At 51.2% G+C, this 66,390-nt stretch overlaps 1 protein-coding gene and 1 long non-coding RNA gene across 2 annotated transcripts; one reads left to right on the top strand and one right to left on the bottom strand.

Moving 5' to 3' along the window:
• Positions 1 to 18,665: 18,665 nt before the first annotated feature.
• Positions 18,666 to 42,338, bottom strand: LOC311633813. Its single transcript, XR_014797018.1, has 3 exons — positions 41,912 to 42,338; positions 23,017 to 23,072; positions 18,666 to 18,851 (listed from the first exon to the last, which is right to left on the bottom strand). It is a non-coding gene; the product is annotated as an uncharacterized lncRNA (long non-coding RNA).
• On the top strand, positions 41,365 to 50,843 carry LOC311633263 (uncharacterized protein C15orf39). Its single transcript, XM_084905638.1, is given in 5 exon segments — positions 41,365 to 41,534; positions 45,142 to 47,750; positions 49,586 to 49,589; positions 49,591 to 49,631; positions 49,634 to 50,843. Coding segments are annotated over 4 exon segments (2,952 nt in total). The 5' UTR covers positions 41,365 to 41,534; positions 45,142 to 45,193; the 3' UTR covers positions 49,984 to 50,843.
• The last annotated feature ends 15,547 nt before the right edge of the window (positions 50,844 to 66,390 follow it).

Genomic DNA, 66,390 nt, shown 5'->3' with positions numbered 1-66,390 from the left:
AATCAACACTCAGAAATCCATGGCTTTTTTATTCATCAATAATGAATTCTCAGAAAGAGAAACTAAATAAACAATCCATTTACCATTGCAACTAAAAAATTAGATACTTAAGAATAAACTTAACCAAGTAGGCAAAAGACCCATCCATAGAAAACTAGAGGACATTGAAAAAAGAGATAGGAGAAGATATAAACAAATGGAAGAATGTATCATGTTCATGGATTGGTAGATTCATCATCATTAAAATGTCCATACTACCAAGGCAATCTACAGATTCAATGCAATCCCCATTAAAATACCAACAACATATTTCACAGATCTAGAACAAATACTCCAAAAATTTTTATGGAACCGAAAAAGACCCCAAATAGCCACAGCAATCTTTAGAAAGAAGAAAAAAGTTGGAAGAATCACAATACCAGATTTTAAGTTATACTACAAAGCCACCATAATCAAAACAGCCTGGTACTGGCACAGAACAGGCATATAGATCAATGGAACAGAAAAGAGAACCCAGAAATCAACCCAAGCCATTACACTCAATAAATATTTGACAAAGGAAGCAAGAGCATACAATGGAATCAAGAGAATCTCTTCGCCAAAACCAGTTTGGCTCAGTGGATAGAGCGTCGGCCTGTGGACTGAAAGGTTGCAGGTTTGATTCCTGTCAAGGGCATGTACCTTGGTTGCAGGCACATCCCCAGTGTTGGGTGTGCAGGAGGCAGCTGATCGACATTTCTAGCTCTCTATCCCTCTCCCTTTCTCTCTGTAAAAAATCAATTAAAAATGTTTTTTACAAAAGAGAGAATCTCTTCAATAAGTGGTGTTGGAAAAATTGTATAAATACATGCAAAAAAAATGAATCTAGACCATCAACTTACACAAGAATAAACTAAAAATGGATAAAAAGCTTAAGTGTAAGCCAAGAAGCCATAAAAATCCTAGTAGAAACCATAGGCAGCAAAATCTCAGACATCTCTCCAAGCAATATGTTTACATAAACATCTCCTACTGCAAAGGAAACTAAAGAGAAAATAAACAAATGGGACTACATCAAAAGAAAAAGCTTCTGCACAGCAAAAGAAACCAGCAACAAAATAAAAAGGGAGCCCACTCTATGGGAGAACATATTTGGCAATCATACATCTGATAAAGGGTTAATATCCAAAACATATATGGAACTCATACAACTTAACAAAAGAAAGACAAATAATCTAATTTAAAAATAGGCAAAGGACCTAAATAGACACTTCTCCAAAGAAGACATACAGGTGGCCAAGAGACATATGAAAAAAATCCTCGGTCACTGATCATCAGAGAGATGCAAATTAAAACGACACCTGCCAGAATGGCTACCATTAACAAATCAACAAATGACAAGTGCTGGTGAGGAAGTGGAGAAAAGGGAACCAGTACACTGCTGGTGGGAATGCAGACTGGTGCAACTGTAATGAAAAACAGTATGGAGTTTCCTCAAAAAATTACATATGAATCTGCCATTTGACCCAGTGATCCCACTTCTAGGAATATATCCTAAAAATCCCTAGACACCAATCAGAAAGAATGTATGCACCCCTATGCTCTTAGAAGTACCATTTACAATAGCTAAGATTTGAAAACAGCCCAAGCGCCTATCGGTAGATGAATGGTTTAAAAAGCTGTGGCACATTTACACCATGGAATACTATGCAGCAGTTAAGAAGAAAAATCTCTTATGCTTTGAGACAGCATGGAGGGACCTGGAGAGTATCATGCTAAGTGAAATAAGTCAGAAAAAGACAAGTATCACTTGATCTCACTTATATGTTTAATCTAAGTAACAAAATAAACTGATAAATGGAGTGGATCCAAGACATGGAAGCATGACGCAGATTGCAGAATCTCAGAGGGAAGGTGGGGAAGGGTGGGTGGGTGGAAAATAATCAACCAAAACCTTGTGTGCATATACGCATGGCCCATGGACACAAACGGTGGAGTAGGTGAAGGCTAAGAGGGGACAGGGAAAAGTGGGGGCTGGAGGGAGTCAATTGGGGTGGGGCCATATGTAATACTTTCAATAATTAAGAATTATTAAAAAAAAATAATAAAGTGTGCCCTAGCCAGTTTAGCTCAGTGGATAGAGTGTCAGCCTGCAGACTGAAGGGTTCTAGATTTTATTCCGGTCAAGGTCACATGCCTCGGTTGCAGGTTCAATCCCCAATAGGAAATGTGCAGGAGGCAGCCAATCATTGATTTCCTCTCATTGATGTTCCTATCTCTCTCTCCCTCTCCTTTTCTCTCTGAAATTAATAAAAAATATATTTAAAAAAATAAAATTGTTCATGATGGGGGGAAATTTCATTCCATTTGTTTCTTCTTACCTTTGTGTGTTTACTAGAAAATTAAAACAACACACACACATGTTGCCTGGTATTTTATTTCTATTGGCTAGAACTACTACATGTCAGGTGATCTTTATCTTTGGCTTTGCTTCTATCAGGCAACATCAACACAGCTTTAATAACTGAATACTCTGTGCCAGGTCCTGAGCAGCTTGGGCAGTTGGGGTAGAGGAAGAGGCACTGTGCCAGCCCTTGGGAAGCTGCCAAGCCCTTCTTGGCTGCCAGCTCAGCCTGGCTGAGTCCTTCTGCAGCCCCGCTTCCCCTCCTCCACAGGATACTTAGGCCAGCAGAAGGCTCAGCAGAGGGTTCTGGAGCCTGTCAGGCCTCTGGGAACTCAGGGAAGGAGCTCCATGCAGGCCAAGTAATCAGAAGACAGTGTGGCCAATGGCCAGAACTCAGGCTGGCCCTGGAGAGCTGTTTCCATGGCCAGGCCTACAGAAGGGCCTTTCAGTTCCCCAGTCCTAGGCCTCACTGCCCTCACCTTCTGGGCAGCGCTGAGTAGCCGCAGGGCTATCTACCAGCCCCACTAGCAGCACCTGGCTGTGATGGAACAGGCTCTCCAGCTTGCTCATCCTCTCTGCCAACTCCCATTCCCCAGGATCTGCTTGATTAAAAGATGTTGCTAGCCGAAACCGGTTTGGCTCAGTGGATAGAGCGTCGGCCTGCAGACTGAAAGGTCCCAGGTTCGATTCCGGTCAGGGGCATGTACATTGGTTGCGGGCACATCTCCAGTAGGGGGGTGTGCAAGAGGCAGCTGGTCGATGTTTCTCTCGCATCGATGTTTCTAGCTCTCTATCCCTCTCTCCTCCTCTCTGTAAAAAATCAATAAAATATATTTAAAAAAAAAAAAAAAAAAAGATGTTGCTAATAGGCATGCTCCCCCTCCAGGGAGCATGCCCAGCCTTCCCCTTCCCCTCTTCCCCCCCCCCCCCCCCAGGCCTGCATCTCCTACACCCTAAGGGGCTTCATGAGACTTGCAACCAGGGAGCAATGGGCAGCAGCAGCTCATCCCGGGCTCACTCTCTGAACCTGTCTCTGACTTCCCAGGGAGCCAAAGCAGCCAGCCTAGACTCATTTCTTTCCTACAGCATTTTTAGAGAATCAAAGCAGCCCCTTCTGGGCTCTCTCCTGTTGCTTCTTCTATCTTAAGCCCTTCCTTGTTTCACTGTCCCCAGCTTTAATGAATGTGCTCAATAAAAATAAATAAATAAATAAATAAATAAATAAATAAATAAAGCAAGCTCCTGATAATCACTCAAGGATAGAGGCTGAAGTCTGGGGGGGAAAAAGATATCCCAGACTTAAAATTAGATTAAAAACAAAATTAAAAAGGTTCTGCAGCTGGTATTCCTGTTTAACAGCCCAGACCTGGCAATTTGGAAGGACTGTCCTGGTCAATATACCCAGGTTTAGCCCACAACTGATATTAATGTGACAGATTTACAGATCTGTACATAGTTAAAAAACCTTATCTAATGTTACTTTTCCTTCTCTTATAAAACTTGCTCATAGAAATATCTAACACTCTGATTATGCTTACTCTATGCCAGACACTGTAGTAGTAGTAGCTTACATCTATTAATTCATTTCATTTTTAAAATATATTTATTGATTCTTTACAGAGAGGAAGAGAGAGGGATAGAGAGTTAAAAACATCAGTGAAAGAGAAACATCAATCAGCTGCCTCCTGCACACCCCCACTGGAGATGTGCCCACAACCAAGGCGCATGCCCTTGACCGGAATCAAACCTGAGACCCTTCAGTCTGCAGGCCAACACTATCTACTGAGCCAAACTAGTCAGGGCAACTCATTTCATTTTAATACAATTAGATTTCAGGCACAACAACCTTATGATGTAAGTACTGTAAATATCTATCTAGTATTCAGCCCTATCTGGTTTGGCTCAGTGAATAGAGCATCAGCTTGCCGACTGAAGGGTCCCAGGTTTGATTCCGGTCAAGGGCACATGCCCAGGTTGCAGGCTTACAGCCGATCAATGATTCTCTGTTATCATTGATGTTTCTATCTCTCTCTCCCTTCCTCTCTGAAATCAATAAAAATATTTTAAATCTATTGTTCATGGGTGAGAACGTAGCCTCAAGAGAGGCTAAGTAAACTTGTTCAATGTCACACAACTAGAAAAGGGCAAAACTGGGATTGAAACCAGGCTTTAGTGTTTATGCTCCAAATCACTTCATTACACAGTTTCACCCAGAATTCTGAAGGAACCTATTATGTTTTGTTCTCCTTTACTGGTTCATTTGGTAACCAGTTTATGATAAAGCTCTGACAGCTGCTCACATTATAAAATGTGTCTGAGCCCTAGCCAGTTTGGCTCAGTAGATAGAGCATCAGCCAGCAAATTGAAGGATCCCAGATTTGATTCTGGTCAAGGGCACATGACCAGGTTGTGGGCTTAATCCCCAGAAGGGGGCGAATGAATGAATGAATGAATGAATGAATAAATAAATAAATAAATAAATAAGACATTGGCTTTAACAAATTAAAAATTATGAGCTCTGCAGAGACTGGTTTGGCTCAATGGATAGAGCGTCGGCTTGGGGACTGAAGGGACCCGGGTTCGATTCCGATCAAGGGCATGTACCTTGGTTGCGGGCATATCCCCAGTAGGGAGTGTGCAAGAGGCAGCTGATCGATGACTCTCTTTCACTTCCTCTCTGTACAAAATCAATAAAATATATTTAAAAAAAAAAAAAAATGATGAAGAGGAGGATCCAAGATGGCTGCTCGGGTATACACCTAGCCGCAGCAGCTCACAACAATTTCAAAGGAATACAACTAAAATGTAGAGTGGACATTGCCCAGAGCTACAGGTAGTCGACTGACTGAAAACTCTACAATAGGAAGGAGGGAGAAAACCAGAAGGAAAATCAGAGGAGCTGAAAAAAAGCCTAAGGTACGGAGACATGCTGCGCGCTCGCACGCACGCGGGCGCGAAGAGGTCGCAGCCGGAGAGGAGGAGAGGGCTGGGTGCTGCCTGGCGTTCCCTAGCAGGAAGGAAATAGAACCCCCAGCCTGGGCGGAACCCCCGAACCGGCAGCGCTGAGCCCCAAGTTATGTGCCAGACCCTGGGGACCCAGGCTCCGGCAGAAGGAGACAATCCCGGGGGACGGCGAAATGCGGGGCCCCCAGAGTCGCGCGCACATGGCGCGCAGAGGACTGAATGTTGACTCTGATGCTGGATTACCCTAGCTGGAAGAAACAAAGCCTCCGGCGGCAGCTCTGAGCCTCAGTCCAGACCTCCCCGAACTCCAGGTCTGGGCCAGTCCCTGGGGACCCAGGCTCGGGCAGGGGGAGACGGGGCTGTGAGGTGGAGTCCTGGGAGCGCGGCGAAAGGCCGAGCCCCCGGAGTCGCGCACACTGTGCGCAGAGGACAGTCTGTTGACTCTGATCCTGGACTCCCCTAGTGGGAGGGAGAAAGAAAGCTCCAGACTGGAGGAACGCCACGAGGAGCAGGAGCCCCTGCCAGACACCGGCCAGCTGGGCGCCAGCAAGGAGCCGGGCGACAGGGCCCCCAGTGGGGGGGGTGCCCCTGAGCCTTCGACTGCTGAGCGCTGGCAACGGAGCCAAGGACGGGGGCTGCTTCCTGGGCGGCGCCGACCCCGGCAACAGGCTGGAGCAGCGTGGGAGCCCGCGGAGAACAAAGGGGTGCCACAGGCCAACCTGCTGAGCTCCCAGGACAAGGAGGAAGAAACCAAAGAAATTCTCAATGTGAAGAAATCAAGTGAGAGCAAATGATAGTAAAATTACTTAAGAAAGAATACAAAGAAGATCTTGAAAAATCAAAGACTAAGTCAGAACTCAAGGCACCAGCCAACATTGCAATATAAATGCGTTTTGTTGTTTTTTTTTAAAAAAGAAAAAAAAAAAAAGAAGAGAAAAAAGGGACAGAATGTTGGAACAGCGGCGACCAGGCCTAGAGTGGCCAGGCACAAGGCAGTGGCAGCTGGGCCCGGAGCAGCAGTGGCCAGGCCCCAGAACAGCAGCAGCCAGAACAAGAGCATCAACGGCCAGCACTGGAGCAGCCAGACCTGGGGCAGTGGCAGCCAGGCCTGAGGCAGAGGCGGCCAGGCCCAGGGTGGCCAGTCCAGGAACACCCAGACACGGAGTGGCTGGGCCCGGAGAGGCCCGGCCCAGAGCAGCCGGGTTGGGAGCAGCCAGGCCCAGAACAGCAGTAGACAACCACGAAGAATCCAGGCTGGGAGCGGCCAGGCTCGGAGCAGCCGGGTCGGGTGCGGCCAGGCCCGGAGCAGCGGCGGCCAGGCTGGGAGCGGCCAGGCCCGGAGCAGCTGGGTCTGGTGTGGCCAGGCCTGGAGCAGCGGCTGCCAGGCTAGGAGCGGCCAGGCCCGGAGCAGCAGCTGCCAGGCTGGGAGCAGCCAGGTCCGGAGCAGCCGGGTCTGGTGTGGCCAGGCCCGGAGCAGCGGCTGCCAGGCTGGGAGCGGCCAGGCCCGGAGCAGCAGCTGCCAGGCTGGGAGCGGCCAGGCCCGGAGCAGCCGGGTCTGGTGCGGCCAGGCCCGGAGCAGCGGCTGCCAGGCTGGGAGCGGCCAGGCCCGGAGCAGCCGGGTCTGGTGCGGCCAGGCCCGGAGCAGCGGCTGCCAGGCTGGGAGCGGCCAGGCCCAGAGCAGCAGCTGCCAGGCTGGGAGCGGCCAGGCCCGGAGCAGCCGGGTCTGGTGCGGCCAGGCCAGGAGCAGCGGCTGCCAGGCTGGGAGCGGCCAGGCCCGGAGCAGCCGGGTCTGGTGCGGCCAGGCCAGGAGCAGCGGCTGCCAGGCTGGGAGCGGCCAGGCCCGGAGCAGCCGGGTCTGGTGCGGCCAGGCCAGGAGCAGCGGCTGCCAGGCTGGGAGCGGCCAGGCCCGGAGCAGCCGGGTCTGGTGCGGCCAGGCCCGGAGCAGCGGCTGCCAGGCTGGGAGCGGCCAGGCCCGGAGCATCCGGGTCTGGTGCGGCCAGGCCCGGAGCAGCGGCTGCCAGGCTGGGAGTGGCCAGGCCTGGAGAAGCGGCTGCCAGGCTGGGAGCGGCCAGGCCCGGAGCAGCCGGGTCTGGTGCGGCCAGGCCCGGAGCAGCGGCGGCCAGGCTGGGAGCGGCCAGGCCCGGAGCAGCCGGGTCTGGTGCGGCCAGGCCTGGAGCAGCAGCTGCCAGGCTGGGAGCGGCCAGACCCGGAGCAGCAGCTGCCAGGCTGGGAGCGGCCAGGCCCGGAGCAGCCGGGTCTGGTGCGGCCAGGCCCGGAGCAGCGGCTGCCAGGCTGGGAGCGGCCAGGCCCGGAGCAGCCGGGTCTGGTGCGGCCAGGCCCGGAGCAGCGGCTGCCAGGCTGGGAGCGGCCAGGCCCAGAGCAGCAGCTGCCAGGCTGGGAGCGGCCAGGCCCGGAGCAGCCGGGTCTGGTGCGGCCAGGCCAGGAGCAGCGGCTGCCAGGCTGGGAGCGGCCAGGCCCGGAGCAGCCGGGTCTGGTGCGGCCAGGCCAGGAGCAGCGGCTGCCAGGCTGGGAGCGGCCAGGCCCGGAGCAGCCGGGTCTGGTGCGGCCAGGCCAGGAGCAGCGGCTGCCAGGCTGGGAGCGGCCAGGCCCGGAGCATCCGGGTCTGGTGCGGCCAGGCCCGGAGCAGCGGCTGCCAGGCTGGGAGTGGCCAGGCCTGGAGAAGCGGCTGCCAGGCTGGGAGCGGCCAGGCCCGGAGCAGCCGGGTCTGGTGCGGCCAGGCCCGGAGCAGCGGCGGCCAGGCTGGGAGCGGCCAGGCCCGGAGCAGCCGGGTCTGGTGCGGCCAGGCCTGGAGCAGCAGCTGCCAGGCTGGGAGCGGCCAGACCCGGAGCAGCCGGGTCTGGTGAGGCCAGGCCAGGAGCAGCGGCTGCCAGGCTGGGAGCGGCCAGGCCCGGAGCAGCAGCTGCCAGGCTGGGAGCGTCCAGGCCCGGAGCAGCCGGGTCTGGTGCGGCCAGGCCCGGAGCAGCGACTGCCAGGCTGGGAGTGGCCAGGCCCGGAGCAGCCGGGTCTTGTGCGGCCAGGCCCGGAGCAGCGGCTGCCAGGCTGGGAGCGGCCAGGCACGGAGCAGCCGGGTCTGGTGCGGCCAGGCCAGGAGCAGCGGCTGCCAGGCTGGGAGCGGCCAGGCCCGGAGCAGCCGGGTCTGGTGCGGCCAGGCCAGGAGCAGCGGCTGCCAGGCTGGGAGCGGCCAGGCCCGGAGCAGCCGGGTCTGGTGCGGCCAAGCCAGGAGCAATGGCTGCCAGGCTGGGAGCAGCCAGGCCCGGAGCAGCGGCTGTCAGGCTGGGAGCTGCCAGGCCCGGAGCGGCCGGGACCGGAGCAACCGGTCCCAGAGCAGCCGGGTCGGGTGCGGCCAGGCCTGTAGCAGCAACAGCCAAGTCCAGAGCAACTAGGTCGGGAGCGGCAGTGACCAGACTCGGAGCAGCTGGTTGTGGAACGAACCAGAGCAACAGAGGCCAGGCCCGGAGCAGCCAGGCCCGAAACAGCGCGCTCCTCGCCTGTACCTGCCCACGGCTGCCTCTCAGACATGGCTGGAAACTTTTGCGGGAACTTGAGGGTCTGCTGAATCAATGATGAAGGCTTAGATCTGGATGTGTTGAGTTAGTATAGCGCTGGGGTGTTGATATGTGAGTGCCTTGGGTGGGGCCTGGATGAGGCTGGTTGACCTATTTGGAAATGTCTTTTGTGTGAAGTGTATCATTGGGCATGTGGAGGTATTATTGATATGAGATAATGCTAAGTAACAGATTTACTATCTGAAAAGGGATTTACTATCGGGGAAAGGGAGGGAGGAAGAGACTGAACATAAACTGTGCCCCTATGGATGAGGACAATGGGGGATGGGGAGGGGGCGGAGGGTGGGGTGGGAACCTGGTGGAGGGGGGAAGAAATGAGGAACCTTTGTAATAATATGAACAATAAAGATTGATTTGAAAAAAAAAAAAAATGATGAGGTGTGAATGTGACCAAACTGATGGGGGGCGGGGTGGGATCCCAGAAAAATAAATCTTCCTATTCTTCTTTGTCCCAGGAAGGGCTAAATTGCTACAAATGAGAATGGGAAAATAAGCATGTCAGGGTGGGGGTGGAACCCAAGAAAATTTCAGCAAGCTGTGGCCTGAGTGGGGTGTGGCAGGACAGTAAACAGTTGGTGGGTTTTAAAACAAGATAGCCAGCATTTAATTGTGTGTGTTGCTTCTGCTGAGCTGGCCAAAGCCTAACACCAATTCTGCTCTGTGCCTGAACTGAGGGGCTGGGGATTAGGGAGGTGGTAGGGTGAGGGAGGTGGTGGAGTGGGAGGGTAGTGCTTCAGTTTGGGAAGGAGTGGGCCTGAAGGCCATTGGCACGGGATGAACTGCTGGGTGGGATGTCTGCCTTGAGAAACTCAGCCAACCTCAGTGTTACTGGAGGCAGGTTAGGCAATGCACAAGGTGTCCAAGCAAAATGGCATCTAGTTCCTAAAATCCAGCACATGCTCTGCTCAAAAGTCAGGCTCCCTGTGATGCCTCTTCCCAGGCCCTGTGGGCTAGTAGCAGGCCTGCATGGAGCTTCTGCTGAAAGCTGAAGACTTGAGGCCCCTGGGGCATCAGCCACCTGGGTCCCACCCACAGTGTGGCCCTGGGCTGCTGCTCTAGATCCTTCTAAAGCCCCACCGGACCTCTCTGGGAATCATCCTAACTCCTCTGCAAATGTGTCCAGTATGTGGAACTTCAAAGACACAAAGATGGGACCTGTAAGGGAGGTCCCAAGTGCCACAATATGAGCAATAGAGCCTCTTAATTTGCTAACTATGATTTACTAGAGGCCTGGTGCATGAAATTCATGAACTGTAAACCCCTAGGCCTGGCTAGCAATCAGGGCTGATTTGTGCAGGGGGGGGCCTCCTCGGGCACCTGCTTTGGCTGGCTTGGGGACTGTGGGCTGTAGGCAGCTCCTGCATTGAGCATATGTCCCTTGGTGGTCATTGCATGTTATAGCAACCAATCATTCTGCCCTTCGGTCAATTTGCATATTAGGCTTTTAATATATAGGATTTTAAAAGAAGTTGGAGCCCTGGCCTATGTGACTGAGTTGGGTGGGGACATGCAAGAGGCAGCCTATCAATGCTTCTTTCTCACATCAATGTTTCTCTCTCCCTCTCCCTTCCTCTTTCTCTAAAAATCAATTTAATAATTTAAAGTAGCCCAGCCAGCCGAAACCAGTTTGGCTCAGCGGTAGAGCGTCGGTCTGCGGACTGAAAGGTCCCAGGTTCAATTCCGGCCAGAGGCATGTACATTGGTTGTGGGCACATGCCCGATAGGGGGTGTGCAAGAGGCAGCTGGTCGATGTTTCTCTTTCATCGATGTTTCTAGCTCTCTATCTCTCTTCCTTCCTCTCTGTAAGAAAATAAAAAATATATATATATATTTTTTAAAGTAGCCCAGCCAGCATGGCTCAGTTTAGTATTGACCTATGAACCAGCAGGACAAGGTTCAGTTCAATTTTCAGTCAGGACACATGCTCAGGTTGTGGGCTCCATCCCCAGTGGAGGGCATGCAGGAGGCAGTCGATCAATGAATGATTATCTCTCATCATTGATGTTTCTATATCTCCCTCTCCCTTCCTCTCTGAAATCAATAAATATAAATAATTTTTTAAAAAGAAAAAAATTTAGCCGAAACAAGGGCATGTACCTTGGTTGCGAGCACATCCCCAGTAGGGGGTGTGCAAGAGGCAGCTGACCATTGATCCTCTCATTGATGTTTCTAACTCTCTATCCCTCTCTCTTTCTCTCTGTAAGAAATCAATAAAATATATTTTATTTTTTTTAAAAAAAGAAAGAAAGAAAGAAAAATTTTATCCCTGACCTGTTTGGCTCAGTGGATAGCACATTGGTGAAATATGATAGCAACCATACTTGGGTAAAAACTGCTGTTTGAATTTTAACCCTGCTATTATAGGTTAGTTATCTCAGCTTCCAGGTGGAGACCATAAATACAGGAGATTGATTCCCACTGACTCAGTAGCTTTAGGGGTAGAAACTGTAGATAACCTTTAGAGAGCTCTACTTCTGTATTATTGGCTATCGCAAGATAGGGCCACATTCCAATGTTCCCAGCCTTTAGAATTTAGAACAAAGGAAAATTCCTGTGGTTTGGACCTTTAAAAGGATTGCCTACACCTGGAAAGGTGCAGTCGTGTGGACTCCACCTGCCCACCTGCGTGTGGTACTCTCAAGGCCATCCTGGCCAGTTTTTCAATAAATCCTTGCCTGTTTTTTTTAATCAATCATCAGCCTTCAGTGGTCTTATTTTGAACCCAGGGTTCGACCCCACAACAGTCGGCCTGCAGACTGAAGGGTCCCAGGTTCAATTCCATTCAAGGGCATGTACCTTGGTTGCAGGCACATCCCCAGTGGAGAGTGTACAGGATGCAGCTGAATCGATGTTTCTCTCTCATTGATGATTCTAACTCTCTATCTCCTCTGTAAAAAAATCAATAAAATATATTTTTTAAATAAAAAAATAAAGTAAAGTTAGAGCAGCCTCAAGGGTTTGTACAGTTATTTACCCATTCGTTGCTATTGTTTATATTGACCTGTATACCTAATATATTGGTTTTCTAATTTAGTCTCACAACTACTTTTGACCTAAGAATGTCCAAACCTGTAGAGAATTTTTATCAGGGTTTATTTAAGTCAAGCTGATGACATTCTGGGAAGCAAAAATCTAAAATGTTCAGGTGGCCCGACCAATGGTTGAACCAGGTCACGGTTCGATTACTGGTCAAAGCACATGCCCCTGGGTTGCAGGCTGGATCCCCAATGTGGTACGTGCAGGAGACAGCTGATCAATGATTCTCTCTCACCTTTGATGTTTCTATCTCTCTCCTTCCTCTCTGAAATCAATTTTTAAAATTTTAAAATTATAAAATAAAATGCTCAGGTGAATTACAATTTTTCAGTTCTTTTTATACATTTAGAATTAAGGAGGGAATGTAAAAAATATTACATAAATCTGGGAATAAGCAAAGCCAAGGTGGAAGGAATCTATGATTGGGTTACAGGATAGTTAACAAGAACATGTACTTTCTTGAAGGTGGTCACACCTCAAAGGGATCTGAAAAAGAGGATTACACCTGGCATTTCAAAGGCAAGTTAACCTAGACACACAGGAACAACAGACAGACCTTGCTTAAGGCAAAGATAAACCTTTTATTTTATTTTGTTTGTTTATTTTAGAGAGGGAGAGACGTAGAAACATCGATGAAAGAGGAACACCATCGGTTAGCTGCCTCCTGCACACATTCCTACTGGGGACTGAGCCAACAACCCGGGCATGTTCCCTGACCGAGAATCCAGCTGGTGACTTCTTGGATCCTGGGTGGATGCTCAACTGCTGAGTCAAACCAGTTTGGTAAAGATAAACCTTTTATAGCCTGGGGTGTGACTATCCACCGTGACCTGCTCAGTTAGGAATTTATGATCAGATCACCTGTGAGGTTTCTTTGCGTAGAACTCCTTTTTCATCCACACTGGAAAGTGCAAACAGTCCACTATTTGCTGAGAAATAAGGAGGTGCTGTTCATGAATGAGAGACACCAGCTATGGCCTAGTGTGCCCCGGGGAGCTGGGCAGGCCTTGAGTTTGCCAGCAATCCCTATCACCTCCCACAGCCCCATAGATGGCTGAGCAGTGGGCACAGTCTCCCCAGTTGCCCTAAAATGCTTTCATAAACCCTTCATCCTCAATGGCTTCATGTTGCTACTTGGAACTGGCACCATGGCCATAGGCGGGGCTCAGGCTGTGGCCAGGACTCAGCACTCTTAGAGTAGGTCACAGGAGGCCCCTTGGCCTTCTGTAGAGTTCCACTCAGAAGGTAATCGTGGGCAAGGAAGACCACGCCAGAGGAGTGGGGGGCCCTCTGATTGCCCACTGTAAACAAGGAACCATGGGGTTTCGGCATCTCTTCCCCTTAATTCACATGTGTCAAACATAAGGCCCGCGGGCCAAATCCAGCCCGCCAGGCCTTGCAATGTGGCCCGCACCGTGCTGTCATCACTGCACTCCGCTGTCAGTTTATGACATTGTCAGTTTATGACTGTTCAGTAAACCATTCGGCCCTCGATTTAGGCTGGATTTTAGATTTTGGCCCCTTCTCTGATTGAGTTCGACACCCCTACCTTAATTGAACAAACCTGTATCAAGGCCTTTGTCCCTAATATTAGGATTGGCCTGGTGCATTTCCCCATTCCCATACTCAGAATCAGTATAGGAATGGGGAAAGAAAGGGCTTGGGAGGTGGGCTGGGCAGGGGCAGCTAGGGAAGAGTAGAAGCCAGAAGAGGCTTGAAAGCAGGTGTCCTTGGAAGGATTTGCCTGCCTCTGCCCTCTGGCTTTGAGCCTTTGGAAGGAGGAGAGACTGACTGAGGCGGTTGTGGCTTTCTGGCATTGCCACCTTGACTCAGAGACCTTCTCTTCCAAAGTAGGAAAAGCAGACTTCAGACCCACACTTCCTCAGGGTCCCAAGAGCTTCTGAGGAAAGAGGAGGAACACGGGCTCCGAGTGCTTACTGCCTGTCAGGCCCATTTAAGTGCATGGGAACATGGGCACTTGATGCTTACCATGAACCTGGGCTAGGATCATCATCCCACAGTCAAGGACCCTGGAGCTCAGAGAGGTGAAGGGCCTTGCCCAAAGTCTCACAGCCATGGCAAGTTGGGGTTTGGACCTGAATTAAGTGGCTGGTGCCTTTTTCACCAGAAATTCCCTAAAAAGGCAGTGTTTAGCCTGGCCGGCATAGCTCAGTGGTTGAGCATGAACCGGGAGGTCACGGTTCAATGCCTAATCCAGTGGTCGGCAAACCGAGGCTCGAGAGCCACATGTGGCTCTTTGACCCTTTGAGTGTGGCTCTTCCACAAAATACCACGTGCGGCATGCACGTACAGTGCAATTGAAACGTCGTGGCCCATGTGCAGAAGTTGGTTTTTGGCCTGGGGGAGTCTATTTTGAAGAAGTTTATTTCTGTTTACTTTGGGTTTTGTTTGCTGTTTTTCTTTTCTTTTTTAAAAATATATTTTATTGATTTTTTTACAGAGAGGAAGGGAGAGGTATATAAAGCTAGAAACATCAATGAGAGAGAAGCATTGAACAGCTGCCTCCTGCACACTCCCCACCGGGGATGTGCCCGCAACCAATGTACATGCCCTTGTCGGGAATCGAACTGAGACCTTTCAGCCCGCAGACCGACGCTCTATCCACCAGTTTCGGCTTGTTTGTTGTTTTTCTAGTTTCTTTAGATATAAAGTTAGATTACTTATTTTGGATTTTTCTTTTTTCTTGTGGTAGGCCTGTGAAACTATGATCTTCCCTTTTAGAACATGCTTTCCTGCCTCTCGCAATTTTGAACACTCAAGGGGCCAAAGAGCCACATGTGGCTCGCTAGCCACGGTTTGTCGACTGCTGATTCTCATCATTAATATTTCTCTCTCTCCCTTTCCCTTTCTCTCTAAAATCACAAAAAATATTTTTCTAAGATAAAAAGGAAGAAAAGAGAAGGCAGTGTTTATCTCAAGAAAGAAGGCACTGACAGGGGTTTGGTGTCAGGACAGGGAGGCAGCAGCAGTGGGGCAGTTCTGCACTGAACAGGAGTCTCGCCCAGCAAGCCTCTCCCAGCTGCAGGCTATTTGCCTCTCCTGAAGCAAGGGCATAAGTCTCATTGAAACCAAAATGTGGGGTTTGAGTCCGAGTCTGTTGTCTCATGAAATCGAAGAATGGAGCTTTTCCCGCCGACGGTTGGCAGTGTCACATGACATGGGTTGGAAGATGGCGTCTCCCACAGAGGGGACGGATCTGGAAGCATCTTCATTAAGTTTTGAAAAACTTGGTCGTGCCTCAACAGATCTTTGGCCAGAACAATTACCAGGTGTTGCTGAATTTGCAGCTTCTTTCAAAAATCCTATTACTAGCTCACCACCCAAATGGATGGCTGAAATAGAACGTGATGACTTTGACATGTTGAAAGAACTGGGGAGCCTCACCACAGCTAATTTGATGGAGAAGGTACGAGGCCTACAGAACCTGGCCTATCAGCTGGGACTAGATGAGTTCCCCAAAGAAAGAACATCTTTTCTGAACATTCCAAAAGAAAGGTCCTGGGAGGATTCTGACTTTTCCATCTTGGCTCACAGAAGGGAAATGAAGAGAGAGAGAAACATCAATGATGAGAGAGAATCGAGAGAGGATCCAAGATGGCTGCTTGGGTAGACACCTAGCCGCAGCAGCTCACAACAATTTCAATGGAAAACCAGAAGGAAAATCAGAGGAGCTGAAAAAAAGCCTAAGGTACGGAGACATGCTGCGCGCTCGCACGCACACGCACGCGGAGTGGTCGCAGCCGGAGAGGAGGAGAGGGCTGGGTGCTGCCTGGCATTCCCTAGCAGGAAGGAAATAGAACCCCCAGCCTGGGCTGAACCCCCGAACCGGCAGCGCTGAGCCCCAAGTTATGGGCCAGACCCTGGGGACCCAGGCTCCGGCAGGGGTAGACAGGGCTGTGAGGTGGAATCCCGGGGGACAGCGAAAGGCGGGGCCCCTGGAGTCACGCACACATTGTGCGCAGAGGACTGAATGTTGACTCTGATGCTGGATTACCCTAGCCGGAAGAAACAAAGCCTCCGGCGACAGCTCTGAGCCTCAGTCCAGACCGCCCCGAACTCCAGGTCTGGGCCAGTCCCTGGGGACCCAGGCTCGGGCAGGGGGAGACTGGGCTGTGAGGTGGAGTCCTGGGAGCGCGGCGAAAGGCCGAGCCCCCGGAGTCGCGCACACTGTGCGCAGAGGACAGTCTGTTGACTCTGATCCTGGACTCCCCTAGTGGGAGGGAGAAAGAAAGCTCCAGACTGGAGGAACGTGACGAGGAGCAGGAGCCCCTGCCGGACACCGGCCAGCCGGGCGCCAGCAAGGAGCCGGGCGACGGGGCCCCCAGGGGGGGGGTGCCCCTGAGCCTTCGACTGCTGAGCTCGGGCAACGGAGCCAAGGACGGGGGCTGTTTCCTGGGCGGCGCCGACCCCGGTAACAGGCTGAAGCAGCGCAGGAGCCTGTGGAGAACAAAGGGATGCCACAGGCCAACCTGCTGAGCTCCCAGGACAAAGAGGAAGAAACCAAAGAAGTTCTCAATGTGAAGAATTCAAGTGAGAGCAAATGATAGTAAAATTACTTAAGAAAGAATACAAAGAAGATCTTGAAAAATCAAAGACTAAGTCAGAACTCAACTTACCAGCCAACACTGCAACATAAATGTGTTGTTTTTTTAAAAAAAAAAAAAAAAGAAAAAAAACGAAAAAAGGGACAGAATGTTGGAACAGCGGCGACCAGGCCTAGAGTGGCCAGGCACAAGGCAGTGGCAGCTGGGCCCGGAGCAGCAGTGGCCAGGCCGCAGAGCAGCAGCAGCCAGAACAAGAGCATCAACGGCCAGCACTGGAGCAGCCAGGCCTGAGGCAGAGGCGGCCAAGCCCAGGGTGGCCAGTCCAGGAACACCCAGACACGGAGTGGCCAGGCCCGGAGAAGCCAGGCCCAGAGCAGCCGGGTTGGGAGCAGCCAGTCCCAGAACAGCAGTAGCCAAGCACGGAGCATTCAGGCTGGGAGCGGCCAGGCTCGGAGCAGCCGGATCGGGTGCAACCAGGCCCGGAGCAGCGGCTGCCAGGCTGGGAGCGGCCAGGCCCAGAGCAACAGCTGCCAGGCTGGGAGCGGCCAGGCCCGGAGCAGCCGGGTCTGGTGCGGCCAGGCCCGGAGCAGCAGCTGCCAGGCTGGGAGCGGCCAGGCCCGGAGCAGCAGCTGCCAGGCTGGGAGCGGCCAGGCCCGGAGCAGCCGGGTCTGGTGCGGCCAGGCCAGGAGCAGCGGCTGCCAGGCTGGGAGCGGCCAGGCCCGGAGCAGCTGGGTCTGGTGTGGCCAGGCCCGGAGCAGTGGCTGCCAGGCTGGGAGTGGCCAGGCCTGGAGAAGCGGCTGCCAGGCTGGGAGCGGCCAGGCCCGGAGCAGCAGCTGCCAGGCTGGGAGCAGCCAGGCCCGGAGCAGCTGGGTCTGGTGCGGCCAGGCCCGGAGCAGCGGCTGCCAGGCTGGGAGCGGCCAGGCCCAGAGCAACAGCTGCCAGGCTGGGAGCGGCCAGGCCCTGAGCAGCCGGGTCTGGTGCGGCCAGGCCCGGAGCAGCAGCTGCCAGGCTGGGAGCGGCCAGGCCCGGAGCAGCTGGGTCTGGTGTGGCCAGGCCCGGAGCAGCGGCTGCCAGGCTGGGAGCGGCCAGGCCCAGAGCAACAGCTGCCAGGCTGGGAGCGGCCAGGCCCTGAGCAGCCGGGTCTGGTGCGGCCAGGCCCGGAGCAGCAGCTGCCAGGCTGGGAGCGGCCAGGCCCGGAGCAGCTGGGTCTGGTGTGGCCAGGCCCGGAGCAGCGGCTGCCAGGCTGGGAGCGGCCAGGCCCAGAGCAACAGCTGCCAGGCTGGGAGCGGCCAGCCCCGGAGCAGCGGCTGCCAGGCTGGGAGCGGCCAGGCCCAGAGCAGCCGGCTCTGGTGCGGCCAGGCCCGGAGCAGTGGCTGCCAGGCTGGGAGCGCCCAGGCCCGGAGCAGCGGCTGCCAGGCTGGGAGCGGCCAGGCCCGGAGCAGCGGCTGCCAGGCTGGGAGTGGCCGGGCCCGGAGCGGCCGGGACCAGAGCAACCGGGCCCAAAGCAGCTGGGTCAGGTGCGGCAGTGACCAGACCCGGAGCAGCTGGTTGTGGAACAAACCAGAGCAACAGAGGCCAGGCCTGGAGCAGCCAGGCCCGAAACAGCTCGCTCCTCGCCTGCCCCTGCCCCACGGCTGCCTCTCAGACATGGCTGGAAACTTTTGCGGGAACTTGAGGGTCTGCTGAATCAAGTGATGAAGGCTTAGATCTGGATGTGTTGAGTTAATATAGCGCTGGGGTGTTGATCTGTGAGTGCCTTGGGTGGGGCCTGGATGAGGCTGGTTGACCTATTTGGAAATGTCTTTTGTGTGAAGTGTATCATTGGGCATGTGGAGGTATTATTGATATGAGGAAATGCTAAGTAACTGATTTACTATCTGAAAAGGGATTTACTATCGGGGAAAGGGAGGGAGGAAGAGACTGAACATAAACTGTGCCCCTATGGATGAGGACAATGGGGGATGGGGAGGGGGCAGAGGGTGGGGTGGGAACCTGGTGGAGGGGGGAAGAAATGAGGAACCTTTGTAATAATATGAACAATAAAGATTGATTTAAAAAAGAAAAAAAAAAAGAAATAGAAGAATGAAGTCACAGACAAAACTAGTTAGTGGAATACAGTTTATTGGGAGAAGCCAGTCCTGGAAGAGGTGCAGCTCGGGTTCCAGGAGCAGGCCAGTGTCGAGCTTCCTTTCCATGTCACAGTCGGGTGTTCAAGTCTACTATTCCATGTGCAGAGCCCCACATGGCCCTAAGCCACGTGGGCACAGGGCTGTGCTCCCCACAACAGGGATGTCAGGGTGTCCATTGTGTGCTGCACTGGGGGGAGAGAAGAGGAAGCATAAGTGCTTTTTTGTATACATGCTTGTTAGTTCTTGATTGGTCCTTACATCCTTGGGATTGATGTGTATGCCATACTACCTCGTGATTGGGTACCTGCAAGCTGCCTATCTTGGCAATATCCATATATTTTTAAGTTCATGCCTCTTGACATCCAACTGGGGTGTGTTAGTAATTCTGCCTAGGGTCCTGTCTGTCTGGGTTCCCTGCACCTTCGAACTGGTTTACCCATCCTGACGTGCTCTCTTCGCCAAGCCTGAGCAGGTCTTGGTGGGACCTCCACTCCCATCAAGACCTCTCTCCCTGGCTGGTGCAGCTCTGAGTTGAGCGTGGGGGAGTTGACAACAGGTGGCTTCACTTGATGCTTACCTCCAGCTCCGCGGCCTGGGTGCCACTGGCGCCTATCTCCCACCCACAGCACTATTGCTCACCCCACAACTCACATCGGGTAATCCTCTCTGGACCTGGGCTGTTATTATTATTGTCCTGATGTTAAAGGTGGGGAAACTGGCTGGCTGGAGTGGCTCAGTTGATTGAACATCATCCTGTACACCAAAAGGTTCCCGGCTTGATTACCAATGTTAACGTAAGAAACATTCAAACCTGTAAAGAATTTTTGTGGCCCTGACCGGTTTGGCTCAGTGGATAGAGCGTCAGCTGTGGTCTGAAGGGTCCCGGGTTCCATTCCGGTCAAGGGCATGTACCTTAGTTGCAGGCTCATCCCAGTAGGGGGTGTGCAAGAGGCAGCTGATCGATGTTTCTCTCTCATTAATGTTTTTGACTCTCTATCCCTCTCCCTCTCTGTAAAAAATTTATATATATATATATATATATATATATATATATATATATATATATATTTTTTTTTTTTTTTTTTTTTTTTTTAAGAACTTTTGTGAGTTTATTTGAGCCAAACTGTCAACAATTGCTGGGAAGCAGAATCTCAAGGTATGAGATTTGTTTTGTTTTTAATCTTTTTTTTTTTTTTTTTTTTTAAATCAATCTTTATTGTTCATATTATTACAAAGGTTCCTCATTTCTTCCCCCCTCCACCAGGTTCCCACCCCACCCTCTGCCCCCTCCCCATCCCCCATTGTCCTCATCCATAGGTGCACAGTTTATGTTCAGTCTCTTCCTCCCTCCCTTTCCCCGATAGTAAATCCCTTTTCAGATAGTAAATCTGTTACTTAGCATTTTCTCATATCAATAATACCTCCACATGCCCAATGATACACTTCACACAAAAGACATTTTCAAATAGGTCAATCAGCCTCATCCAGGCCCCACCCAAGGCACTCACAGATCAACACCCCAGCGCTATACTAACTCAACACATCCAGATCTAAGCCTTCATCACTTGATTCAGCAGACCCTCAAGTTCCCGCAAAAGTTTCCAGCCATGTCTGAGAGGCAGCCGTGGGGCAGGTACAGGCGAGGAGCGAGCTGTTTCGGGCCTGGCTGCTCCGGGCCTGGCCTCTGTTGCTCTGGTTCGTTCCACAACCAGCTGTTCCGGGTCTGGTCACTGCCGCTCCCGACCTAGTTGCTCTGGACTTGGCTGTTGCTGCTACAGGCCTGGCCGCACCCGACCCGGCTGCTCTGGGACCGGTTGCTCCGGTCCCGGCCGCTCCGGGCCTGGCCGCTCCCAGCCTGTCAGCCGCTGCTTCGGGCCTGGCCGCACCAGACCCGGCTGCTCTGGGCCTGGCCGCTCCCAGCCCGGCAGCTGCTGCTCCGGGCCTGGCCGCTCCCAGCCTGTCAGCCACTGCTCCGGGCCTGGCCACTCCCAGCCTGTCAGCCACTGCTCCGGGCCTGGCCGCACCAGACCTGGCTGCTCCGGGCCTGGCCGCTCCCAGCCTGGCAGCCACTGCTCCGGGCCTGGCCGCTCCCAGCCTGGCAGCCGCTGCTCCTGGCCTGGCCGCACCAGACCCGGCTGCTCCGGGCCTGGCCGCTCCCAGCCTGGCAGCTGCTGCTCCGGGCCTGGCTGCTCCCAGCCTGGCAGCTGCTGCTCCTGGCCTGGCCGCACCAGACCCGGCTGCTCCGGGCCTGGCCGCTCCCAGCCTGGCAGCTGTTGCTCTGGGCCTGGCCGCTCCCAGCCTGGCAGCTGTTGCTCTGGGCCTGGCCGCTCCCAGCCTGGCAGCCGCTGCTCCTGGCCTGGCCACACCAGACCCGGCTGCTCCGGACCTGGCTGCTCCCAGCCTGGCAGCTGCTGCTCCGGGCCTGGCCGCTCCTAGCCTGGCAGCCGCTGCTCCAGGCCTGGCCACACCAGACCCAGCTGCTCCGGGCCTGGCCGCTCCCAGCCTGGCCGCCGCTGCTCCGGGCCTGGCCGCACCCGACCCGGCTGCTCCGAGCCTGGCCGCTCCCAGCCTGGATGCTCCGTGTTTGGCTACTGCTGTTCTGGGCCTGGCTGCTCCCAACCCGGCTTCTCTGGGCCCGGCTTCTCCGGGCCCAGCCACTCCGTGTCTGGGTGTTCCTGGACTGGCCACCCTGGGCTTGGCCGCCTCTGCCTCAGGCCTGGCTGCCACTGCCCCAGGTCTGGCTGCTCCAGTGCTGGCCATTGATGCTCTTGTTCTGGCTGCTGCTGCTCTGGGGCCTGGCCACTGCTGCTCCAGGCCCAGCTGCCACTGCCTTGTGCCTGGCCACTCTAGGCCTGGTCGCCGCTGTTCCAACATTCTGTCCCTTTTTTCTCTTTTTTTTTTTTTCTTTTTTAAAAAAAAAACAAAACGCATTTATGTTGCAATGTTGGCTGGTGCGTTGAGTTCTGACTTAGTCTTTGATTTTTCAAGATCTTCTTTGTATTCTTTCTTAAGTAATTTTACTATCATTTGCTCTCATTTGATTTCTTCACATTGAGAACTTCTTTGGATTCTTCCTCCTTGTCCTGGGAGCTCAGCAGGTTGGCCTGTGGCACCCCTTTGTTCTCCGAGGGCTCCCGCACTGCTCCAGCCTGTTGCCGGGGTCGGCGCCGCCCAGGAAGCAGCCCCCGTCCTTGGCTCCGTTGCCCCCGCGCTCAGCAGTCAAAGGCTCAGAGGCACACACACACACACCCCCCCCCCCCGGGGGCCCCGTTGCCGGGCTCCTTGCTGGCGCCCGGCTGGCCGGTGTCCGGCAGGGGCTCCTGCTCCTCGTCACGTTCCTCCAGTCTGGAGCTTTCTTTCTCCCTCCCACTAGGGGAGTCCAGGATCAGAGTCAACAGACTGTCCTCTGAGCACAGTGTGCGCGACTCCGGGGGCTCGGCCTTTCGCCGCGCTCCCAGGACTCCACCTCACAGCTCCGTCTCCCCCTGCCCGAGCCTGGGTCCCCAGGGACTGGCCCAGACCTGGAGTTCGGGGCGGTCTGGACTGAGGCTCAGAGCCGCCGCCGGAGGCTTTGTTTCTTCCGGCTAGGGTAATCCAGCATCAGAGTCAACATTCAGTTCTATGCGCGCCATGTGCGCGGGACTCCGGGGCCCCGCCTTTCGCCTTCCCCCGGGATTGTCTCCCCCTGCCGGAGCCTGGGTCCCCAGGGTCTGGCCCATAACTTGGGGCTCAGCGCTGCCGGTTCGGGGGTTCCGCCCAGGCTGGGGGTTCTATTTCCTTCCTGCTAGGGAACGCCAGGCAGCACCCAGCCCTCTCCTCCTCTCCGGCTGCGACCTCTTCGCGCGCGCGTGCGTGCGAGCACGCAGCATGTCTCCGTACCTTAGGCTTTTTTTCAGCTCCTCTGATTTTCCTTCTGGTTTTCTCCCTCCTTCCTATTGTAGAGTTTTCAGTCAGTCGACTACCTGTAGCTCTGGGCAATGTCCACTCTACATTTTAGTTGTATTCCCTTGAAATTGTTGTGAGCTGCTGCGGCTAGGTGTCTACCCGAGCAGCCATCTTGGATCCTCCTGTTTTTAATCTTTATTGTTGAAACTATTACATATGTCCCATTCCCCCATTTCCCCATTTCCCCACCATTGATCCCTTCTAGTCTGCCCTTCCCCCCCACCTGGCATTCACCACCTTATTGACTGTGCCCATGGGTTATGCATATATGCATACAAGTCCTTTGGTTGATCTCTTTCTATCCACCCAACCATCCTGCCTTCCTTCTGAGAAAATGCTCCAGAGAATGGCAGTTTTTCACCTTATTTTATAAATTTCAATCAAAGGAGGAGACATAAATGGGTTACCTGAGATCCATTGGTGATAGATTAGGGAGTCAGGAGAAAGCAGGGTGGGGAAACCTCTGGGATTAGATAAAAAGTGACACATTACTTAGGTGAGTACAGGATAGTTAACAGTCAACAATTAACATGATAATAATAACAATGAGGGAATTTGTGCCCTGAGGAGTCCAGAAAAAGGGAACTTACCCTGACATTCCAAAAGTATGTTATCCTAGATGCAAAAAGACAATAGGCTCAGATAACATCGAAATTGATCTTAGTCAGGGAAGATCCTGGCCTAGTACTTGACTGTCTACCATAAATTGCTTTATATATATATATATCTTTATAGACTTTTTTTAATTAAAAAGTTTTAGCCCTAGTCATTTTGCTCAGTGGGTAAAGCATTGGCCTGCAGACCAAAGGGTCCTGGGTTCAATTCCGGTCATACCTTGGTTGTAGGCTCCTCACTGGGCCCTGGTAGGGGGCACATGCAGAAGGCAACCAATCAATGTGCTTTTCTCACATCAATATTTCTGTCTTTCCCTCTCTCTTCCACTCTCCCTCAAAAAAATCAATGGAAAAAATATCCTCAGGTGAGGATTAACGAAAATCCTATATAATAAAATCTTTTTTATTTTATTTTATTGATTTTTTACAGAGAGGAAGGGAGAGAGAGATAGAGAGCTAGAAACATCGACCAGCTGCCTCCTGCACACCCCTCACTGGGGATGTGCCTGCAACCAAGGTAAGTGCCCTTGACCAGAATCGAACCTGGGACCTTTCAGTCTTCAGACCGATGCTCTATCCACTGAGCCAAACCGGTTTTAGCATATATATAATAAAATTTTAAAATGCAAATCAACCAAACGGAGAACAACCGGTAGAATGACCAGTTGCTATGATGCATACGACCACCAGGGGGCAGACACTCAAGACAGGAGCTGCCCCCAGCCTGCGGGCCCCAGGCCAGCCAAGGTGGGTGCCAGTAAGGGGCCCCCCCATCACCCCGCTGGTCATCCCACAGATCAGCCCTGATCACCATTCACAAATGAATTGATTACCATGGGGACCCTACCCATGCACAAATTTCATGCACCAGGCCTCTGGTAAGTAAATAAAATAAAATAATTGTAATTTCAGACCATCCTTTGTGGTTACTTTAGGTCTCTGAGTTTGCAAGGCCTTCCCTGTGTTACTCAGGTTAGCATGTGGCCCCCTTTCATCCACACTGTCCTCCTCTCCTCCCCCTTCCCTGCCCTTGCCCCTGCTAGCTAGAGGTCCTCAAATAAACAGAGCTGCTAAGGAGATTTGTGTGGGTGCTGATACAGGGTCCTGCGGATTGCTGGCAGAAGCCCTGTCCTGAGTGGGGCTCCTTTGCCTCCCAGTCCCTGAGGGGTTCTTCACCTGATACCACTGCCCCATGCTGAGAGATCCATATCAGTGAATGCCAGGGGGCACCTGTGGGTTCAGAGGCCTTGAAGCCTGCACTTGCCCCAGCCCTAGGCCACGAGGTCATGGAGGCCTCCTGAAGTCTCTTCCCTGGGGAGCTGAAAGGCACACAGGCATGACGAGGTGCTAATTACTGAACTAACTGGAGCCAAATAAGCTACAGGGGACTGGCTGACAGGAGGTAGGGAATGCATGCATGAGGGGAGAGGGCTGCTGGCAGAGGGTAAAAAGGGAGGCCAAGACCCAGGTCCAGCACAGGCAGTGTTTGTTCATGAAAGGTTGATTTACTAGAGCCTTAAAACGCAAAGGACGGGTGAGCAGTGTGTGACATGCAAAGTCCTGCTTGGGCCATGAGATGCTTGCCGGCCTCCTGTCCCCCGCAGGCTTGCAGCAGGAGTGCCTCCTGCTCAGTGCCCACTGCGGTGAGGAAGCCAGGCCAGCCAACTCCCTCCCCCAGGCCTTTGCCACCCCCACAGTGAAGATGGCCTAAGGAGTGTAAGTTGCTAATGAAATATGACTCATTTTTTATGATATTTAAGTTAGGAAGTGTTCCTCACTAGAAGAAATCAAGAAAAAAGATGACTTGTTTTTTGTCTTAGTGCATCATTGTAGAAGAAAGCAAAGAGATTTTGGTTGCAATCTTTGCAAGCTTTTGTGGGAATGCTTTCTAAGAAAGACTGTCACTATGCTTTGTGTGATGCAAGATTTGGAACTAAGGAATCCAGAAAAGAGGACTTAATGTTTTCTTTGTGAACACCAAGAGCTAGCACCTCTGAAAAGTAAAATTAACTATGTGTGGACATAAAAGGGGCCACATGCTAACCTGACAAGCTCAGGCAAGGCCTGCATGGCAGTCTTGCAAACTCAAAAAGACCTAAAGTAACCACAAAGGATGGTCTGAATTTAAAACTTTTTTAACTAAAAGCAATTTATGGCAGGTAGTCATATTCTAGGCTAGATTCTTCCCTGACAAAAGTCAATCTTTACCTTCACTAAGCATGTCTATTGTCTTTTGCACCTATGATAACATATCATTGGAATGTTGAGGTACCTTGTAACTTCCATTTTTCTGAACCCCTCAGGGCACAATCAATGTGCCAGAGCTCCAGAACAGGAGACCACAAATTCCTTCATTGTTATTATAACTAGAGGCCCAGTGCACAAAATTCATGCGGGGGGAGGGGGGGACCTCAGTCCGGCCTGCACCCTCTCTAATCTGAAACCCTTTGGGGAATGTTTGACTGCCAGTTTGTGCCCTTTTTTAACAGATGACAGTTCCATTGTTGTTTCTTTTTATTGATTTTTTTTTTTTTTTTTTTTTTTTTTTTTTTTTTTTTTTTTACAGAGAGGAAGAGAGAGGGATAGAGAGTTAGAAACATCAATGAGAGAGAATCATCAATCAGCTGTCTCTTGCAAACCCCCTACTGAGGATGTGCCCGAAACCAAGGAACATGCCCTTGACCGGAATCGAACCCGGGACCTTTCAGTCCGCAGGCCGACACTCTATCCACTGAGTCAAACCTGTTCCATTGTTTCTTTCTTTTCATGCTTAAACCCACTGGAATTGGTAGGTGTTCAAAGTGTGTATACATTTTGGGGGGACACCCTGTGTATCTCTAGCCAGCGGTGAAAGGAACCAACGGCAGATTTGGATCCCCCAGACAGGGAACCTCGCTCACTCCCCGCATGTCTCCCACTGCACTTCCCACCTTCGGGGGCAGCGGGAGAATCACTGTTTTCTCTCATTAACTCGGAAAAGCACGTCCTGTCACCCGCTGGCCAGCAGGAGTGCGCTAGGCCCCAAGCAAGCAAGGCTCAGTCAGGGCAGCCTTTGCTCATGGGTGCCGGCACCCAAAGCGCACATTCCTCCTCTGCAGTCGCCCTGGCTATCCCACCGTTTCACTGAGAGGACAGACCTCCTCGCTTCCTCTGGGTTCCCGATTTTGAACGCTGACCCAAGGCACCTCAGCGAGGGCCGCCTGCGCCCCCCAGGTGTGTCTGTCCGCACCTGCTCCCGCCTCAGCACCTGCATTAGCCCCGTGGAGGACACTGGCCTCCGCGGGAGCAGGGCATCACCACTCCGCCCTCTCACTGCCATCTCACAGGCGCCCACCCCCAGCACCCAGAACACCCAGACACTCTCCAAAGGACGTGAGCATGCCAGAGGGGACGTGTGCACATCCTGTGGGGGACACGGGCATGCTGGGGTTGATGAACGTATGACAGAGGGGCATACGCGCCATGTTGCACGCGCCATGTTCCAGGACTGTTGCAGGCGCACGTGGGTGACAGTGCTGGGGGTGTTCGCACACGGAGGGGGGGTGGGGTGGGGGACGACATATTGGAGGCCTGAGGCTGTGCAGATCCACAAACCCCCATTACACGGCCCGGAGGATGTCAATCTGGCCCGCCATGGTGGCTGTCCCTGTGACCAAGGAAGCCAAGCCCCCCTGCACACTCTGACAGCTTGGCTTCCTAGGTCACTGGGGCAACAGAAGAAGCCAAGCTCCCCTGCCCACTCTGCTCCAGCCACCACATTTGTTGTGTCATTTTGCATATTCCCTCCTTATTGGCTGTGGGCGCCACCATCTTTATCGCAAAGTGGTGGTCAATTTGCATATTACTCTTTTATTAGATAGTATATTGTTTTTTTAAAATATATTTTATTGATTTTTTTACAGAGAGGAAGGAAGATGGAAAGTTAGAAACATCGATCAGCTGCCTCCTACACACCCCCCACTGGGGATGTGCCTGCAGCCAAGGTACATGCCCTTGACCAGAATCGAACCCGGGACCCTTAAGTCCAAAGGCTGACACTCTATCCACTGAGCCAAACTGGTTAGGGTATAATTGTTGACTATTAACTATCTTGAACCCACCTGTGTAAAACAAGTATGTGCTATCATTTTACTTTTTACCCAATCCCAGAGGTTTCCCCGATTTGCTTTCTCCCACCTCCCTATTCTATCACCAATGGATTTCATGTAACACATTTATTTGATTGTGATGTATAAAACAAGGTGAAAAACCTCCATTCTCAGAGCATCATCTCAATACAATGAGATTTTGCTTCCTAACAATTGTCAACAGTTTGGCTCAAATAAACTCACAAAAATTCTTTACATATGCAAGCTCCAAGAATATAATAAAAAAGAAATTTCAGGCCGAAACCGGTTTGGCTCAGTGGTAGAGCGTCGGTCTGTGGACTGAAGGGACCTGGGTTGGATTCCGGTCAAGGGCATGTACCTTGGTTGCGGGCACATCCCTGGTAGGGGGTGTGCAAGAGGCAGCTGGCCGATGTTTCTCTCATCGATGTTTCTAGTACTCTATCTCTCTCCCTTCCTCTCTGTAAAAAAACAATAAAATATATTAAAAAAAGAAAAAAAGAAATTTCAGTCCTGGCTGGTATGGCTCAGTAGGTTGGGTGTGTCATGTGCACTAAAAGGTTGCCAGTTGGATTCTGGGGCTTGGTCCCTGGTAGGAGGTGTGTGGGAGGCCAAAGGATGTTTCTCACGTGGGTGTTTCTCTTTCTTTCTCCTTCTCCCTCCCCCTCTCTCTAAAAATATTTTTTTAAAGAAATTCCAAGCATATAATGTGAATGTCACGCAAATGGGCCAGAACACCTTAATAAGACTTGTATTGCAGAAAAGTTAGGTGGATCCTTTGTTTGTCCTGAGTAGATCTGAAAGGAATTTTAGAGACAGGACAGGCAGATTTAGGAAAAGGGAGTTCATGGGAGATGAATGCTTATCTTACTTTCACAGAGGATAGAGAAAAGTCACAAAATTCTGGAAAGGGGGAAACATACTTTCACAGAGTGTGGGAACCCTTAGCACGACCCGGGTGATTAGGGCCCACTCAGGGTCCGGTTTCTGGAGGAGGCTACACACTAAAATGGAGAGAGAGACTAGAAAAGTTAATTTGGAACAAATGGGGGGCCAGGCGGGAGTCAACCTCTAGTGGGAAGACTCTCTAGGCTCTGGCCTCGCTCTCCCTTTTATTGCGGCGGCTATGGGATACACCCATTACCCGTAAGCAGCTTTGGGAAACACCCATAGCCCTTAGGCAGGTAATAAGCGGATTATCATATCAGTAAGGATTTACATGATTACAAGATGGGGAAGTTGCCTCAGTTACCATTGTCTCAATTAGATAGGGTGTGGTTGGCTCTGACCTTTCAGAGCTTCAAGGTTGACCAGCCTCTTTCTATTAGTGAGACAATGATTGGTTTCGGCAACAGAGGATAGAGGAACTGTCACAAGGGGTGAGAAAGAAGGGATACCACCCGGGCTTTGGACTTTGAAACTGATACTATGTAGCAGAGTGGCCAATGAGGAAAGCACAGGGGTCCTAAATTAAGGAAGGGTCCAATTTGAAAGGGTCATGTTCAGACAGAAGATTTTTTTCTTCTGAGACTGATTTTCCTCATCAGAGAGGGGGGAGGCGAGCACTCCCAGGCTTTTCCCATTTACGGACCCCTCCCCTGGGGGTTCCCAAGGAGTTTGTATATGCTTCCAATAAACTTGCACATTTTTATTTAAAATCTTTTAGTCTGAGAGTTTATTCTTCTAACTTCGTCTGGCAAGGACCCACAGGGAGAGATTCTGCACCTCAATTCCACATAACAGATCATTGTTCAGTATCACAAATCAAAAGCTTCCATGTTTTTGTTTGTTTGTTTTTTAAATATACTTTATTGACCTTTTACAGAGAGGAAGGGAGACAGAGAGTTTGAAACATCAATGAGAGAGAAACATCGATCAGCTGCCTCCTGCACACCTCCCACTGGGGATGTGCCCGAAACCAAGGTACATGCCCTTGACCAGAATCGAACCTGGGACCCTTCAGTATGCAGGCCGACGCTCTATCCACTGAGCCAAACCAGCCAGGGCAAAAAGCCTCTGTGTTTAATGTTATCCTCTTCCTATATAAGTAAAGCAGATATGTTTAGAGTCTCACTGAGGGGGAGCTATCTTGTCATCTATTAGAGTAAACTAAATATTCTATACACATTTGCAAACAGCTCTAACTAAATCTAAAATCTAAAGTTTTAGTGGTGTGAAATTAAATCCTTATTGACCAAATGCCTGTTTTGATAAGTTGGCTTGTAAAGATTTTTGCTAACCTCATGATTTTTTTTTTTTTAAGATGTATTTTTTTTTGGTGATTGAGTTATTTTTATTTGTTTATTTTTTTAAATACATTTTATTGATTTTGTACAGAGAGGAAGGGAGAGAGATAGAGAGTTAGAAACATCGATGAGAGAGAGTCATCGATCAGCTGCCTCTTGCACACCCCCTACTGGGGATATGCCTGCAACCAAGGTACATGCCCTTGACCCGAATTGAACCCGGTACCTTTCAGTCCCCAAGCCGATCTATCCATTGAGCCAAACCGGTTTTGGCTTTTTTTTTTTTTTTTTTTTTAAATATATTTTATTGATTTTGTACAGAGAGGAAGGGAGAGAGATAGAGAGCTAGAATCATCGATGAGAGAGAGTCATCGATCAGCTGCCTCTTGCACATCCCCCACTGGGGATATGCCCGCAACCAAGGTACATGCCCTTGACCGGAATCGAACCCGGGTCCCTTCAGTCCCCAAGCTGACGTGCTATCCATTGAGCCAAACCGGTTTCGGCTAACCTCATGATTTTTAAAAATACATTTTTAATTAAGTTCAGAGAGGGAGAGATAGAAACATCAATGACGAGAGAGAATCATTGATTCGCTGTCTCCTGCACGCCCCCCAACAGGGATTGAGCCCATAACTCGATGTACCCTTGACTGGAATTGAACCCAGGACCATTCAGTCTGCAGACCAATGCTCTATCTACTGAGCCAAACTAGCCAGGGCAAAGCTCATGATTTTTAACAATGCAGTTCACAAAACAATGCAAGGGCCTATGAAAAGAATTATTATATCTTTGTTAACCTCAGCAATTACTGTTTCTTTAGCTTAGAGAAATGGTCATAATCTGGTTATAAAATTATTCTCTTGAGCTAAACTGAACAATGGAAAATAATTCTCAAAATATGTAATAATACTAATATACTAATTACAGTAAGATTGTCAGTCTTTTAATTCTACCAAATGTGTAATAAAGACTGTCTCAGAATTGTGTACATTTATAATCAGCTCTGATCTTGCACTATTTCAAGCATGTAGTTGGGAGCACAGGGAACAACTTCTTTTTATATATATATATATATATATATATATATATATATATATATATATATATATATATATTTTATTGATTTTTTACAGAGAGGAAGGGAGAGAGATAGAGAGCTAGAAACGTCGATGAGAGAGAAACATCGACCAGCTGCCTCCTGCACACCCCCTACAGGGGATGTGCCAGCAACCAATGTACATGCCCTTGACCGGAATCGAACCTGGGACCTTTCAGTCCGCAGACCAATGCTCTACCACTGAGCCAAACCGGCTTCGGCAGGAAACTTCTTGAACCTGTGGTGAGCTCTCCACTAACCCAGCGTTTTTCAACCGCTGTTCCGCTGCACACTAGTGTGCCGCGAGATGTTGCCTGGTGTGCCGTAGGTGCAGACAAGACAAGAATTTTATAATTTTTCACTATTTTGTTTACTTAATATTTCATAATAAAGTAATTATAAAATACTTTCTTTGTGTTTATTTGATTCCTATTCAAGAGAATTACTTTATATATAGTCAATGTAGGCACAGAGTTAAATTTTTTAACATTTTCTAATGGTGGTGTGCCTCGTGATTTTTTTCATGAAACAAGTGTGCCTTTGCCCAAAAAAGGTTGAAAAACACTGCACTAACCAGATGGGAGACTATTCTGAGAGTGACCTTGCATCTTGAGAATTCATACGTGTCCTCAGGAAAATGTGCAATACATTGTAACAACCAATTATAATGCAAATTAGGGCTCCATTGTAGTCCACTTTGTTAATGAAAATGATAAAAAGTATATTGATAAACTGGGACATCTGTGATATATTGAATTGTTCCTCATTCAGAACTTTGTTACTTCTGGTACAATAAGGTGTTGAAGAATGTTAGGTGTATGTTTATTCTGGGGCTTGGGAGAAATTCTTAATTTCCTAGAGCTATTTGCCAACTCTATGTGATTTGCGGAGCAGATATGACAAATGATGACATCCACAGAAAATTACTACCTGATGACACTTGGAAGTGATTGTCTTTAACATCAGAGGCATAATACTATGAACAATATAGAGACTATTGAGCTGTATTGGTTTTATGTAATAAAGGAAGCATTCTTAATTAAAAAAAAAAAAAAAAGCATCCTGGTCTCTTCCACACCTTGATCCTGGCCCTAAAGCACTTGTGTTCTGAGGCCACACTTGTTGGAGGTGCTCATTGAGTGCTAGGGAGGCAGTTGCTCTACTCTGAAGGAGTACCAAGGAGGAAGGAGGCCAGTACCTTCCTGGGGCCTCCGGGCCTGCCGCAGCCCAGACAAACCTGGGTTGGGTGCCGCCTGAGGCAGCCTGTGAGAACAGTGACATCACTAAGCTGGGTGAACTTGGAGGGGCTTGGGGCTCACCCATGCCAGCCACAGTCAGGACCTTGTCCTGGCCCTGTGCCTCTGAGAACAGGCCTCTGTGACTTCCCAAAGGGGCTGGAGAGCCCAGGCTTGTGCTCTGTGATAACAGAGGGGATGAGACTAACCCGCAGACAGAGGGCAGGGGAGTTAGTGAGTTCCCCTTTGCTGCAACCAGAAATAGGTAGCACCCTCTTCCCTTACCCTATTCCCCTCTTCACAGCCCACTCTATAGCTAGGGCGGGACTTCAGCCACCTAAATCCAGTCCCCAGGCCTCAGCAATCTAGAGGGTGGCTGTCACTTAAATTGGCCCACCCCTATAGGCTGCCTGTGGCTTCTGAGTGCACTCTGCACTCTCTGATCTCATTTAGGCTATTTCCTCCACCAAGCATCTCTGCTCCTTTCTCATTTCGTCTTTTTTTCCCCTCTGCCCCTTTCTGACTGGTTAGGTCTCCTCTACCCTGCAGACTCTGGTTCTATCTGCATCCCAGACTGCTCTGTGACTCTGCCTGACGACTCCTATGGCACCCACACCCCCATTCCTGCTCCTTCACATGGCTCATGGGGCCCAGGACCCAGACCCAGGTCATCAGGAAAGAAAGCTGGGAGGCTAACCACTTCCCTCCACTGAATGCTTGCCCCACTCTCCTCCCTCCTAAAATACTCTCAGAACTACATAGCTTATGGCATGAAAAACCTTTGGTAGTAACACTGGCTTAAAAACATAATAATTGTTCCAGTTTTATGAATCCCTACTTCTTTTTTTAAATATGTTTTTATTTATTTCAGAGAAGGAGAGATAGAAACATCAATGATGAGAGAGAATCATTGATCAGCTGCCTCCTGCACGTCCCCTACTGGGGATCCAGCCCACAACCCAGGCATGTGTCCTGACCAGGAATCAAACCATGACCTATTGGTTCCTGGGTCAATGTTCAACCACTGAGACACACCAGCCAGGCATGAATCCCTACTTCTGAGTCAGGAATTGTGCTAGGTATTTTTCATGCATACTTAAATGTGTGTTTGTATATGTGTGTGTGTGTGTGTGTGTGTGTGTGTGTGTGTGTGTGTGTTTATTGATTTTTAGAGAGAGAGGAAAGGAGAGGCGAAGAGAGATAGAAACATCAGTGATGAGAGAATCACTGATCAGCTGCCTCCTGCATGCCCCTTACTGGGGATTGAGCCCACAACCTGGGCATGTGCCCTGACCAGGAATCAAACCATTACTTCTTGGTTCCTGAGTCGACACTCAACCACTAAGCCACACTGTCCAGGCTCATGCATACCTTTTCACAGCAACCCTCCAGGGTTGGAGTTTTTATTATTTCCACTTTTCAATGAGGCTCAGAGAAGCCAAGGAACTAATCCAAAGTTACATAGCAATTAAGTGACAATCAAGGGACTCCCAAGTCACTGCCCTCACAATGGGAGGGGAGTTATTTTTTTTTTTTTTTGCCCACGTGTTTTCTTCCCCGTTTCCCCTCCCTCCTTGCCTGTTATCCTCTGCTTGGTAAGCTTGCATCATAACTACAGCCCAAAGGTCCAATTAGGTGCTCTCCCCAAGAGAACTGACTGAAGCAATCCCCTGCCCCAAGAGGGCCTCCTGAGTTGAAGTTTTAATTAGCCATCACTGCTCTTCCCCAAACTCTGACCTGCACCAGCGCAGGCGAGCTCTGTGGCAGGAGGCAGGGCTGGTATCCAGCCCAGGCACAGCTAAGCCACCCCAGCATGGGCGTGTTCCACCACAGCTCCCTGGGCTCACCTTAGCATTGCCTTATTTAACCCACTAAGTGAATGAATAAAATAAATAGATTAAGCAACTTAATCCATTAAATGGATTGAATAAATTAAACAAGTTAATATTCATAAAGTATTGAAAACAGTGCCAGTACATGGTAAAGGCTATGAGTGTTAAATTTAAAAAACAACAACATCAAGCCCTAACTGGTTTGGCTCAGTGGATAGAGGTCAGCCTGCGGACTGAAAGGTCCCAGGTTCGATTCCCATCAAGGGCATGCATGTACCTGGGTTGCGGGCACATCCCCAGTAGGGGTTGTGCAAGAAGCAGCTGATCGATGTTTCTCTCATTGATGTTTCCAACTCTCTATCCCTCTCCCTTCCTCTCTGTAAAAAACCAATAAAATGTATATATTTAAAAGAAAACATCAAGTCAGCAGGGATGGGGAATAAGGTGCAGGGTTGAGCACAAGGCTTTCTTGGATATGAAGATGGCAGGTTCCCGGTCACCTAGCAATGCTGGATGGCTCATGTGTGGGCTGTCAGCACTGTAAAGCATGCAGTCAGGACCTTGTAGTGTGAGAAGCTTGGGGTTGAGTAAACAGCAGGACATGAAGGAAGTGAATGACAGGTATGGAGAGGAGGTCTGTGACAGCTGCTTCACCAAGCACTTTCTTTTCTTCCCTCCCTCCCTCCCTCCCTTTCTCCTTCCCTCCCTTTCTCCCTCCCTCCCTCTTTCCCTTCCTCCATCTCTCCCTCTCTCTCTTATTTTGTAATTTTTATTTATTTCTTTTTCTTGTAATTTTCTTTTCTATTTACCAAGCCCTCTCTATACTGTGCACTCCTTTACCGAACAGGGATGGCATCCCATTCTGCAGGTGAGGCAGCCCAGCTCAGACAGCCAGCGAGCATGTCCAGGCCACACAGCCACTGAGCGGCAGAGCAGGATTTAGGCCCAAAGCCTAAGCCCCGATTCCTCGTGGTCTGCACCTCAGAAGAAAAAGTGTCCCTCTCTGCTTCCACTCAGCTCCCTGAGACCTGAGGGCTCTGAGGGTGGGTGTTTATGGGAGGGTCCTCAGACCCCTTTCCTAGGGCAGGGCTGTAAGGCTAAGCTGGAATAACGACAAGAAATATCTGAAGCTGCAGAGCCGAGGCAGTGCCCACCCCCATCCCTCCTGGGAGCATGATGCCTTCCTGTCACGGCCCTGGCCTCGGCTGGCCTGGCTGCATGCCTCCCCACTCATCAGCAGCTGCTGTGTCAGCCCCAACCCGAGCTGAGCCTCTGATACTATTGCCTGGTAATCAGCCCTAAGTGTGGAGACCCAGTGGCTGCTAACAAGGGGCCAGCACCAACCACCTGGCCCAGATCCCACTGCCCAACAGGTCTTAGGAAGGTCCTATGGACAGTTCACCTCATCTCCCCATGGGAGGAGGGGAGGGTGCTCTAGTATGGGGGAAGAGGCTTGGATAGGAAAACCTGGATTAGCAACCCCCCTCCCCCAAGACCTTTGACCTGGGGAACTGGGGGGAGGTAATTCCTAATAGAGGCCAAAGGACAACTGAAGCAAGGAGTCAGGGTTGTGGGTACAGGCTGCCCAGGCCTAAACCACCATCCTGAGAACAGCTGTGCTGCTGGCCAGGGCATGGAGGCTGGCAGAGGAGACCCCCGGAGAGAGGCCCTGGATGGGAAAAGGAAAGGAGGGGATTAGAGAGGCTGGCAGAAGTCCAGGCCCAGAGTAGGGGAGAGCTGCCTGCCAGGGACCCCCAAGGTTGGGTTTGCAGGCGGTGTGAGGCATGCAGGAAGAGCTCAGCCAGGGGTTTTTCCATCCTAGGTCTGGGGATTGGGGTGGGGAGGGAGAGGCAGTGTCAGAACAAGAGGAAAGCTGGCCCTGGCCAGGTGGCTCAATCAGTTAAGAGTGTTGTCCTGATATGTCAAGGTTGTGGATTCAACCGGGACCGGTTTGGCTCAGTGGATAGAGCGTCGGCCTGCGGACTGAAAGGTCCCGGGTTCGATTCCGGTTGAGGGCATGTACCAGTAGGGGGTGTGCAAGACGCAGCTGATCCATGACTCTCATCGGTGTTTCTGACTCTCTATCCCTCTCTCTTCCTCTCTGTGAAAAATCAATAAAATATATTTTTTTTAAAAAAGGTTGTGGATTCAATCCCCAGTCAGGGCACACACAAGAAGCAACCAATGGCCGAAACCGGTTTGGCTCAGTGGTAGAGCGTCAGTCTGCGGACTGAAAGGTCCCGGGTTCGATTCCGGGCAGGGGCATATATTATACGTTAGTTGCGGGCACATCTCAGGTAGGGGGTGTGCAAGAGGCAGCTGGTCGATGTTTCTCTCTCATCGATGTTTCTAGCTCTCTATCTCTCTCCCTTCCTCTCTGTAAGAAATTAATAAAATATATTTTTTAAAAAGTTAAAAATAAAAGAAGCAACCAATGATTGTATAAATATGTAGAACAACAAATTGATCTTTTTCTCTCTCTAAAAAAATTTTTTTTAAAGGAAGCTGGGCCCTAGTCAGTTTGGCTTGATGGATAGAGCATCGGCCTGCAGACTGAAGGGTCCCAGGTTCAATTTTGGTCAAGGGCACATACCTTGGTTGCAGGCTCCTCGCCTGGTTGGGGGCTGGTGAGGGGGGAGCACATGTGGGAGGCAACCAATCGATATGTGTCTCTCACATCAATATTTCTCTCGGTCTCTCCCTCTCCCTTATACTCTCTCTAAAAAAAATCAATGGAAAAAATATCCTCTGCTAAGGATAAAAAAAAAAAAAGGGAGCCGGTGTACAGGCTGGACAGGCCTTGAGGAGACCTGGATTATAGGTCATCCTGGCACAGACCCTGGCACGTGGCTGTCCCTGCCTAGGCCTCAGTTTCCACATGTTGAAATGGGGCTGGCAGCAGGCTGTTGCTACTTTGAGGCTGAGTGCAGGAGCTGCAGGGGAGCTTCGGGAAACTGAGGCTCCTTTCAGGTCCTCGTCACTGGGTCTGGGGAGGGTTCTCTGCCTTTCTTTCCTTTCCGGAGTACAGAGTCCTCCTGCACCATGTACCTGCCCTGCCCTCCATAACCATGACCTGACTCAGCCCTGCACAGGCCCTGTGCTGAGGAGATCCCTCCACAGTCTAGCAGGGAGCAGGCTTGTGATTCGGCAATTTTAGCAAGGAGATGAGTTCAGAAGGCCTTGAGACCTCAGAAGAGGTGACTAAACACAGCCTGGAAGGCTTTCTGGAGGAAGGGACCAAAGCTGAGTCTTGAAGGCCAACAGGAATTAGCAAAGAGTGGGACAAGCAGCTAAGGCTGAAGGAGAGCATATTCCAAAGCATGGAGCTGTGCCCCAGTAAGGAAGTTTGGCTCTGGGGATGGCAGGGGCAATAGGGAGGCTAGCAGAGGCCAGAGTGGAGCACTAGGGAGCCAGCAGGGTCAGATACTGGAGAGACCTCTCTGGAGGTAAGGAGGGAATGTTTCCCACTGCTCTGATAGGGGAAGGGCATGCTATAAGAACAGAATTACAGTTGATTAATAGCTATTCACTATACTAACTATAGATAAGAGATTTCCTTACAGATCCTGGGAACCTGTGGAGGACACGCTGAAGAAGAAAAAACAGAGCTGTAAAGATAAATCGACCTTGAAGTCCAGGTGGCTCAATCACTCAGAAAGAAGATACATTTTGAGAACAGATCAAGGACAGGACACACTGGAAAGGAGACAAAAGTCTGGGGGCTAATCATTATGAGCCCAATGATAGAAAACAGACCATGGGAACTCACATGGTTTTAGATTCTCTCCCACCCTCTAACCTTATAAAACGGCTGGCTTGAGACAAGATGTTAGAGCAGTTTTTCAGGGTCTATACCTACCACTCTCTTGGATCACCAAGCATAAAGATTCAACTTTGTCTCTACTTACTGACTCTGGTAGTGACAGGTCATGTGGACACTTTTGGTTTCGGTTTAACTTTCAGTCCCAAGCTAGATAGCCCAGGGGCTGGGCTCTGGCTCAGCCAGAATGAGGACCCTCTCCTGACTGAAGGCCCAGTCCCTAATCCTCGGGCTTCTCCAGTAGCCCCGCCCCACACAAGCACACATCACAGTGCAGGGCCCTGGGCTGTTCTCATCTGCCTCTCACTGCGCTGGGGAACAGCACCTGGGTCCTCATTTTCAGCACAAAGCCTGAGGGGTCCTCAGTGTTTGGAGGGGGTAAACATGGAAAGCCAACCTTCACTGGCTGTTAATTGTGATTGTGTGGGCCTTTTTGTTTTTCTTTTTTTTCCAGAGGCCTATCCCCCTTTCTCTGTCTTTGGGGTCCTCCTCTAAGAGATTGATTTCCTCTGGAGGTGGGTTGGGTTCCTTCAGAGTTTGGGGGGCTACCACTCCTTGCTTACCATGGCAAGGCAGCAGGCTACAGTGTCGCCAGCCTTCCTGCAGAAGGAAGGTCTGTTTGCCAGCACGGTTTGGAAGTAGCTCACCTTACTCTGATCAGACCCATGACCCTGTGCCACCCCCAGATCCTATTCATCCCAGGCGCTCTGAGCCCAGGCTCCTGGCTACTGCCACAGCTCAACACCCAGGTTCCGCATGCTTGGAGAGCAGAGGGATCCTGCCCACCAGCCATGCCTGTACCTTTCCTTAGAAGGGTTCGGGGGCGCGGGGGTGGGGAGGGGGAACCCGAGCTCCTCCATGTCTTTGGTTATGGGGCTAGCTGCTTCACTCCTGCTCCTCTAAAGGGCTTATATTCAGAAAGCTGTGAACTCCCTGGATCCATACAAGTCCTGGGACATGTTCTAATTATGCCCATTGGAGCAGCAAACTGAGAGGTGAGGTAGAGGGGCTTGCCTAAGGTCACACAGATCATAGGTCACACTTCAGTCTGCATGTTCTCAAACTTCTGCCTCATATGGTTGCTGTAAGAATTAATTTAACCCAATGTTTAGCAAGTGACTGACACAGGACCATGCTCCAAGTAGGAGCTCCTTGCCTGGCCCACCCACCAACAGTGAAGTAGTCCTCTGTTGGGGGGAGTAGGGGAGGGATTCAGAAGCAGAGGGCAGAGAGTGCTGTAATAGCAGTCCAGGAGGCCTTCCTGGAGGAGGCAATGTCTACAGCGAGGCCTGAAAGGCCTGGGGAGAGAGAGCACTGCTGGGTGTCTTGGGGAAAGGTGCCACACTTCTCTGTTTCTCTGCCCATAGGGTGCCTGCAGTGACATATCTCCTTCCTCTGGGTGAGAAGGAGCTCCTCCAAGGAAGGAAAGGGTTTTATAAATGGCAGGTGTGACCATAGTAACAAGCTGAGGTTTGGGGAACTGACCTGTTACCTGCCTTCCCAGGGAGCCAGGAGTAATCTGTGTCTGGGCTGGTCAAGGAGACTCCACATACCTGGTTGGTGTGCCCTGTGTGTATGTGTATGTGTGTGTAGGAGGGTGAGTGTGAAACCTCCTTTCCAGACTTTTCTATGGTACTTTTCTTTGTTGACTGCCCAGGAAGCCCACATAAGGACAGACTGTTCCTTCCAACACCATTTCTCCTCTCCAAGACCACTGCCTCGGAAACACGCAGGGGCTCCAGGGCAGCCTCGCTGTGTTCGCTACTTCCCTTCACCCAACAAAGCCTCCGCAGCACCTCTCGCCCTGGGTTCTACACGGGACCCTTGGGGGAGAGAAGAAAAGGGCAAGGTCAGGGTCTTCAGGGTCTGACAGCCAGCTGACACTCTACAGAGCCTTTTACAGTTTATAAGCAGTTCCCACACTGATATTGTTTGACACCCACCTTGATCTATGAGGCAGATATCATGGTTCCCATTTTGCAGGTTAGGAAGTTGAGGCTTATAGTTATAAAATGGCTGCTGCCCGGCTAGCGTGGCTCAGTGGTTGAGCATTGACCTATGAATCAGGAGGTCATGGTTCAATTCTTGGTCAGGGCATATGCCGGGGTTATGGGCTCGATGCCCTGTGTGGGGCATGCAGGAGGCAGCCGATCAATGATTCCCTCTCATCATTGATGTTTCTATGTATTTCTCCCTCCCCCTTCAGAGTGGCTGCCAAGTCCCCCATCCTATATCCTTTATTTTGTATTCCAAGATAAAATGCCAAAAAGGAATGGAATGGACAAGGCACTGATTAAGTGAGCTGCCTTTGTGAATATCCCTGAATTAAGACAAGACTCTGTGGGGGTGAGTCTCACTCAGGCTCAGAGAGATTGGAGAGAGCACTAGGCCACCTGAGCACAAAACCAGAGAGTCCTAGACCTAAGAGTTGAGAACACTACCCTCTTCCCATGCCCCAAATAGCAAGGCAAAGGTGGGGCATGGAGTGGCATGGTGGCGGAGGTGGGGGAGGCAGAATGGGTGAGGAGCAAGAGTAGGGAAGAACAAACAGCCTGTGACCTGAGGCTTGGCCATGACCCCTAGTTGTCAGTACACAGATGTGCCTTCCTGATGCTGAGGTGAGACAGCAGAAAGATCCTTCGTCTGTTGTGTGTGTGTGTGACCTTAATAAAGCCCCAACTATCTCCGAGCCTGCTCCCCAGATCTCTCCAGACCATTTCTAAGGACCCGCTAGCTCTCAACGAAGTGATACACTCTCCCCTCCTTCCAGGTGACTTCCACTTCCTCCTCCTATTCCTGCGGTGGTGACGTGCCTCCACATTAGCTCCAGTTGCTCCAGCAGCTTTCAAACTCGGAACCTGGGGCCTCAGCCTGTGCTGCCTTCTCACTCAGGCAGCAGTGACCTTTTTTGATCTGAGCAGGTGGCCTGGATGGTTTTACCCCACGAACTTGCTTTGACCTTAGGCATGTCCACCGGTACCCAACCTGTGCCCAGTTCTTGGACAGCCCAGGAACTTACCAGATTTCTTTAGAGAAGGTAGCAGCACCACAGGGCTTCTCATCCCAAGCCGGTGGCTCAAAGAGTCAGCCCTTCCATCCCTCTAGTCCCTCTCTCAGCAACATACCATTCCTGGCTGGGAATGCTCACCTCATCCCACCTCCCAGGCCAGATGTGCTCAGCTTAGGCCAGGCTTATTGAGGGAGATTTGCCGAAAGTGTTCAGAGGTGCCCATTCAGGCCCCTAGAAAACACTCCCCACCCCTGCCAGGTGCCCTCATTGCTGGCTCGTGACAGGGATAGGGAAATCACCATTCCTCCTCAGGTGTGGTGCCCTAACAGGAGTTGGGATACATCTGTCTGGAATTGGCCCTCACTGGCTGCACTGAGGCTCAGGAGCCCTTCTCCAGCTCCTTAATGTCGTTAGCACTGGTCAAGGGAGCCAGAGGACCTACTGTGTGCCAGATAGTTTAATACAACTTCTTCTAAGCCTTACACCACCACCACTATGATATAATTCCAGTTGTACTAAAATAAGGAAACTGAAGCTCAACAAGGTCAAGCGGCATGCACAAGGCCACTTAGCTAGAAGGGGACCATGAATGAATGGTCTAAGGGAGTTGCTGAACGGAGGCGTGCAATCGGCGCGACGGCACCGGTCCGCGTAGTGGGCGGTCAGACACCGCTCAGCGCCCGGCGCGGAGGGCGGCTCCGCGCGGCCCCACCCCGGGCCCTGGGGAGCGCGGCTCCCGGAGCGCGGCCGCGGCCCCGCCGGCCCGCCCCGCCCCGCCCCCGGCCCGCCCCGCCGGGCCCGCAGACGGCGCCCGGCGGCGGCGCGAGCGGCGGCGGGGAAGCGGCTCCGGCTCGGGCTTCCGCGAGTTCCCGCGCAGGCCCAGCGGGACGGGAGCCCACGGCCTCCGGCGCCGGGGATGCGGCGGCGGCCGGGCGGCGGGTCGGGCCGCTGGACGTCCTGCAGGTAGGAGCTCGCCGCCCGGCCGGCGCGGAAACTTGGGCCGAGTTTGCGGGAAGCGCGCGGGGAGCGGGGGCGGCGCTGCCCCGGGCGCCCCTGCCGGCCGCCGGGAGCGGAGCGCGGGGGCTGAGCGAGGTGCTGCGGCTCCCGCCGCGGACCCCGGCGGCGCCGCTGCCCGACTCTCCCGGACTTGGGAGCGCCCGGAGCTCCGGCGGGGAGGGCGCGGGCGGAGCCCTGGGCCTCCCGCGGGCCTGGCTCGGGAACTGCCCGAGAGGAGCTGGGGAGGAGGGCCTGGGCCTGGTGGGCGTCGGGCGCCGCGGGGCCAGGGGCGCACCCTGCTGGGACAGGATGGCCCTGTGGTTTCCTCGCTGGGGTTGACTCACCCGCTGGCTGCAGCCCAGGCCGGCGGGTTCGCCCCGAGGCGGCGGCTGCCGGATCCTTCGGCCGGGCCGCCCCCCGCGGCGGATCTCCCGCTGGTCTTCGGGTGTCTGTCTGCGGGGCCGGGTGCGCGGGCCTTCCTGCGTGCACACGTGTGCGGGGCCTGAGAAGAGAGAGCACAGTTCTGTGGAGGCGTGTGTGCAGATGGGAGCCATGCACGTACTTGCAGGCACGGGTGTGCACGTGTGACGGCAGCCTGTACCTCAGCCAGCCTGCGGGAGCACACGTGCGCCCCGGTGCCGCCGGAAGCCACAAAGCCAGGTCGGCAGAGGGCCCGGGCACCAGAGTTCTGGGCAGGGCAGGTAGGAGAAAGCGGTGGAGGCCAATCCCGTGACCCTTATTCCTCCACTGTAGCCTGGACTGCCCGGGTTCTAGGGCAGCAGGTCCCAGCGCCTCAGCTGGGGGAAGTATGCGAACAGGGGAGGAGGCCCATTCAGTCCGGTGAGAATGTCCAGGGACCCCGTAGGGACCTGGGCAGGATCACTCTTTCCTTCCTGATCTTCTCCAACGCCCATCTAGGGAACTCCTAGAGATGGAAGAGGGAATTGAGCAACAGAGCTGTTTGCCTTCTCTGCTGCTTAAGACCAAAATGGTCCTGGTGGGCTCTTTAGACTTTTCCCTGAGCCTTTGCTGAGGTTGATCCTCCCAGCCCAGCTTCAACTTGAGCCACCAAATAGTGTGGTGGCCCACAGGGCGATGTGACCCTACTCCCTGGGGTCCCCACCTTCCTCCAAGCAATTGCTTGCTGCTTCAGTGTATGTTTCAGGGAAGGAGACTACTGTCTTGAGTGGCGAGTGAGTTCGCGATACTGGGCTCCCTGTCTCCTACTGGCAGGAGGTAGGGTCACTTTCACACCCTTCATAATCCTCTGATGGCTCCCTGGAGACTCCTCTCTCCTAAACAGGGGTGGCCTCACGTCTCTTGGCTGGGTCCCTATGGGGTCTCTCAGGAAGTCTCCAGTGCAAAGGGCGCACAGTGGGCAGAGCCCAGGAAAGAAGGACTCCTGGGAGTGGGTGTGGAGGAGGCCCCAAGGAGCATGTGGGGAAGGTGAGACGGAGCCAGCACTTAATTAACTCCAGAGCTCCCGAGGGCAGAAGCAAGACTCAGTACCCACAACCATGCAACTCTTTCTTGCAAGGCTGCATGCCCTCGGCTGCAGGTCCCTAGTATAGGGCACTGCTATTGGTACTGTGGTCCTGAAGCCCCATCCTGTCTTCTCTGGAGCATCTCTTCTCGAGGCTGCCTGAGGTGTCCGTTTCTGGCCAAGAGATGAACCAACTTCCTGAGAGTCCCTCCTGGCTTTTTTGGTGCAGTTGCCCTGGCAACTTGTCCCCATACTACTTTTGACTTTTCCTGTCCCCAGAATATGCTGATCTAACTCAGTCTGTAGCTGGCTTCCCGGCAGGAGGGAGAAGAGAGTGCTGTTCTTCGCTTGTTGGTGATGAAAACCTGTGATGCCCGGTGCCAGACTGAGCTGATTCCATTTTTTTCTAAGCCACCTGAGGGCTTTGGAGAACAGGGAGCTGGGGGTAGGGGGAGGTAGAGACAGGTCAAGGTGGTCATAGCAGATTGACCTCATGACCTCTCATGGGTTACTGGGTGCCTACTGCCTTTGGGAAACCCATGCTTGACCTCTCTGAATCTGGATCCCAGCCTTTGCTTGGCTTTACTTCAGGGCTTTAGTCTTTCTCTGGCACACTGTTTGTTTGTTTGTTTGTTTGTTTGTTTGTTTGTTTTTTAAAATATATTTTTATTGATTTCAGAGAGGAAGGGAGAGGGAGAGAGAGAGAGAAACATCAGCAATGAGAGAAAATCATTAATTGGCAACCCAGACATGTGCTTGACCGGAATCGAGCCGTGAGCTCCTGGTTCACAGGTCAACATTCAAAGGTGGCACACAGTTTTAATATCAGTACAATCGGGGTAGTTGCCAACTAGCACTGCGTGGCCTCTGGAGGCTCCCTGCCTGGGCATTCATCCTCCCACCTCCCCACCTTCTTGTCCTGGTGCTGTGCTGCCACCATGTAGCTTAAAGACAGATGGGCACTGGCTCTCTTCCCCTTCCTACTGGTGCCACAGCACCATCTGCAGGACAGCCTTGGTGGGGCGAGGGTGGGAGGGCGTGGCTTGTACAGAGTCATGCACCTGGTCACCTCCTGAGGGACCAACCTCCAGAACACAGCACAAAGCGCAGTAATTGTCGCTGTGGGCCTAAGGACCTGGGTTCCAGGCCTGACGTTGCCATTTTTTTATAAGACTGGCAGGTCAGATCTTGTGTGGAACTCCATCTTAAAGGTAATCTGCCATTTTGACATCTGGGTGAACCTGGACCCTTGACCCCCTCCACTTTAGCTCTGGAATAGTACGTGCAGCTCTGGGCTGATCGCAGGATCTTCAGTAGTTCTCTCTCTCAACATTATCTCGGCACTTGATCCCTGTGATTACCCACACATTCCTACTGCTGAGGAGATATAAGCACATGGTCTAGGGTGGGTGGAAGGGGTGGGGATCTGTTTTGTCTTGATGCCATACAGGACTGTGTTTCTGTACATAAGCTCCCTATTAAATTCATTAACTGGCAAGCTAGACTCGTTTTTTGTTCCTGGATGCTTCAGTGTATGGGTGCTGCTTTGCATATAAAGCCCTCTATTGAAACAGATCTAAAGAGTGTCACAGGAAATCTGAATTTGTAGACAGTGCCTAATTCCATATCTTGGCTGCAGTGGGCATCTTGAGATCACTGTGGTATCTTGGAATAAAAGCTTGGCATGGGAGGTTGGGAGCCCTCCTCTCACCCCATCTCTTCAATTACAATAGTTATGTGGGGTCTGAATGGGTCTCCTTATCTGTACCAACAAAGTGACCCTCAGACTGCCCATAACGTCTGAAAGCTGAGGAAGGGGCCTTGGGGATCCTGTAGAGGAAAGTGAAACAGAGGGGCTCCAGAGTGGAGGTGGGAGCTGCCGCATAAGAAGTCATTAAGGAAGGGTTCTGCAGCTTAAAATACCAAGTTGCAAACCTCTGGTTAAATGGCTCATGCGTTCATTCATGCAGAGTCTACTGTACATCTACCAAGTGCCAAGTTCTTAGGTGTGGTGGTGAGCCGGTGAGAGCAGCAGCCCTGTCACTTGCCTGTAGCCTATTCTGATGATCCATGCCTCTCCCTCTCTCCCAGGTCAGCAGTTGAGTAGCTGGGGCCCTGGAGGGCGTGAAGCCTTTTCACAGTGATGGCGGAGAAGCGGCCACAGGGCACCCTGGGGCCTGTGATGTACAGCAAGCTGCCCCGTCTACAGGTCAACTCAGGCCCCGGGCACAGCTTGGGCCCCTCTGCTGCTAACCAGGACCCCTGCAACTACAAGGGTGCCTACTTCTCCTGCTCCTTGGGGGGTGTTCCCCAAACAGGGTCTGGACAGTTGGCATCCTGGACCCCATACCCACCCTTGTATCCTACCAGCGTAGCGGGACCCCCACTTCGAGAAGACAACCTGTTGACCAGCTGCCTGCTCTATCGCCCACCAGCAAGAAGCTCTGAGAAGGCGCAGGACTCTGGCCCTATTGAGCTCCTGCCCTTTACTCCCCAGACTCATTCCTACTCGGGCCCACCGCTGGCAGCACCCAAACCTGTCTACCGCAGCCCTCTGTGTTACGGGCTCTCAACTTGCCTGGGGGACGGAGCGGCGAAGAGGTCACTGGATGTTGACTGGACACTGGTGACTGGGGCCCTATTACCCCCAGCCAACCCACATTGCTCTCTGACCCTGGCTCCTGGCAAAGGCCAGTCCCCGGATAGTGCCTTCTTACGTAAGGTGCCAGTTGGGGGATCTGGCAAAGACTCCTCAGGGAGTTTCTCCCCTCACCAGGCATTCCTGGGCAAATATCAGACCAGCCACAGCACAGGCTTCTTAGCCTCCAAGTATGCAGGTTCTTACTCCGGGGACCCCAAGCAGGGATTGTCCGAGGGACCCCCCAATCCTTGGGCTCAGCCCCTGGGCTCAGCCTATCAGGATACAGTGCCCTCCCCCTACCCACTGCCCCACCCTCCGCAGACTCTGTCTTGCCCTCCAGCCTGTTACTATCCAGAGAAGCAGAGCAGCTACAGCTCAGTGCACCCACCGCAGCCTCTGGGAGCCCACAAGGGAGCTGGGTACCTAACTCATGGGCTGAACAGCCCCTACCTGAGGCAGCAGACAGCCCAGGCACCCTGTATCCCCCCAGGGGGGCCGGACATTTATTCCTACCCCTCTGCCCCCCTCCCAGTTCCCTCACCCGACCTCAAGCTGGAGCCACCTCTCACTCCACGGTGCCCGCTAGACTTTGCCTCCCAGCCCCTGGGCTTTCCTTACGCACGGGATGACCTCTCCTGTGGAGCGTCCCCGGGGCTCAGAGGGACGTTGCCTTCCCAGAGCAGTGTTCAGGCTGTGCCTCAGCCCCGTGCCTTCCAGCGAACATGCCAGCCTTTGCCTGCCAGTCGGCCGTGCCCAGAGCCTGTGAAGCCTGTGGAGAAGCCAGCGCGGGAAGCTGAGGAGACCGTGTGGCTGCCCAGCTGCAGGAAAGAGCAGCTCAACGAGCACTCTGGGGCACCCATTGTTATCGGAGACAGTCCGGGTCCCCGCCCCCCACCAGCACTCCCACCCTGTGGCCAAGGGCACCGGGCTCTCCCGCAGACCCAGGACACGCGGCCCCCCAGCTCTCCACCCATGCCCATCATCGACAATGTCTTCAGCCTGGCCCCCTACCGTGACTACCTGGATGTGCCGACACCCGAGCCTGGCCCAGCCCCCAAGGACAGCCATGACAGAGACTCCGGGGGAACCCGGTCTCCGCAGGAGGCCCCTGTGGGGGTACATTGCCCACATAGGGAAGAGGCAGCACTGGACTTGAGTGTGAAGAAGCCCATGACAGAGTCTCTTCCTATCAAGGTCCCTAGTCCTGGGGTGCACGCCAAGCTCCCTGGGGCGTCAGCAACCTCAGAGGCCACCCCGAAAGCCAACTTCCACAGTTCCGTGGCCTTTATGTTCCGAAAATTCAAGATCCTCCGGCCAGCACCCTTGTCTGCAGCCATGGTCCCAGCTGTGCCCACCTCAGCCCCTGCCTCTGACCAGCGTGTACCCACGCCTACAACTGTGCCCACTGGGCTACAGATTCCCAAACAGCCCTTGCCTGTGGCCTGCTTTGATCTGGCACTGCCCAGTCTTCCAGGTACATCTGTGGTCAGCCCAGCACCTACTCTGTCTCCATCACCTGCTCCAGCCCGGGCCCCGACTCCAGCTACTACCCCTGTCACAGCGGATTCCCCAGAGCAACACTTTGCAGGACTGCACGAGTCCCTTTGTGATGCCATCTCGGGCTCAGTGGCCCACTCCCCACCCGAGAAGCTGCGAGAATGGCTTGAGATGGCTGGGCCTTGGGGCCGGGCAGCATGGCAGGACGGGCAAGCTGTGCAGGGGCTGCTGGGCAAGCTGCTGTCCCAGCTGCAGCGCTTTGTGTGCACGCAGCAGTGCCCCTTCCCCCACGTGGTGCGGGCCGGCGCCATCTTCGTGCCCATCCACCTGGTGAAGGAGCGGCTCTTCCCGGGGCTGCCGGCGGCCTCTGTGGACCACGTGCTGCAGGAGCACCGCGTGGAGCTCCGGCCCACCACCCTGTCGGAGGAGAGGGCGCTGCGGGAGCGAGCCCTGCGCGGCTGCACCTCGCGCATGCTGAAGTTGCTGGCCCTGCGCCAGCTGCCTGACATATACCCTGACCTGCTGGGTCTGCAGTGGCGCGACTGTGTACGCCGCCAGTTGGGTGAGCATGGGGCAGCCCCAGTTGCCGCCGGAGCTGTGTGCACGAGTGACAGGTGTGTGGGCGCTCACAGCCAGGGGCTTAGAGGATCCTGGGCCTCTGGAAAGGTGTGGAGGCCCTAGAACCTGGGTCACAGGGGCGTAGCTAGTCTTCCAGGGTGGGCTCTATGACCCTCCCGCCCCATTCTGCACCCCCAGCACCAATGAGAGCCCTCATAGGCTCCTCTCTAAGCCTCTGAACACACCAATTACTCTGCATGGAAATACTTCCCTGGCCATCCTGGTACTGTGCCCCTCCGGGTCCGCCCCTCTGCTGTGCCTTCTCTGCCTTTACTGCAAGCTTCTCTGGAGCTCTGCCCGGGCCCTATTTGCTATCTGAGGTCATTGCCCATGTCTGTCCTCCCCAGCCTCCCCTCTTCTGAGCTCCATCCCCAAATAACCCGCTGCATGCTGGACTTCTGTACCTGGTGACTCTCTGACCCTTAACTCCTCCCAAGCCACACCCATGAGCTTTCTCCTAAGCTCATTTCACACGTGGGACAGCACCTTCATTCACCCAGGGCTCATTCCTGAAACCCAGCAGGGATCTCACCGCCCCCCATACTGTGGTCTTCTGAATGGACAGTTTTCAGTCTTCCCAGGTGTGTGCATTCGTGGAAGTGTCCCAACAGGTTGGAACCTTGTTTTGCAGTTTGCTTTTCCCGACTAACTTATGCACACGGCCCACCCGCATGCTCTCTTCATTCTGGAGCGTTATCTGATCAGTTCAGGTAGCTAGACCTCACCCTTGGGGACTTCTGCAAGTCATGTACCACGACTTAGGTGACGGTGCCCACTGGTGTCTGTTGTCTCCTATTCTAGGAGTTCTGGCATCGAGGCCTGCTGTCTCCTTGCTCTCCTGCCTTCTCACCACCAAGTCGCAATGTGAGCTGTGCCTCCTTAGAACTGTTTCTTGCCCCCTCCCTGTCCTGGCAGCCTTGCCCTGGGCTCTTACCTGGTCCAGGCTCCAGGTCGGGTGGAGAAGGGGCTGAGGCAATAAGGGACAGATGTGGAGCTTGGCGCCTAGGTGATAAGCATTGTTGCCCCTGAGCACTTAAAAAACTGGGGCATTGGACCTGATGGAGCACAAAGGGTGTTAGTGGGAGCTTTCTATTCAGACAGTGTGGGAGGGTGTCAGCATCATGCAGCTGGGCTGACTGGGACCCCTAGGGTTTATTTTTCCTGGGCTGCCTGCTGGAGAGTTGGGCTCAGCCACTTCACAATCGCCTCCTGCCCTGACTGGTGTGCAAGAGCCTGGAACCTGAGGAGGAAATGACTGCGGCCCAGTTCCCTGTGGTTACTAGATTTTAGTGCCCCATCCCCGTGCCTTCCCTGAACTTTGGGCCGTTCCCCCATCTTTGGGGTGCCTGTCTTCTGTGGTGTCCTTAAGACAGTGCTCCCCTGGCAGCTTCTCTGGTGTACTGTTGGTCAGGAACCCCCCACGCCCTCTGCTGCTCCCTTCACCCCCTTCCCTCTGGGACTGCCTGACTCTGGTGGCAGTGCGGCAGAACCGTGAGGCCCTCTGTGCAGCCCAGCCCTCTGTCAGGCCCCTTTCCTCTTGTCCTCGCGCCCAAACAGCTTCTGAGTTGTGCTCTCATCGGGTAGAGCCCTGGCGTTGCCTGGGGAGAAGCACGCCCTTTGCTTAGTGATCTGGCCGGGAAGAAGGGTCATGATTTCCTTGGCCCTGCTGGGGCCGTCCTGCCTGGGACACTGGAATCACTAGTCTAGGTGGCTTTGGAGGCAGAAGATAGGACATGAGGGTGTTGGTGTCTGTAGCATGACTGTGTGTTTATTTTCCAGGTGACTGATTCTGAGGCTGGATTTGTGCCCTCCTCAGAAGCCATCATGCCAGAGATGAGCCAGAGAGCCTGTGTCTGGCTCAGAAATCACCCACCCCAAGGCCGCGAAGCCGGGAGGAAGCAGAGGCGACTGCTGGGGGCGGGTCCTCACCTCACTTGCCCCCCCCCCTCAACCCCCCGCCGGCGCCAGCCCCACGGTCAGGGATCACTGCTGAAGTGCTCTCTGGCCTGGCACTTCCCGTGGGGCCACAAGACCTGAGGAGCAGCCTGGCCTCGCCCTGCCCACAGCTGTTGGCTGGCCAGAGCCATCACCTTAGCTCTGGTGGCTGCTGCTGTTTGGATAGCTACTGTCTGATAATCACCAGGCCAGGAGTGGACATGCCCTTGGAGTTTCTCTAGTTCTTACCCTGCCCTCCTCCCCAAGCTGGGCTGAGAGTCCCTGAGCTTTTAGCTTGAGGTCTTTTATTAGAAAGGACGTGTGGGCTTGGGAGCTCCACCAGCTTGGGCTCAGAGCTGGCCCCTCTGTTTCTTGCTGTGTAACCGAGCAAGTCACTTCCTCTCCGGAGCCCTTATTTACCCATTTGCAAAACAGGACAATGCAGCCTACCTCACAGGTGCGGGGGGTGCCTGGCACACCAGTCACGGTTTGCTCTGCTCCCTCCACAGGACAGGGGCCCAGATCCCAGCCAGTGCCTGGATTTTGAGGCGGAGGCAAACAACCTTCCTCCTCTTACTGTGTCATAGAAGTTGGTTATCTTGGAGTGATACAGTGTACAGGACGCCCATACTTTCTAGAGTCATCCCCCAGGAACACAGGGCTACAGCCCAGGGTTTGGGTGTGGCCCGGACTCCCAGCCTGCAACTCCCTGAGGGAGCCTGCCCTTCCCCTTCTGTGCTTCAGGGATGCAGGGATACAGCCTGGGGCTGGGCCTGCTGCTCTTCCCTGGGAGGTCTCGGGCCTGTCCTAAATTGACACCAGTGACTTCCCTGAGCTACCAACCTCTCCCAGTGCATTATCCCAAGGAAGTTGTGTGTTTGCTAGAAGCCAGGCAGTTGCAGGGACTAGAAAGGGCAGGCCGGGTGACAGCTCAGTCCTGGACAATCTCTGAAGATGTGGACCTGGAGCCCCATCAGCCAGGCCTACTGTGGGTTACCTCCTTGAACCCAGAGGCCGGCAAGCTTGGCCTACTAAAGGTCTGTAATAAGGCTGTGGTCCCCGGAGGCAGGCCGTAAACATTAAAGCATTTGGGTTGTTTGGATCTGGGACCTGGCTGGCTGTGTGTGGGGCGGGGGGGCTGTAGGTTTAGTATGTCATCACCAGGTGCTTAGCCCTTCACCGAAGGGCTGCAGCTATCCCTGCTCCCAGCCCAGAAGGCTCTCCGGCAACCTTGTCCCAGCTAGCTCTAGCCATGTGGGCCCTTGTCACAGCTCACTGGGAAGCCGCTTCCCTGCTCAGGAAAGCTGCCTGAGACCCTCTGGTTGCTGGTCTATAGTCCACTGTCCTGTGAGAAATGCTGGTCGCCAGACCCCAGCACACATCCCTCAGGACCAAGGATGTACCCACCCAGGTCTAAGAACAACTGTTCACTCCCCATGCTGGTCATTCCGCTTGAGGGGCAGCCTTTTTTCCCCTCGCAGAGGGTATTTTTTCCATTGATTTTTTTAGAGTGGAAGGGAGGAGGAAGGAGAAGAGAACAATGTAAGAGGCACCTCGTTTGGTTGCTTCCTGCATGAGCCTGATGAGTAGGGATCAAACCTGCAACCCAGCTAAGTGCCCTTGACTGGTAATTGAACCCTCCACCCTCCTGTGTGCAGGTTGATGGTCTAACCACTGAGAACACCAGCCAGGGCCCCTCACAGTAGTGGGCTCTATTTCCACACAGGTTCTCAGTTGCTGAGGTGGCTTCCTAGATGTTTCCATTCCAGCTGCTCTAGGACCAGACCAGTAGGGCTAGTCAGACCTGCCCAGGATTGACCCTAACTTTGTGGGTTACGCTGAGCTGTTATACCATCCTTCCTGTGCACAGACTACATTGTGGCTCCTGCAGCTAGAGCCGGTCTTGTATGGATGAGGTTTGGAGAGGCAGCACTTGGCGGCAGTAATGGGTAGGCTGGAATATAGGCAACTCCAACACGTCACCACAGTGACAGCCTGGGGAAGGACACTGTGGGAGCTCAGGAGGGGAGTATTTTAGTCCGGATGAGAAGGTATCATGGGCCCCAGAAGAGTTGCTGCCTAATCGGGCCTTGAAGACCAGCAGGACAAGGTGGGTAAAAGGTGTGAAGTGCAGTGTGAGTTGAACAGCATGTATAGAGGCTTAGAGGAGTGTTTGGGAAAGGGAAATATTCTCGGGAGTCGCGACAGGAAACTCAATAGGAGGGGTGGGGCCAGAAAACATAGCCCCAAGTTCAGCTTATTTATTGCACGTCAACTCATGCAGTCCTGGTACCTGGGGAACGAGGGAGGGTGTGGAGGGGGAGGGGAGACCATGTTGGCTACAGAAAACAAGTTAGAATTGTGGATACTTACATAGGAAAAGGGATTGTGACAAGTGGAATTGCTCTGAATCCCCAGGCTAAGAACAGCCTCACCCACCTCACTCACCGCCAGGGCCTTGCTGGATTTGGATTTTTTTTTTTTTTTTTTGAGTTTCTAAATTTTTTTTTTTTAATCAATCTTTATTGTTCATATTATTACAAAGGTTCCTCATTTCTTCCCCCCTCCACCAGGTTCCCACCCCACCCTCCGCCCCCTCCCCATCCCCCATTGTCCTCATCCATAGGGGCACAGTTTATGTTCAGTCTCTTCCTCCCTTTCCCGGATAGTAAATCCCTTTTCAGATAGTAAATCAGTTACTTAGCATTTTCTCATATCAATAATACCTCCACATGCCCAATGATACATTTCACGCAAAAGACATTTCCAAATAGGTCAACCAGCCTCATCCAGGCCCCACCCAAGGCACTCACAGATCAACACCCCAGCCCTATACTAACTCAACACATCGAGATCTAAGCCTTCATCACTTGATTCAACAGACCCTCAAGTTCCCACAAAAGTTTCCAGCCATGTCTGAGAGGCAGCCGTGGGGCAGGGGCAGGCGAGGAGTGAGCTGTTCCGGGCCTGGCCTCTGTTGCTCTGGTTCATTCCACAACCAGCTGCTCCGGGTCTGGTCACTGCCGCTCCTGACCTAGTTGCTCTGGACTTGGCTGCTGCTGCTCCGGGCCTGGCCGCACCCGACCCGGCTGCTCCAGGCCTGGCTGCTCCCAGCCTGGCAACCGCTGCTTCAGGCCAGGCCGCACCAGACCCGGCTGCTCCGAGCCTGGCCGCTCCCAGCCCGGTAGTCGCTGCTCCGGGCCTGGCCGCACCCGACCCGGCTGCTCCGGGCCCGGCTGCGCCGAGTCTGGCCGCTCCCAGCCTGGATGCTTCGGGCTTGGCTACTGCTGTTCTGGGCCTGGCTGCTCCCAACCCGGCTGCTCTGGGCCTGGCTTCTCCGGGCCCGGCCACTCCGGGTCTGGGTGTTCCTGGACTGGCCACCCTGGGCTTGGCTGCCTCCGCCTCAGGCCTGGCTGCCACTGCCCCAGGTCTCTCTGCTCTAGTGCTGGCTGTTGTTGCTCTGGTTCTGGCTGCTGCTGCTCTGGGGCCTGGCCGTTGCTGCTCCGGGCCCGGTTGCCACTGCCTTGTGCCTGGCCACTCTAGGCCTGGCCGCCGCTGTTCCAACATTCTGTCCTTTTTTTTTTTTTTTTTTTTTTTTAACGCATATATGTTGCAATGTTGGCTGGTGAGTTGAGTTCTGACTTAGTCTTTGATTTTTCAAGATCTTTGTATTCTTTCTTAAGTAATTTTACTATCTTTTGCTCTCACTTGATTTCTTCACATTGAGAACTTCTTTGGTTTCTTCCTCCTTGTCCTGGGAGCTCAGCAGGTTGGCCTGTGGCACCCCTTTGTTCTCCGCGGACTCCCGCGCTGCTCCAGCCTGTTGCCGGGGTCGGCGCCGCCCAGGAAGCAGCCCAAGGCCTTGGCTCTGTTGCTCGTGCTCAGAGGTCGAAGGCTCAGGGGCACCCCCCCCACTGGGGGCCCCGTCGCCCAGCTCCCTGCCGGCGCCCGGCTGGCCGGTGTCCCGCAGGGGCTCCTGCTCCCTGTCACATTCCTCCAGTCTGGAGCTTTTTTTTCTCTTTCCCGCTAGGGGAGTCTAGGATCAGAGTCAACAGACTGTCCTCTGCGCGCAGTGCACGCGACTGGGGGCTCCGCTTTTCGCCACTCCCCTGGGATTCCGCCTCACAGCCCCGTCTCCCCCTGCTCGAGCCTGGGTCCCCAGGGTCTGGTCCAGGACTGGGGTTCAGAGCAGTCGAAACTGGGGCCCAACACAGCCGGGGCTCCCATTTCCTTCCCTCCAGGGCAATCCCGCATTGGAGTCAACATTCCTTCCCTTGCAAGCAATGTGCGCGACTCCAGGGGCTCGGCCTTTCACCACTCTCCCAGGACTCCACCTCACAGTCCCGTCTCCCTCTACTTGAGCCTGGGTCCCCAGGGATTGGCCCAGAACTGGGGTTCAGAGCAGTCCGACTGAGGCTCAGCACCGCCGGAGGCCCTGTTCCTTCCAGCTAGGGCACATGTGTCAAACACAAGGCCCGCGGGCCAAATCCAGCCCGCCAGGCCTTGCAATGTGGCCCGCACCGTGCTGTCATCACTGCACTCCGCTGTCAGTTTATGACATTGTCAGTTTATGACTGTTCAGTAAACCATTCGGCCCTCGATTTAGGCTGGATTTTAGATTTTGGCCCTTTCTCTGATTGAGTTCGACACCCCTAGGCTAGGGTAATCCAGCATCAGAGTCAACATTCAGTCCTCTGCGCACAATGTGCGCGTGACTCCGGGGGCCCTGCTTTTCGCTGCTCGCCTGGGATTCTGCCTCACAACCCCGTCTCCCCCTGCCGGAGCCTGGGTCCCCAGGGTCTGGCCCATAACTTGGGGCTCAGCGCTGCCGGTTCGGGGGTTCAGCCCAGGCTGGGGGTTTTATTTTCTTCTTGCTTGGGAGCGCTGGGCAGCACCCAGCCCTCTTCTCCTCTCCGGCTGCGACCTCTCCGCGCGTGCGTGCAAGCGCGCAGCATGTCTCCGTACCTTAGGCTTTTTTTCAGCTCCTCTGATTTTCCTTCTGGTTTTCTCTTTCCTCTTTGTTGTAGAATTTTCAGTCAGTCGACTACCTGTAGCTCTGGGCGATGTCCACTCTACATTTTAGTTGTATTCCATTGAAATTGTGTGCTGCTGCGGTTAGGTGTCTACCCGAGCAGCCATCTTGGATTCCTGGATTTGGATATTTTTTAGCTTTCTCTTTTCCTTCCTTTTTCCTCCCTTCCTTCCTCACACTTCTTTGCACACCTATTGTGCCCCGGCTCCCAGGCAGGATCTGAGTCCTCTGCATAGGCAGGGCTGCTCAGCACTCACACCCGTCTATTCACTGTGTCCTAGAGTCGTGGTCGGCAAACTGTGGCTCACGAGCCACATGCGGCTCTTTGGTCCCTTGAGTGTGACTCACAAAATACCACCACCTGGGTGAGTCTATTTTGAAGAAGTGGCATTAGAAGAAGTTAGTTTTAAAAATTTGGCTCTCAAAAGAAATTTCAATCATACTGTTGATATTTGGCTCTGTTGACTAATGAGTTTGCCGACCACTGTCCTAGAGAACCATAATAGTGCAGAACCTGGGTGAGAGTCGTGAGGAGCTGCATATGGTGGGGAGAGGTGGCTGCTCCCCAAGGCAAACTGTCCTGGGAGCCCCAGTCTGAGGGGGGAGATGACAGTGTCCGAGGAGCCCCAGCCCGAGGTGGGGCAGGAACATAGCTGCCCAAGACTTCCGCGTGAGGGCGGCGGTGCTGCCACCCCTCACATTTCACAAAGCCTGTTCGGTCCTTTGGTAAGGCTGTTGATGTCTAAGCTGAGGGCAAGGAAGGTGTGTGTGTAGGGAGCAGGTGTGCTGGTAACCCCACCCTCAAGTAAAGGAACAGGGCCCATTCAGCCTTGGTTGAATGTGGCTCTCTGGCCCCACAGTCTCCCCTGTGATCACCCAAGGCTTCTGGGCAGGTTTGCACCCAAGCAGGACTTCTCAAACAAAATAACCTGGAAAATGGTTTCCAGGGCCCCATTGAGAATAGCTTAGGCAGAGCCCAGGAATCTGGATTTTAATCAAACTGCTTAGGTGATTCTGAGGTGTTTAGGGACCATATTTTTAACAACACGGACCATCCCCACTAGGTTACAGATGGGGAAACAGAGGTCCAGGAACTTGCTGATGTTCACATCAAGTAAGGGGCTGTGTTAAGGCTTGAACCAGTCCTCAAGGCTCTGAAATGTCTGCACCTGGCTCAGCTCTGCCTCTATTGTCTCGCCCAGACCTGCCATGGCTGGGCTTGCTCTCTGCCTCAGGTAACCTTGCTAAGCAACCATGGGCCTCTTGCCCTAATTTAATCAGGAGGGTGGCACGCAAGGATCCAGTGAGGCTCTGCCTCCTAGCTGCTCCTCTTGGCACCATGGCCCAGTACAAAAGCTTGAGGGGCCCAGCCAGCAGGCTTTGTGCCAGGAGTTAGGCCTGAAAGATGAGTGAGAAGACAGCGCTAGAAAGAAGAGGCGAGCAGGGCTATGTCTGCTGGTGATTACCAGCACCTTTGATAACCTCCAGTGCTTCCTGTCCTGCCTTGTTCTCATTGAGGGATTGAGGTGAATAGGCTGGGTGTCCTTCAACTCCCTCAGGAATCGAGCAGGGCCCAACTCTGACCTCACTGACTGTGCCTCTTCTGGCCCCGCGGCCCCCTGATAAGACAAGTGATGCCTCTAGCCATCGGGCAGCTTTCCAGTTCAGTCTAATGCCCCTGAGGCCTGGGCTCCCTCAACTGGGTGCTTCTTCAGTGTGTGTGGGTATGAGGGAAGCTGTGGGCACTGGGCCCTGCTTCTGACTGCTATTCTCCAGCTCATGTCCATAGCAGTTCCCTCAGTCCCACCCTCAAAGGGGAGCATCCAGCCCAACCTTGGGCCCCAGAAGAAAGTCGTTGCGAGCACCTCCTGTTGCCTGGAAGCAGGAGGACTGCACTGGGCCTCCAGGCAGATGGGGAGTCAACGAGTACACTGCCATCTCTGTAGTGACACCAACTCTGACTATTCTGGCCACTGTGCCTCCAGGACCCCTGCTTCTGTCCTAGGAGCCCCCAAATGTTCTCGGGGCAGTGAGAATGGGGTAGGTAGACTCCTGGAAAGGAGGTGTTGAGCCCTTGAGTCCCTTGGAAGGACCTTAAGCGGCCACTCATGATTACCAGGCCTCCCTGAGGTGCCAGGGCACCGTGGAGCTTGCTTCAAGGGCTCGAATCCACTGTGTCAGCTGTTCTCCAGAGGCCACCGTGTCCTTTCCTGTGCCGCGCCAGCACAGCCAAGGGTTCGGCAAGCCTGAGGGAGGGCGGTGAAGGATGTAGAAAAGACAAAGAGAATAGGCTGGGTCTAGGTGGATCTCCTTGCCTGGCTGAGAGCACAGAACAGATCCAGACTGCAAGCTGAGCCTTTATTTTTTAGCCAGAGGTAAACAAGGTAGTGGTCACTGTAGTTACAATGTTCTTGTGAGTTTTACTTGTTTTGGCAGCACTTGCTGCACCTCCCACAGCCCATTAGCTACCTAGGAAGGATCTAGGGGGTGTCATAAGGTCAAGTTTAATTATGCTAAAAGAGCTGTGCCCTCTAAGCTGGGACTTGTTTTTGGCTTTGCCAGCAGGTCAGTCTGAGGCTTCACCCTGGAGCCACTCCCTACACTTTCCACCCCTTCGTTGTCGTCAGAGCTTGGGACCTCGAGAAAGACCACTTCATGTAACTTCCCTGGCAGGGCAACCTTTCCCCGTCTGGGTCAGCTCTTTCCAAGGTGCAGAAGTGTGAGCCAAGTAGTTTGTGAGGGTGATTTTACCACCTGCACAATTTGCTTTCTTTGTGGGAGAGCAGAGGGCCTCACAGGTTGAAAGGATGACTTGTCAGAGGCCGGGAGGAATGTGAGGAAGGTTGGATAGAGCCGTTAGCTGTAGGGTTAATGTTGGATGACTACTATGTGTAAATATTCCAGTGCTCAAACCATTTACTGGTTTTCTTAGCCTCTCTACTATAGCAGGAAATTTACATTAGTTATTCATTCCCAGCTTCCCCCACCTAAATTTGCATAATCTGATTTTAGTTCCTTTGTATAATCTCAAGAGAGTAGTTATTTTTTATTATTTTAAATATATTTTTGATTTTAGAGAGTGAGGGATAGAGAGATAGAAACATCTATTGGCTGCCTCCTGCACGCCCTCTACTGAGGATCCCGCCCCCAACCCAGAATGTGCCCTGACTGGGAATGAACCAATGGCATATTGGTTTTTAGTTTGTGGCTCAACCACTGAGGCATACCGGCCAGGCTCAAGAGGTTGGTTTTTTGTTTGTTTGTTTGTTTGTTTGTTTTGTTGTGGGGCCGAACCCTGGGTTCAAGATAAGACCACTGGAGGCTGATGATTTATTAAAAAAAAAAAAAAAAAAAAAAAAGCAGGCAAAGATTTATTGAAATATCTGGCCAGGACAGCCGCAAGAGTACCACATGCAGGTGGACTCCACACGACTGCACTGCTTCGGGGGCAGGTAGTTCTTTTTAAAGGTTCTGAGAAGGAAAACCCCTATTTTGCAACAAACTATAGTTTGGAATTTAAAATGTTGCTTTTTAGTTTGCTTTAGCCCGTTTGAAGAATGATGAAGATAAACTTAGCTGTTTGACCTTGTAGGCCAGAGACCAGATATGCCCACAATCTCAATACCATGCCAGGTGCACCTTCTCAATTGGATAGAACTGTATTGTTTTCAAGGCCAGCATTGAGATGACCACTAAGTGCACATAGGGCTGGCTCTTTAATAAAAAAATAAATAAATAAATAATAAAAAGTAGTTCTGCCTGTAACTACCCTATTGTTTAAGCAAGTAAGTGAAGGTCGAAGTCAGAATAGTAGGGTTAAAATTCAAACAGCAGTTTTTACCAAAGTATGGTTGCCACTATATTTCAGATTGTTTTTAAATATATTTTATTGATTTTTTTTACAGAGAGAAAGGGAGAGGGATAGAGAGTCAGAAACATCGATCAGCTGCCTCTTGCACACCTCCTACTGGGGATGTGCCCGCAACCAAGGTACATGCCCTTGATCAGAATCGAACCTGGGACCCTTGAGTCCGCAGGCTTATGCTCTATCCACTGAACCAAACTGATCAGGGCAAGAGGTTGGTTTTAATGAAAAAAATTTTTAGGCAAAAGCCAAGTTTATTGAGAGATAAACAGACTCCCTCTAGCAGTGAGGGGGCCCAAATGGGTTTCCCATAAAATATTTAAATGCGAATATGTTTTGTAAAACTACATATAGCCCAGCCAGCATGGCTTAGAGATGGAGCGTCGACCTATGAACCAGGAGGTCATGGTTCAATTCCTGGTCAGGATAGATGCTCAGATTGCAGGCTCGATCCCCAGTTTGGAGTATACAGAAGGCAGCTGATTAATGATTCTCATCATTGATGTTTCTCTCTCTCTCTCTCTTCCTCTCCCTCTCCCTTCCTCTCTGAAATCAATTAAGTAAAAATGACAAATAATTTGCCCTAATTTCCCCCCATAATTTGTTGCTTAACTGTTAAGTTCAGTAATTACAAAACTGATGAATTTTGTAATACATTAAAAGAGGAAGTTTTTTTTTAATAGTAGCAATTTAGAATGCCACACTTCTTTTTGTATGTTCCCCATTTGCTTTCACTCCTGTCTTATCATAATTTTCTCTCTCTCTTTTTTTTTTAAATATATATATATATTTTTATTGATTTTTTACAGAGAAGGGAGAGAGATAGTTAGAAACATCCATGAGAGAGAAACATTGATCAGCTGCCTCCTGAACACCCCCCCACTGGGGATGTGCCCACAACCAAGTTACATGCCCTTGACCGGAATCGAACTGGGACCTTTCAGTCCACAGACCATTGCTCTATCCACTGAGCCAAACCAGTTTTGGCAATTTTTTCTTTTTAAAATATATTTCATTGGCATCTGTCATTTTGGACTTTTCCCAACCCTCTATGCAAGTTATTTTAAGCTGAAATGAATGTAGTCCTTTTATCTGTCCTACAGTGTTCAGCATATCCAGTGTTAGGTCGTGGCAGCCCAGAATCTTCAAAGAAGTGTTATCACTAGGGGATCCTCCGTGTCCCCACTGGTTGCCTGTAGAAATGTGCTTCTTGGGATGCCACTGAAATAAGAATTTCTGGATGCCCCCCCCCCCCCCACAAGAGGATAAGGTATTGTGGAACGTTTTATTTCTATTTAATTAAACCCCTGAGTTTCCAAGGTCCCATTTCCATCCCACCAAGGAAAAAGTCCCATTTCTTCTTCAATAGATCTAGGATTAAAGCCACTGTCCAGAGCCTCCATTCCATATGAAAGCACAGTTTTCTGGGGTGTTTCTCAGCAACTAGAAGGGTTCGGGAATCTGGAGAAGAGCTGTGAGTAAATTAATAAAGAGATTAGATATGAAATATAAATTTGGAATGCATTTAACCAAGTTCTCTGAATCTCTAGACCCCCTTGCTTTTTATTCACACAGGTTCCTTAAGGCAAAGCAGATATACATGTCAAAGGCAAGGCTTGGTATACAGTAGGCATTGTCAGGTTGGAGGAACTGCCTTTAGCTGTTCCAGTAGCTGGCAATAATATATGTAGATTTTCAGGTTTAGGGAAATACTTTTGGCTATTCCAGCAGGCAATATGATTCAGCTCTGCTGAATATAGAAGCCCATCAACATTTTGAGGACTTCTTGAATTTGTTATGATTCTAGAAGCCCAGTGCACAGAATTTGTGCACAGGAAGGGTCCCTAGGCCTGGCCAGTGATTAGCGCCGATTGGGGCCTTCTTTCTGGCTGCCCACTAGGGCCTTCCTTCCCCCAGCTGCCAGCCCCCAGCCAGGGCCTTCCTTCATTCTACGCCACCCCCTGGCGGTCAGTGCACGTCATAGCAAGGAATCATACTCCGGTCTCCTGGCCAAACTCCCAAGGGGACAATTTGCAAATTAGGCTTTTATATATATAGATGCTGGAATTAGCTTTCAGCAACAGTTCAGTCCAGCTAGCTTACCTTGTGTTCCCAGTTGTAGTCCATTGCATGTGGCATGTGACTTCTAGACCACACAGCTATGGAGAGCACAAACAAATGCAAGGAAGCAGGAGCAAAGCAAAAGGAACAAGAGAGAGGATCCTTTGGGTATTATGTATTCCCACACATTTTCACGGGGTTGCATTGGGGACCATCCTCCTAGCCAGTGTTCTTTGTTTCCAGGTTAGATTGGCAGGCAAGCACCTTTCCTAGATCATTTCAACTTCACTGCACATATGTGCATTTTCCCTTTGTTGGACCCCATCCCCAGTGATTTGCAGGGAATGGACCCGTGGGGAGTGTGATGCCTGGCCTTCCCTTTTCTTTTTCCCTATTTTAATATTAATAACTAGTGAAACAGTAACAGAAGAATCTAAATCTAGAAATGGTGTGGACAGAGTTTACTTGAAAAGCAAATGTTTCAAGATCTTATTCAGACCTTTGATCATATACCTGGAAGAAGCCAGTATTGCAGGAGGAGGTAGTATGGAAGAAAACTTCATGCAGGGCCCTGAATTTTATTTTTGGTTCAGTATTTTCCCTTTTAATGTATTATAGGTATGCTAAACCAATTTCTGTAAAATGGGTAACCCATTTATATGTACATAGCCTTTCTCTGGGAGTATAATTATAAGTAAATGTAGGTTATTGGACATATTGTGTCTTTCTCTTGAACATAAAAAAAATTTTCTTCTCAATTATACACCACAAGTTTTGTTGGAAAACACATTTCCCTGTGTTTCAAAGTGAGCTAAAAAATCCATTTAAGCCCTAACTGGTTTGGCTCAGTGGATAGAGCATCGGCCTGCAGACTGAAGGGTCCCAGGTTTGATTCCGGTCAAGGGCATGTACCTTGGCTGCGGGCATATCCCTAGTAGGGCGTGTGGGGGAGGCAGCTGCTTGATGTTTCTCTTTCATCGATGTTTCTAACTCTCTGTCTCTCTCCTTTCCTCTCTGAAAAATCAATAAAACATATTTTTTTTAAATCAATTTAACTTAAAAGATTTTTTGTTTTTAAAAATATTTTCATACTTATAAGAGAGAAATGATTGCAAATATCTTGACTATTCCTATTAGATTTTTTTTCAGATGCACTTTAAAATTGTTTTCCAAGTTCCAATATAATTAATTGATATTCGACTGGCATGGCTCAGTGGTTGAGCATCGATGCATAAACCAGGAGGTCATGGTTCAGTTTCCCGTCAGGGCACATGTCATGGCTGAGGGCTAGAGCATGCAGGAGGCAGCCAATCAATGATGCTCTCTTATTATTGATGTTTCTATCTCTCCCTCTCCCTTCCTTTCTGCAATCAATAGAAAATAACATTGAGATTTTTATTGGAACTTATTAAATCTATAAATGATTTTTAAAGCATTAACATTTTTACAGTGTTGAGGTATTTCATTCAGGAGCATGGTGTTTTTCTACATCATTTTAGGCCATTTATGTCTCTTGATAAAATTTTGTGCTTTTCTTCATATAAAGCCTTCACTTTCTTTGTAACAGTTATACTTTTTTATTTTTTTTAATATATTTTATTGATTTTTTACAGAGAGGAAGGGAGAGAGATAGAGAGCTAGAAACATCGGTCATCTGCCTCCTACACACCCCCACCGGGGATGTGCCCACAACCAAGGTACATGCCCTTGAGCAGAATTGAACCCGGGACCTTTCAGTCTGCAGGCTGACGCTCTATCCACTGAGCCAAACCAGTTTCGGTGAGTTATACTTTTTTAAAAACATGTTTTATTGATTTCAGAGAGGAAGGGAGAGGGAGAGAGAGATAGGAATGATGAGAATCATTGATCAACTGCCTCCTGCATGCCCCCTACTGGGGATCGAGCCCATAACCTGGGCATGTGCCCTTGACTGGAATTGAACCTGGGACCCTTCAGTCTTGCAGGTCAATGCTCTATCCACCAAGCCAAACCAGCTATGGATCTGGTTTCTTGGGATATAGTCCTATAAGTGGGATAACTGGGTCAAATGGCAGTTCTATTTTTAACTTTTTGAGGAAACACCATACTGTCTTCTACTATGGCTGCACCAGTCTGCCTTCCTATCAGCAGTTAAGGAGGGTTCCTTTTTATCCACATCCTTGGCAGCATTTGTCATTTATTGATTTGTTGATGATAGCCATTCTGACAGATGTGAGATGGTATCTCATTGTTGTTTTTATTTGCATCTCTCAGATGATTAGTGACTTGGAGCATGTTTTCATATGTCTCTGGGCCTCCTGTATGTCCTCTTTAGAAAAGTGTCTATTTCGATCCTTTGTCCATTTTTTGATTGTATCGTTTATCTTCCTGTTGTTAAATTGTATATAATCTCTGTAAATTTTGGAGATTAAACTCTTATCTGAAATATCATTGGCAAATATGTTCTCTCATGCAGTGGGCTTTCTTATTGTTTTGTTGATGGTTTCTTTTGCTGTGCAGGCGTTTTTTATTTTGATGTAGTCCCATTTGTTCATTTTCCCCTAGTCTCTCTTGCATTAGGATGTGTCTGTAAAGATACTGCTACAACATATGTCTGCTATTTTGCTGCCTATGGAATCTTATAGGATTCTTATGGTTTCCCATCTTATATTCAAGTCCTTTAGCCATTTTGAGTTTGTTTTTCTGTATGGTGCAAGTTGGTGGTCTAGTTTCATTACTTTGCATGTATCTGTCCAATTTCCCAGCACCATTTATTAAAGAGACTGTTTTGACTCCATTGCGTGCTCTTGCCTCTTCTGTCAAATATTAAAAATGTCCATACTACCCAAAGCATAATGGCTTGGGTCAATTTCTGGATTCTCTTTTCTGTTCCATTGGTCCATATATCTGTTCTTGTGCCAGTACCAGGCAGTTTTGAGAACTGTGGCTTGGTAATATTGCTTGATATCTGGTAATGTGATCCCTCTAACTTTGTTCTTCTTTCTCAGGATTTCAGTGGCTATTCAGGGTCTTTTTTAAATTCCAGATGAATTTTTGGAGAGTTTTTTCTAGACCATGGTGGGCAAACTGTGGCTCTTTGGCCCCTTGAGTGTGGCTCTTCCACAAAATATTGTACCACAGCCTGGGTGAGTCTATTTTGAAGAAGAGTCTATTTCTTTCTTTTTTTTTTTAATATATTTTATTGTTTTTTGTTTGTTTTTTTTTTGTACAGAGTGGAAGGGAGAGAGATAGAGAGTTCGAAACATCAATGAGAGAGAGTCATCGATCAGCTGCCTCTTGCACACCCCCTACTGGGGATATGCCCACAACCAAGGTACATGCCCTTGACCGGAATCGAACCTGGGACCCTTCAGTCCCCAAGCCAACGCTCTATCCATTGAGCCAAACCGGTCCCGGCGTGTCTATTTCTTTAGAAGAAGTTTAAGTTTAAAAAATTTGGCTCTCAAAAGAAATTTCATACCATCTCACACCTGTCAGAATGGCTATCATCAACAAATCAGCAAACGACAAGTGTTGGTGAGGATGCGAAGAAATAGGAACCCTCGTGCACTGCTGGTGGGAATGCAGACTGGTGCAACCACTGTGGAGAACAGTGTGGAGTTTCCTCAAAAAACTGAAAATGGAACTCCCATTTGACCCAGTAATCCCACTCCTAGAAATATATCCTAAGAAACTAGAAACACCAATCAAAAAGGATATATGCACCCCTATGTTCATAGCAACACAATCTACAATAGCTAGGATTTGGAAACAGCCTAGGTGCCCGTCAGATGATTAGATAAAAAAACAATGGTACATCAATACAATGGAATACTATGCTGCCATAAAAAAGAAGGAATTCTTATTATTTGCACAACCTGGATGGAATTGGAGAACATTATGCTGAGTGAAATAAGCCAGTCAATGAAAGAAACACACCACATGACCTCACTCATTTATGGATAATAAGGAACATTATAAACTGGTGAATAAAAAGATAGTTGCAGCGACGGTAAAGAAACAAACAGACTATCAAATTACAGCAGGGAGGTTAGAGAGATTTGGGGGAGATAAGAGATCAACCTAAGGACTTGAATGCATGCATATAAGAATAACCGATGGATGCAAAACGCTGGGGGGTGAGGGCATGTATGGGAGTGGGTTGGGGGGGGGGCCAAATGTAAGATATGTACACATATAATACCTTAATAAAAAAATGAAAAAATAAAATAAACACACACACACACAAAAAAAAATTTCAATCATACTGTTGATATTTGGCTCTGTTGACTAATGAGTTTGCCTACCACTGTTCTAGACTTTTAAAATTCGATTGGTGTTTTAATGGGGATTGCATTGAATCTGTAGATTGCTTTGGATAGTATGGACATTTTAATGCTTTGATTCTACCAATCCATGAAAATGGTATGTTTTTCCATTTGTTTATGTCTTCCTCTATCTCTTTTTTCAATATCCTGAAGTTTTCTGAGTACAGGTCTTTTACATCCTTAGTTAAGTTTATTCCTAGGTATCTTAATCTTTTTGATGCAATGGTAAATGGGATTTTTTGTTTGTTTGTTTGTTTGTTTGTTTGTTTGTTCCTCTTTCTGTGAGTTCATTATTGGTGTATAAAAGGCCATACAGTCCTAACTAGTTTGGCTCAGTGCATAGAGCGTCAGCCTGCCGACTTAAGAGTCCCAGGTTCAATTCCAGTCAAGGGCATGTACCTTGGTTGCAGGCACATCCCCAGTAGGAGGTGTGCAGGAGGCAGCTGGTTGATGATTCTCTCTTATCGATGTTTCTAACTCTCTATTCCTCCCCTTCCTCTCTGTAAAAAAAAAAAAACAAACAATAAAATATATATTTTTCAAAAGGCCATAGACTTCTTAGTGTTAATTTTGGATCCTGCTACATTGCCAAATTCATTGATTAGGTCTAGTAGTTTTTTGATGGAGTCTTTGGAGTTTACTATGTATAGTGTCATGTCATTTGCAAATAAGGACAGTTTTACTTCTTCTTTTCAAAATTGAATGCCTTTTATTTCTTCTTCTTGTTTGATCGATATGGCTAGCACTTCCAGTACTATATCGAACAGGAGTAATAAAAGTGGGTACCCCTGTCTTGTTCCTGTTCTTAGGGAAAATGAGTGTAGTTTTTGCCCATTGAGTATAATGTTGGCTGTAGGTTGTCATATAAGGTTTTTATTATGTTGAGGTATTATCCTTCTATTCCCACTTTGCTGAGAGTTTTTATCAAGAAAGAGTGTTGCATTTTGTCGAATGCTTTTTCTGGTTCCATTGATATGATCATGTGATTTTTGTCTCTCAATTTGTTTATGTGATATATCATGTTTATTGATTTGTGGATATTATACCAGCCTTGCATCCCTGAAATAAATCTCAGTTGGTCATTGTGTATAATCTTTCTAATGTAATGCTGAATCAAATTTGCTAGAATTTTGTTGAGGATTTTAGCATCTACGTTCATCAAAGATATTGGCCTGTAGTTCTTTTTTGTGTGTATCTTTTTCTGGCTTTGGGATTATGGTAATGCTGGCTTCATAGAAAGAGCTTGGAAGTGTGCCTTCCTCTTGAATATTGTGGAATAGTCTGGGGATGATAGGTTTTAGTTCTGGTAGAACTCCCCTGTTCAGCTGTCTGGATCAGGGCTTTTGTTTGTTGGAAGATTTTTTTTAGCATGGAGGATTGAGGA

The sequence above is a fragment of the Pipistrellus hanaki genome (assembly GCF_964339955.1).
Source record: "Pipistrellus hanaki genome assembly, chromosome: 1".
NCBI lineage: Eukaryota > Metazoa > Chordata > Mammalia > Chiroptera > Vespertilionidae > Pipistrellus > Pipistrellus hanaki.
This window is presented reverse-complemented; position numbering and strand designations above follow the sequence as displayed.